General features: G+C 40.2%; 4 protein-coding genes across 4 annotated transcripts in view; 1 reads left to right on the plus strand and 3 right to left on the minus strand.

Moving 5' to 3' along the window:
• Positions 1-4935: 4935 nt before the first annotated feature.
• LOC135474777 (ATP-dependent RNA helicase DDX19A-like) lies at positions 4936-17471 on the minus strand. Its single transcript, XM_064754372.1, has 12 exons — positions 17389-17471; positions 15524-15616; positions 15171-15279; positions 14267-14405; positions 13885-13977; positions 12123-12225; positions 11284-11398; positions 10071-10248; positions 8237-8474; positions 7765-7927; positions 6831-7022; positions 4936-6017 (listed from the first exon to the last, which is right to left on the minus strand). The coding sequence occupies exons 2-12, from the start codon at positions 15596-15598 to the stop codon at positions 5956-5958; spliced, it is 1467 nt and encodes a 488-aa protein (XP_064610442.1). The 5' UTR covers positions 15599-15616; positions 17389-17471; the 3' UTR covers positions 4936-5955.
• A 259-nt stretch (positions 17472-17730) lies between these two features.
• LOC135474776 (dnaJ homolog subfamily C member 16-like) lies at positions 17731-33006 on the plus strand. Its single transcript, XM_064754371.1, has 13 exons — positions 17731-18099; positions 19629-19695; positions 20164-20348; positions 20982-21115; positions 21723-21907; positions 22981-23244; positions 23919-24049; positions 24432-24627; positions 25318-25509; positions 25809-25876; positions 27882-28028; positions 28791-28952; positions 29914-33006. Exons 1-13 carry the CDS (start codon positions 17930-17932, stop codon positions 30326-30328), a joined length of 2316 nt encoding a protein of 771 aa, XP_064610441.1. The 5' UTR covers positions 17731-17929; the 3' UTR covers positions 30329-33006.
• A 5562-nt stretch (positions 33007-38568) lies between these two features.
• Positions 38569-57989, minus strand: LOC135475073 (pleckstrin homology domain-containing family M member 2-like). The gene is made up of 16 exons (XM_064754817.1): positions 57850-57989; positions 56528-56634; positions 56142-56251; positions 55477-55601; positions 55057-55119; positions 53479-53613; positions 52064-53262; positions 51671-51740; positions 51007-51159; positions 50586-50674; positions 47933-48065; positions 47161-47312; positions 46674-46905; positions 44700-44882; positions 43922-44041; positions 38569-41833 (listed from the first exon to the last, which is right to left on the minus strand). Exons 1-16 carry the CDS (start codon positions 57928-57930, stop codon positions 41738-41740), a joined length of 3048 nt encoding a protein of 1015 aa, XP_064610887.1. The 5' UTR covers positions 57931-57989; the 3' UTR covers positions 38569-41737.
• A 9848-nt stretch (positions 57990-67837) lies between these two features.
• The window catches only part of LOC135474882 (beta-1,3-galactosyltransferase 6-like), a 1826-nt gene continuing 1096 nt past the window's right edge, over positions 67838-68567 (minus strand). The window contains exon 2 of the mRNA XM_064754537.1: positions 67838-68567. This exon is cut by the window's right edge and continues 474 nt beyond it. Coding sequence (XP_064610607.1) covers positions 67908-68567 — 660 coding nt within the window. The 3' untranslated portion in view covers positions 67838-67907.

Raw genomic sequence — 68567 nt, forward strand, 5'->3', positions numbered from 1 at the left:
ATGTGAGATAGTTCATTGCTGGAGGTCACTTACCTGCCAGCAGTATGGTATACACTTTTTACTTGCTCTGTAGTTGAAATCAGGGTGTCATGTGAGGTAGTTCATTGCTGGAGGTCACTTACCTGCCAGTAATATGGTATACACTTCGAACTTGCTCTGTAGGTGAAATCAGGGTGTCGTGTGAGGTAGATCATTGCTGGAGGTCACTTACCTGCCAGCAGTATGGTATACACTTCGAACTTGCTCTGTAGGTGAAATCAGTGTGTCGTGTGAGGTAGATCATTGCTGGAGGTCACTTACCTGCCAGTAGTATGGTATACACTTTTTACTTGCTCTGTAGTTGAAATCAGGGTGTCATGTGAGGTAGTTCATTGCTGGAGGTCACTTACCTGTCAGTAATATGGTATACACTTCGAACTTGCTCTGTAGGTGAAATCAGGGTGTCGTGTGAGGTAGATCATTGCTGGAGGTCACTTACCTGCCAGTAATATGGTATACACTTCGAACTTGCTCTGTAGGTGAAATCAGTGTGTCGTGTGAGGTGGATCATTGCTGGAGGTCACTTACCTGCCAGTAGTATGGTATACACTTTTTACTTGCTCTGTAGGTGAAATCAGTCTGTCATGTGAGGTAGTTCATTGCTGGAGGTCACTTACCTGCCAGTAGTATGGTATACACTTTTTACTTGCCCTGTAGTTGAAATCAGTGTGTCATGTGAGGTAGTTCATTGCTGGAGGTCACTTACCTGCCAACAGTATGGTATATACTTCGAACTTGCTCTGTAGGTGAAATCAGTGTGTCGTGTGAGGTAGATCATTGCCGGAGGTCACTTACCTGCCAGCAGTATGGTATACACTTTTTACTTGCTCTGTAGGTGAAATCAGTGTGTCGTGTGAGGTAGTTCATTGCTGGAGGTCACTTACCTGCCAGCAGTATGGTATACACTTCGAGCTTGCTCTGTAGGTGAAATCAGTGTGTCGTGTGAGGTAGTTCATTGCTGGAGGTCACTTACCTGCCAGCAGTATGGTATACACTTCGAACTTGCTCTGTAGGTGAAATCAGTGTGTCGTGTGAGGTAGATCATTGCTGGAGGTCACTTACCTGCCAGCAGTATGGTATACACTTTTTACTTGCTCTGTAGGTGAAATCAGTGTGTTGTGTGAGGTAGTTCATTGCTGGAGGTCACTTACCTGCCAGCAGTATGGTATACACTTCGAACTTGCTCTGTAGGTGAAATCAGTGTGTCGTGTGAGGTAGTTCATTGCTGGAGGTCACTTACCTGCCAGCAGTATGGTATACACTTCGAACTTGTTCTGTAGGTGAAATCAGTGTGTCGTGTGAGGTAGATCATTGCTGGAGGTCACTTACCTGCCAGCAGTATGGTATACACTTTTTACTTGCTCTGTAGTTGAAATCAGGGTGTCATGTGAGGTAGTTCATTGCTGGAGGTCACTTACCTGCCAGTAGTATGGTATACACTTTTTACTTGCTCTGTAGTTGAAATCAGGGTGTCATGTGAGGTAGTTCATTGCTGGAGGTCACTTACCTGCCAGCAGTATGGTATACACTTCGAACTTGCTCTGTAGATGAAATCAGTGTGTCGTGTGAGGTTGTTCATTGCTGGAGGTCACTTACCTGCCAGCAGTATGGTATACACTTCGAACTTGCTCTGTAGGTGAAATCAGTGTGTCGTGTGAGGTAGATCATTGCTGGAGGTCACTTACCTGCCAGCAGTATGGTATACACTTTTTACTTGCTCTGTAGGTGAAATCAGTGTGTCGTGTGAGGTAGATCATTGCTGGAGGTCACTTACCTGTCAGTAATATGGTATACACTTCGAACTTGCTCTGTAGGTGAAATCAGGGTGTCGTGTGAGGTAGATCATTGCTGGAGGTCACTTACCTGCCAGTAATATGGTATACACTTCGAACTTGCTCTGTAGGTGAAATCAGTGTGTCGTGTGAGGTGGATCATTGCTGGAGGTCACTTACCTGCCAGTAGTATGGTATACACTTTTTACTTGCTCTGTAGGTGAAATCAGTCTGTCATGTGAGGTAGTTCATTGCTGGAGGTCACTTACCTGCCAGTAGTATGGTATACACTTTTTACTTGCCCTGTAGTTGAAATCAGTGTGTCATGTGAGGTAGTTCATTGCTGGAGGTCACTTACCTGCCAGCAGTATGGTATATACTTCGAACTTGCTCTGTAGGTGAAATCAGTGTGTCGTGTGAGGTAGATCATTGCCGGAGGTCACTTACCTGCCAGCAGTATGGTATACACTTTTTACTTGCTCTGTAGGTGAAATCAGTGTGTTGTGTGAGGTAGTTCATTGCTGGAGGTCACTTACCTGCCAGCAGTATGGTATACACTTCGAACTTGCTCTGTAGGTGAAATCAGTGTGTCGTGTGAGGTAGTTCATTGCTGGAGGTCACTTACCTGCCAGCAGTATGGTATACACTTCGAACTTGTTCTGTAGGTGAAATCAGTGTGTCGTGTGAGGTAGATCATTGCTGGAGGTCACTTACCTGCCAGCAGTATGGTATACACTTTTTACTTGCTCTGTAGTTGAAATCAGGGTGTCATGTGAGGTAGTTCATTGCTGGAGGTCACTTACCTGCCAGTAGTATGGTATACACTTTTTACTTGCTCTGTAGTTGAAATCAGGGTGTCATGTGAGGTAGTTCATTGCTGGAGGTCACTTACCTGCCAGCAGTATGGTATACACTTCGAACTTGCTCTGTAGATGAAATCAGTGTGTCGTGTGAGGTTGTTCATTGCTGGAGGTCACTTACCTGCCAGCAGTATGGTATACACTTCGAACTTGCTCTGTAGGTGAAATCAGTGTGTCGTGTGAGGTAGATCATTGCTGGAGGTCACTTACCTGCCAGCAGTATGGTATACACTTTTTACTTGCTCTGTAGGTGAAATCAGTGTGTCGTGTGAGGTAGATCATTGCTGGAGGTCACTTACCTGCCAGCAGTATGGTATACACTTTTTACTTGCTCTGTAGTTGAAATCAGGGTGTCATGTGAGGTAGTTCATTGCTGGAGGTCACTTACCTGCCAGCAGTATGGTATACACTTTTTACTTGCTCTGTAGTTGAAATCAGGGTGTCATGTGAGGTAGTTCATTGCTGGAGGTCACTTGCCTGCCAGTAATATGGTATACACTTCGAACTTGCTCTGTAGGTGAAATCAGGGTGTCGTGTGAGGTAGTTCATTGCTGGAGGTCACTTACCTGCCAGCAGTATGGTATACACTTCGAACTTGCTCTGTAGGTGAAATCAGTGTGTCGTGTGAGGTAGATCATTGCTGGAGGTCACTTACCTGCCAGCAGTATGGTATACACTTCAAACTTGCTCTGTAGGTGAAATCAGTGTGTTGTGTGAGGTAGATCATTGCTGGAGGTCACTTACCTGCCAGTAATATGGTATACACTTCGAACTTGCTCTGTAGGTGAAATCAGGGTGTCGTGTGAGGTAGATCATTGCTGGAGGTCACTTACCTGCCAGCAGTATGGTATACACTTCAAACTTGCTCTGTAGGTGAAATCAGTGTGTTGTGTGAGGTAGATCATTGCTGGAGGTCACTTACCTGCCAGCAGTATGGTATACACTTCGAACTTGCTCTGTAGGTGAAATCAGTGTGTCGTGTGAGGTAGATCATTGCTGGAGGTCACTTACCTGCCAGCAGTATGGTATACACTTTTTACTTGCTCTGTAGGTGAAATCAGTGTGTTGTGTGAGGTAGTTCATTGCTGGAGGTCACTTACCTGCCAGCAGTATGGCATACACTTCGAACTTGCTCTGTAGGTGAAATCAGTGTGTCGTGTGAGGTAGATCATTGCTGGAGGTCACTTACCTGCCAGCAGTATGGTATACACTTTTTACTTGCTCTGTAGTTGAAATCAGGGTGTCGTGTGAGGCAGTTCATTGCTGGAGGTCACTTACCTGCCAGCAGTATGGTATACACTTCGAACTTGCTCTGTAGGTGAAATCAGTGTGTCGTGTGAGGTAGATCATTGCTGGAGGTCACTTACCTGCCAGTAGTATGGTATACACTTCGAACTTGCTCTGTAGGTGAAATCAGTGTGTCGTGTGAGGTGGTTCATTGGTGTAGGTCACTTATGTGGGTTAGTTGATCAGTTACTTGACAAAGCCTGTTGGTGGAGTCAGGTGGACTTTAGACATTGCAGTTTACCTATAAAAACTTACTTCCACAAAAAAAAGAACCGCTGTCAGTTATAAATCAGGTCGCAGTATAACTATTTCACACTTTAGAATCCTTTTAACACTATAAATAGTACATGTAATAGTTTGATATTTACTGAAAGGTGATAATTAAGGCAGTTTTTTGGTGAAGGCAGAAAAGTTTATTTCTTTTGCGAAAAAATCTGCAGTATAGCCTCTTGAAGTCAAAAAACTTATTCACTGGCATACCAAAGGTTCATACAGGGGCATACGTGTAAAAACCATACAACTTTTATAAGTCATATGAGCATAATGCTGGTCGCCATCGCATACGTGAAATATTCTTGAGTGTGACCTAAAACAAGAATCAACAAATAAATATCAGTCATATACACGTAAACTGCCCTGCCTAATCAGAATAAAAAGCTCCAGTGAGTGACACGTCCTGCCTTGTAATTCAGCCATGAACCAGTCATATAGCCTGCCTCTGTCTACAACCAGTATCCATCATGTACACAACCAGTATCCATCATGTACACAACCTGTATTTATATTCAGTGACTTAACTTAACAACCAGCCTGAGCATGGCCATGCTGAATTACATAGTATTACTCGCTTTGAAAGGTTTTGGTGAAATATACAACATCAAGGTATAATTGTTGTTATGGAATAACCAAAGTGCAAAGGTAATTAAAGGGAGATAGCTGAGTTCAGATACTTGGTATGAACACGCTGGAAACACGTGAAGCTTATACACAGTATATTTACAAGTTTGAAAGGCTAAAGCGACATGGTTTCATTATTATTGACATAATGAAAAAACAAGCTGACAAATGATTGTGTAATATAAAAAACAATTTCGGAGACACATTTGCACAAAAATCAATATAGTTTAAAATAATAGCATGTTCTCACATATACATTCAAGGTCACACTTCTCACCAATTAGTTTCAACTTTAAAAATGGCAAAATTAAATTTTCACATCACTTTGTTCTGCAGAGATGTGACATGTTTCTGCACAACTGTTCAGGTATTAATGTCATCTAGCCTCAATATTTCAGTTAACATATGTCTTAGATGACAGTTTTGTTTTCTTCCTGCCAGATGAATCCACAGAGGCACACCTTCATCGTCTATCCACGCAGAGGCTTCCCAAATGTTTAAATATCCTAAAATGACTGGAATAAGTATTGCGTAAAAATTACATGGGTTATATAATCAAATGCAGCTGTGTCTCTTCACAGTGTCTGCAGATCCCTGGTGATAGTTTTTCTGAATACCTTTGATATTTTCCTGTTTCTGCGTGGACATAGCTGCATGTCCAGGCCCTCATTTTCACCACTCGTTCTATTTGGATGCATAAAGGTAACACTGAAATCCAACCCATGAATTTGTCAAGGTCAGCCGACCTAAACATTTTAAAAAATGGTGTAACACAATGCCCTACACACAGGACATACAACAGTTGAGCCCGTCCTCCCCAATTATTCTGACAATGTCCTAAGAAAAGTCCTGAAATGTTCCTATCTTTGTCACCCGCTAAATTTATACAGGCGCCAAAGTCTCTTCTCCGCGGGTAAGAATGATAACTGTGCCTTCTGTGTGCCCTATGGTCTGCCATTCATCCAGACTTGCTGCACCAAATGTCCACCACAAGCCACAGAGTATCACCATGTGGATTAGTTAGAACAGCTCAAATGGATTTTTCACATCACATCACAGCTTCTTCCCTTCCTCTCTAAGCTGCTGAGGCTGTCATCTTCTCAAGTGCTTAGCTTTTCAATTTCATCCATGTCGTCAGCATTTAGCGGTTCAATTGTTCTGCCTGCAAACAGAGGAGTTTGTAACAATAATTAAACAATAAGGTGTCTTTAGCACATCCTTGTGACACAGAATACAGGTACAGGATATTCCACTTACACATGAAATCCCCGTCAAATGACATTTACTAGAATATTATTTTCATTTATTTTTTTTGGAAAACTGCTTTGTCATGTTTTTAGCTTTAATGTACTTAACAGGTTTTTTTTTTTTTTTTTTTTTTTTTTTGCATGAAATTCTTTTTGGTGGTTTGCTCCTTTGTATGACCTGAACCATCTCCTACATGTTTCTAGATGGCCTGTTTTTTGATGGAAATCCTTTTGATGTTTTGCTACTCTGCATGACCTGTAGCCTGTGCATGTTTTTATATTGTATGTATGTACGTCTATCAACTGTTTTTTTTTTGTAGCATTGTCACCCTTGTAGCTGTCTAGTTTTGGCGTGAATCATCCTAATTAATGGAACATCAATAAAATATCTGTCTGTCAGTCTGTCTTGAAAGCATGGCACAATTCACATAATTTATGCCAAAGTAAGCCAAAGCAATAAATTAGCCGCTGATCAATTAATCTGTTTTTTATGTAATAAATTACAAATAATATTCACACTGAAACACCGAACAGCTGGATTACCGAACAGAAAACGAGCAAGGTTAGGGTAAACACACTGGGTATTACAAACCAAAAACATTTATTCAATTCAAACTCTGTGCAAAAAAGTGACTCAATCTGCCACAGTACTTGTAACAGTAAACGTATGAAGGCATTGGGCTTCACCACATAGCAACGTAAGTAGAGATGAACAGGGACCTAGTTACCAAAATGTTTTTCTATCTCCTTCATCACTTGCATGGAGCGATGTCCATCAACCATGTTTATGGCAAGTCCGTTTTTGCCAAACCTTCCAGTTCGTCCAATACGATGCAGGTAGGTCTCACAATCTGGTCTGTGGTCATATGTCACAGGCAGGTCAAAGTTCACCACCACCGTTACCTGCTCCACATCAATCCCTGAAATACAGCACATGCTAATTAACCACACTATTCACCTAATTATATACTCTAATTATAGCTGTACTATGTTGGGTATAAACCCTAATAGTGCTCAGCATACACCCTGGTAGTGCTAGGCATACACCTTGGCATTAGCTGGCATACATCCGCCAATGCTGGGCATACCGACTGAAAGTAGAATCTGTCACCATTAACAAAAACAATTCACAAAGCAGTGCTGGGCATAAACCCTGGCAGTGCTCAGTACATGTGGGATGGGCATGCGTCTTGGTAGTGCTAGGCATACATCCTGACAATGTTGTGCATACACCCTTTTAGTTATGGCCAAATACCTTAGCATTAACAGGCATACACCCGCCAATGCTGTGCATACACCCTTGTAGTTCTGGGCAAATACCTTCACAGTAACAGGTACACACCCGCCAATGCTAGGTATGTGTCTTGGTAGTGCTAGGCATACATCCTGACAATGCTGTGCATACACCCTGGTAGTTCTGGGCAAATACCTTAGCCTTAACAGGCATACACTCACCAATGCTGGGCATGTGTCTTGGTAGTGCTAGGCATACATCCTGACAATGCTCTGCATACATCCTTGTAGTTATGGCCAAATACCTTAGCATTAACAGGCATACGCCAATGCTGGGCATACAGAATGAAAGTAGAATTTGTCACCATTAACCACAACAATTCACAAAGCTAATCGTGTGAGCTGAGTTGAGTTGAGCAGAGCTGTTACCTCTAGCTGAGACGTTGGTTGTGATGAGAACCTTCTCCTTGCCATCTCTAAAGCGATTTATAATGGCTGCTCTCATCTCTATCGTCAACTCGCCGGTTAACAAACCAACAGCGTGGCCTTCTCTGGTCATCTGTTCAGCCAACCATGAAGCTGTTTTTCTCGTCTGTAACATGAGATATATCGGTATACATAAACACTGTACCTGAGCTAACATTCTGCACCTGTGGATGGTTGTGGCTCTGCCACTATAATGCTAGCTGTCGCCATATAAGTGAAATATAATTTAGGACTGCAAAAACTACAGTCAAATAAATAAATTAATAACACGTGACTTAGTTAAAACAATGTGTCGTATCACAGTTGTGTCATCATTAGATCAGGAAAATGTAACAATTTAGGGTAGCAATAGGGAAAGGGAAAACTTTGAAAACAACAAAAAAGAACTGAAATCTTTGAAAGTTAAAGAACTTACATGACAGAAAATCATGCTCTGACCAATGGAAATTGTGCCATAAATATTTGAGAGGGCTTTAAATTTTTCCTCAGGGCTAGTGCACTCAATGTAAAACTGTTTGATGTTGTCAAGACTTTCTTCTTCTCGGCGTAGTCGGATCTTGACAGGGTTTGGCACCACGGCCTGAGCAAATTTCATCACCTCCGCATCATACGTGGCAGAAAACAAAAGCATCTGACAGTCCTTCCGTAAATTTCTGAAACAAAGAAACATTTACATTTGAAAAGCACAATGCCAAAACACTGTTCTACATTTGCTCTGATTTCTTCAACTTACAACATAGCTTGAAACTACACAAAACTAGGGAAACAATAAACCTATATCTTTTACACAATACACCAAATATTAAAAAATGTTTTGTCTGTATATAGAAGGAAATCCATTTATTTTTTGGACAATCAATATGTGTCCTCAGCAGCTAACTTGCAAATGGAAGTCAGCAGTGACTTGCTTTAGCTTGAAAACATTGTGGCGCATTAGTGAGGGTGGGACATGCATAGTAATACCCAAGCAAAGCCTAGTACTTTACCAGAGTGTTATAAAGCCCCAGATTCGCAAGCTGGCGGTATCTAAACACAATCCCATTGGATAATATGCAAAGCTTCAGCTTTGGTATGCTCCGTATCTTCAGTGATTATGACTCAAAACTGGAAGTTTGATACCCTAAGTCTTCTAATTTTTAGGACAGATATTATTAGTATTGAAAGCAGAATATTACATTTCTTTACCTGCTTTCTGGAAAAGTAAAGATATGAGTATGTTGTTCATTAGATGGTCTAACTATGGGAGAAAAAAGAAACTTAATATTCCTGCTACAATTACATAAGTATTAGTTAAAATGAGCAGGCCAGGTGTCCAAAAATTAGAAGAAATAAGGTAGTTCTCGTTGGAAAGCAAAACACATGTCCCAGCTCATGGCAAGCACTGTATTTTGCCTAAACTTTGGTCTCTTTCTGAAGCACAAAAAAGTCCTTTCCATGATACTTTAAATGCCAACAGTTAAGTTTTTCTGCTAAGAAATCAAACTTCACAAAAAAGTGTTAATAATCAGAATCAAGAAACATGCCCAACTTTGGGTGAAATAAATCAACTAACAAACTGTTCTATATGTGAGGCACAGATGTTTACCAAAAAACAAATGCTGCCTTGGTAGAAGACTAGAAGTCTGCAACAAACTTCATGTTAGGCCGAACAAAATGGTGGCAAAATTCATGACAATCGCCTTTCTGAGGCTCCTCATGTGTTTCAAAAACATGCCCCTGTTGGAGTGTTCTATTGTTTTGCATGGGTAATAATAAATTCATAGTTAATATGTGGGGGTCTCCGTGGCTCAGTTGGTTAGCATGCTAGCGCAGCGTAATGACCCACAAGCCTCTCACCAATGCGGTTGCTGTGAGTTCAAGTCCAGCTCATGCTGGCTTCCTCTACGGCCGTAAGTGGGAAGGTCTGCCAGCAACCTGCGGATGGTCGTGGGTTTCCCCCGGGCTGTGCCCGGTTTCCTCCCACCATAATGCTGGCCGCCGTCGTATAAGTGAAATATTCTTGAGTACGGCGTAAAACACCAATCAAATAAATAAAAAGTTAATATGCGCCTAGAGGATGAAGGTCACAAAACATCAGGAGTTGTTTCTCAGTGGTTTTTGAGCGTCACAGTGTTATTTATCCTGTAGTTACATTCCATGTTCCTCTGTGTGAGATTAGCTTGCCTTTACAGAGCAACGCTGCCCTCCACTTTCCCCAGTGTAGTAAACTGACAAAAACCTAAGAGTATTCGTGTGAGGAGGGATCTTACTTCTGTATACGGATAGACTGATCCTGATGCCCCTGTGTGGCAATCATCACGTCTGCCTCATCCAAGACAAAGACATTGACCTTCTTCAGGTCAAGGACCTTGAACCTGATGCTCCAGTCCATCACTGTGCCCGGAGTGCCGATGATGATTTGCTCCTCTAACCTCTGGCCTTTGGACACTGGACAAAAAATAAACATAATCCATTGCTAATTAGTGTATTAAGAGTGACTATCAGTCCAGACATGCCGTAAATTTATGACCTTTAAAAATATTTGTTTATTTCCTTGGTGTTTTATGCTGTACTCAAGAATATCTCAATTAGTGTATTCTTCAACATGTTCCAATGTTTGCAAAGTGTTTATTCAAGTATATACCTGTTGTGAAGCCCTGAAATTGGCCAATCGAAAATCAAATTAAAAACAAGCTTAAATTGCACTGAAAGTTGCTCTTTCAAACACGAAAAGGTTGAGGAATTGGGGTAATATACAACGGCGGCCGGCGTTATGGTGGGGGAAACCCACGACCATCCCCAGGCTGCTGACTTTTTAAAACAATGTGCTCAGCTGGAAAACACCAATAAAAAGAAGAAATGACAATAATACCACTCCCGCTATGTATTCTGTTCGTTCATTTGCCTGTAGTTTAACACTCCTTTCCAAATGGTCGTAGTCAAATCACATCCTTGCAGTTTCGAATATTGACATATTTACACTGCTGCCTCACTGGAACACTGTCCTGAAGACACCAGACATAACACCCTACCCAGTCACAATATGCTGACACCAAACCAACACCAGTAGAAAATCAATCACAGAAGTGCAAAACTTAAGGAATAACCACGTTCAGATTTGAACTCATGTCCCCTGTTTACAAGGGTGAAAATCTAATGTCTCTATCATTGCTGTAAAAAGAAAATAGTATGGTGATTCCATACATATTTCATAATTAAAATAGTTTTATAAAAGTAAAACTAAAACTTAACACTTAAAATACATTCAATTCAACAACCATCAATAAAATGTGAAATAATTTTGAGTTAATATAACAGCTGAAGACATGCTTCAAAAACAATCGCAAAAAGTACAAAGGACCTTTACATAGATTTAAAAATACATTAAAGTCATTATAAACTTTAGACATTATTATTATTATTTAGACCAATCAGTATAAAGCAGTTGCCTGTGATGGATCATCAAACCACATGAAGACTTACCTCTCTGTCCCCGTACAGCATAAGCTATTTTAACATCTGTCATGTGTTTTGCCATCTGCTCTGTCACCTGACCAATCTGCAGGGCAAGCTCGTATGTGGGGGCCAGGCACAAACACTGGTACAGAGAAGACAATTCATTAAATAAATATCTACAGAGTAAGTTAATCTCAATGTGAGAAGGGGCCTCTGTGGCTCAGTCCGTTAGCGCGCTAGCGCAGCGTAGTGACCCAGAAGCATCTCACCAATGCGGTCGCTGTGAGTTCAAGACCAGCTTATGCTGGCTTCCTCTCCGGTCGTAGTGGGAAGGTCTGCCAGCAACCTGCCGATGGTCGTGGGTTTCCCCCGGGCTCTGCTCGGTTTCCACCCACCATAATGCTGGCCACCGTCATATAAGTGAAATATTCTTGAGTACGGCGTAAAACAACAATCAAAAAAAAAAAAAAAAAAAAAAATCAATGTGAGAATTATACCCAGTTAACAAGGACAATGTTAAGTTCGTATAAATGTGGCTTTGATCCAGTTTGACGCTGCTCATGGGAATGCAAAGTGGGGGCATTTATTCCAGTTCAGTTGCCCCTGCTAGCGACGTGGTTTTAAATCGATTTCAGGTCTTGAACTGGTTCACCTGTGATGTATAACTGGATTAAAATGACCCGGATACATATTTTCAGTATAAAGTTGCTACAACGAACGTGTACATGTTGTATAACTAATGATAAAACAGTCTAAATATTACAATTCTGAATATGTACATGCTCATCCAACTTGGCCATTACAGTTTGATACAACATTTAAAAAAAACAAAAAAGACAAATTACATGATTATTCTATAAATTAACCTGAGGGTGTTTCTGTGAGGCATCCACCCTGCTCAGCATGGTCAGAACAAAGGCTGCTGTTTTCCCAGTTCCACTCTGCGACTGAGCAATCATGTTAGCTGGACTGAAAACATTATTGAAAAATTATAACAAACAAATTCCTTATATATCATGCCGGTCATGCTAAGAGGTTGAGAAATAGACACTATCTCTTCAGCACAGTGAAGACTGAATACAGTAAATGTTTTTAGAGTCAGAGGTGGAAATGATAACCCACAAAATGCAGACCCCTTGCCTGCACAAATCATGTGCGGCATGCCTAATTTTCTGTCTTCTGGCCACCATAAATTTATTATCAAATCTATTCATGCTTGTTGATTAGGTGTCAAAATTATCCACCGTATATGTTTGACAGATATAACTGGAATGGCGACAATTGCCTCAAACAGACCAATGGGCAAACCAATGCACTCATCATAGCCTCGTTTTCATTAGTTTCATTTTTTCCACGCAGTCTGCTGAGTCCGTCAGTTTGGTCCTAAGGGAGATAATAAACACTTGTGTGCTCAATGTATGTATAAAATTAAAACTAGGACAGACAGCAGATTACTTCAAATGATTAACATTAGGCAAGCTGGAGTATTTTCGATTTGTTGAATTGTTTAAGCTCACCTGCTTTACAGCAAATTCTCAACTTTGTAGGGGGTATACATACACACTAACTTATAAAAAGCATGCATAATATTTTACTGACAATGGCAAGCCGAAGTTATTTTACTTAGTCACATACTACAACCAGCATCTGTAACTAATGTCTTTGGTTAAAGTTGCTTTTGTTTATAGTGATGTTTTCAATGCTCCATATAAGGCCCGTGTAATGATCAGTAGTTTTATAAATTATTTGTTCGTCCATTCAGGATTATCACCTAAAGCAGGAACATTTTTTTGGACATTTTGTCCGCCCTTTTTCACCAATATACACTGTAATTGTAACAGATAAATAGTTTTTCCCACATGGTTAGTACACCCAATGGACAATATGTATGTCTATACTTTTCTGAAAAACTGACTTTCGCAATTTTCTGCTTTAAGCACTTCCAATTAATATGCCTTGAAAAATAGAGGGATTACAGCAACCAAATGCACAGCTGACTGTTGAGTAGGCTATTTTTACTGCTAAATATCCTTAAAATATTTATTAATCACATTCATTATTAAAGACACAAGCACTAAATAGTGCCCTTTAAAGCTATTATTCACACCAAAAAGTGCCACTTTTGGAAAAATGCCAAATGCGCCGTTTTGTCTGAAGCTAGGAGTCTGAGACACAAAAGGTGGAGTGGGTCATCAATTCCACCTTTCACATGAAAATATTTATGATATTCAACCTTCACTGTGCAATATTCTATTTATTACTTACATTTTGACAATATCAAGATTTATTTTATCTGAACAAGTTTAAGTCATGTTTTTAGGCAAAAGCCTCCACAACTTTGTGTATGCAGCATGTTAATGTTGACTGAACTTGTATTATGACCTCATCCTATTAAGCTTGTACTGGAATGTCGTCAAACAAAATGTTTCTTTTTTAAATATCAAAGTGATGTCTAACGGAGTGAAAAATCATCTTTATCAGCAAAGGAAATCCTGACATTTCACCTTCATATAAATAATAAAATACCATATACCTTGTTCATTTGTTTTTGACTATTGTGCCTAAAATTTAGTTTCACTCATGAATTATTCGCATTTACTCTTTAATCCAATATTCGTTGCAACTTACGGATCTGCCAATAGTGTCGGTAAAGCGGTTTCCTGGATCTTGGATGGAGCATTAAATCCCATGTCATAGACCCCCTTCAACAACTCAGGTTTACTGGAAATATAATGAAACTTGTACATTAAACCCACTTCATATATACCCGCTTCACCAACCCCAGTTTACAGAAAGTATAATAGGAGTTGTAAAGTGGATGAAATCCTGTTAATGCCTTCAACTGAGTGCCTTTGTCAACACTTTTGGCATAACACTAAAATAATATTTTAAAATAGTTATGCCTGACAGTATTTAGTAGGCAGAAAGTTTTAATCTTGAAAGAGTATACATGACAAATGTCTAGCCTGATCAGTTATATACTATAAATACAATAACCAAAAATACTCACAGATTCAGGGCCTCAAAACTTTTGACAGAGTACAGCGGTGAGCTGGGGTCTTTTCTCATAACCTCTATGTCATTTTTGTTAGTGACCAGTTTTGACCGCAGCAGTTTTCTCAAAAGAGATGCTTCTTCCTCAGTTGGGGCTTGAATAAACAACAACAAGAACAACGTCATTATCGCCTCCACCACTGAATAGCAAGCATGTTAAATATCAAAGACAGGGCTTGATCAATCTCTCACAGGTTTATTCTTAAGAGAATATTTAGGTTGTGATGAGAAGCAGTGATAAAAAACCTTGGGACTATATAATGAAGTAGAAAACCAGTCACCCTGACCACGCCACAAAGTTTCTCATCAAAATGCTCATAACAGGTTTGGTGAAGCTGAAGCTGGCAACATCTTCTGTGCAATTTATTCACCTCAAAAATTTGACTTTCAGACAAAACTGCATTTGTTCAATTGGCCAATTTCAAGGCTTCACAAAAATTAAAGTTTTATCATTCCACGCAAAATAATGCCCCAAAGAATGTGCTTAAATAAACACCTTGAAAACATGCAAAAAGGATGAACAATTACAGAATGTTTTAGAACAGATAATGATGTGATTACATAATCTGTAGGACAGCCCATGGGCATTACTGGCATTGCCCAATATTGTACAACAACATTCTCTGTGTGGAAGAGTGTACCCATTGTAGTATATCAGTATACTGTTTCTATTAGGCTACCATATATACTTGTATCTGTAAAATATGGCTAATTTTCTGGTCTTGGAAAAAGTTCCCAAAAGACATGATGATAAATGTGAACCCCAAGAACTCTGTCATCGTTTACAATAGTTGGCACAGTAATACTATTAACAATAATATTAGTTGGCATAATAATATCCTTCAAAGAGTGACGTTTACCCTTTTCACCATCCTGTGCTTTTCCATCTGTTGAAGCGACATCTCCAACGCCGTTCACTGTTGCAGCAGCACCTCCTGCTTCTGCTCGCTTTATCTGCAAATCTTTCACCTGAAAATGAAAATAATATTCATGAACATACGTTCATTTATTTACCAGATTATGTTTTACACAGAACTCTAGAAATTTCACACATATGACTGCTGTCGGGTGTATGCTTCCAGCAATTCATCCACCAGTCCATGATAAACGTTATAAATTGATACAAAGGTTACAATACAGTAAACCACCATAAAAACTTTTAAAACCTTGCATGTATGCTTTTCTTTTAGACTGTGACGTTTGCTGGACTTACCTGTTTGGCAATGGCCTCTGTGTTTCTTTGAATAGTCTGCTCCTGTTTATCCACTTGATCGGCCCAGTCTGCCATATCTGGATTTTGGCAAATCTGAGAAAATAAAAACACATCATCAAACTACTTCATATCTGTCCATTTCTTTTTTGCATTTGCCTCTTCCTCAAGTACAGTAATGCAACAATAAGCCAAATACTGTGTTTAAACTAAAAAAAGAAAAATATGTTTACATGTATTTTGGTTATACGGTGCAATTTTAGCCCTTTGAACTTCCAGAGCAGAGTCTGGGGCTGAAGCGAGTGTTCCACAAAGCACTTCACAACACAAAAGTTATCATTAAATAGACCAGTGGCTGTTTGCAAAAGCAACTGTAGGCTAAGTTGATTGTAACTACCATGGTAACACATGTTAAAAACATATGTTGGTATGGTAGCTGCAGCCAACTTAACCTACAAAGGCTTTGTACAAGAGGCTCCAGAAGAGAAAAAAAGCAAGAAATAAACACAAGATTATAAGACAAATCAGCATTTCAGGAGTTTCGCCAAATCAAGCAGGTTTGGACAAGATAAGGTGGGATTCTCACAAACTAACACAGCCAAAAGGTCGGATTTTATGGTTGGTATTCTGTCGTAATTTTTTGGACGTCAAAGAATGCATAACTAATGATATTCAGCTGACAACCTTGATATGAACAGTCATGGTTACAAACAAGTAACTCTGATTTGAGTTGCAGCCACCAAAATTATAATCATAAAGGAGATGTAACCCCAAAAAGAGATATTTTGTGTAATTTCCTCAAATAAAAGTAATGCCTAACACTACATTCACAATTGTGAGTGAGTGAGTGCTTGGGCTTTAACATTGTACTTTACAATTTTTCAGTCATATAACGACAAAGGAGTCTTTTACCTATTGCTGCTTCACTGAGACGACTTACCAAAGGCAAGTAAGCCGTCCTGCGTGAGCAATTATACTGATGCGGTTCAGCCAGTCATTGCACTATTCCCTTCATGCTTACAACTTCCTCTTTTCAGGTCTTAGGTGTGCCTTGATCCAGGATTGACCCTGGATCTATCGCCTCCCAAAGCAGACGCTCTACCAATTGTGCTATCAGGGCTGGGCACACAATTTTGAAATCAGGTATTTGGCTCTTCATAGGTCTTGCCATTTCACACATGATTTAATGAGACAAAGGGTGGGAGCTCTTGCAAAATAATGCAGCTAAAAGACATGATTTTACAGAAGTTGTTTGAATACACATCTTGTGCAGTCGGGTCTGTTGGCTCATCAGTGCCGCTAGCAGCTACAACTGCCTCATGTCTATTAGCCAAACTGACCCTCTATACGGAGAGCTACGACATATCTGACAAAGGCATGTAACTGCAACAGGTTTTTAAATGGTGCGAGCTCTGACATTGGTTTGGGGGCCATCCTCAGGGGAATATTCTTTAACCATATTAAACGTCAGAGCAATCTCGGAGTAACACTCTACCTGAATTATTAAGCCATTGTTTCACCACAACAAAAATGTTTGAAGTCCTGATAATCATATTTGATAATCCTATTTATTCTCCAGCATAGTCTGCTGAAGGAGTGAAACAAGCCAGTTTCTTAGTCTGTGTCCCAGTGCATTTAAACCTAAAATCTAGGCGGCTGAGACTCTGAGCTGCCTTACATCGAAGTTATAACGACATATCGCCACATGCTGGATGGTGTTGTTGTTGCCTCTACTTATTTCCCAGATGTGGAGGACTGACTCATTTCTTTTCGGTTTGGGCCATTTCTCGTTGTGACTTCATCAAATTTCTGAGCATATATTTCAGTCAAAGAATAAAAAAAGAGAAATACATTTCCTAGGAACATACCTTTGGATAAATTCTCCAATTCTCCCCAAAACTTTTATAGAACTTACAAACTGCGTCTTCGAATTCTGTATACACGATACCGGTTTTCCCCTTCCAGTTTCGCGATTAAATAGTTTCGTAGCTCGAAAGTACTTGTTCTTCTTTTAAACTACTTATAAATCAGTTTGTATTGCCATCACTTGGTTTATGAACAAAACAATTATTTTTTCCTGCAACAGTAAAAATTTTTTCCCAAAAATTCTCATTTTTATTTAAAATATAACAATCATGTTTGTGCGTATTGACGGCTGTGTCACCTTTTAAGGGCAGATAACTGTGGGAGAGCGATTCGATGATGAAGATGCCGGTTGTCACCTTCGCTCTTCGCCGGGGCTAATTTGTTAGACAGCATCGTTTGAAACCTTCATTATTCCATCAGGTCTTTGGTGAAATCTGTTTCGGAGCATTTGATAGGGTATTGCCGGTTTTGTATTGACAAACGTCATACACAAAGAATTATTTGGGTTCAGTAGGATTGTTAGTTTAGACCCCATTTTCCGTCATGATTACGGTAAAATTTGTACCGGACGTACCTCTTCTCAGTTTTTGTGCCGTGATTTTTCTGATTGCAAACAGCGTAGTGGCAGAAGACCTCTACGAGGTTCTTGGAGTTTCAAGATCAGCCACACAACAGGAGATCAAGAAAGCATACAAAAATTTAGCCAAGGAATGGTGAGCCTATGCTATTAATAATATTATTGCTTGTAACCACCATTTAATCTTGAAACTGTGAAATGTGTCCACACCCCACACTCCCAGGGGTTTCCTAACCTCCAACCTGGACAATAGTCCTTCCTGGAGATATTTGGCGATTTGATAGACGATGGCCGGCGTCCAACAGATTTGTCAAATATATACATGCATCTCCACAACAGACAATTTAGGTAATGGACTACTGGTACCGATTCTTACTGTTTTGTCAGCGGTTTTATGTCATAAGTTTTGTTAAGTACCTGGTGAAGGTCAATGGTTTAGTCTGGGCATTCTGGTTTCTTCCATCCATAAACCTTATCACCATCATGTAAGTGTAAAATTTTTAAACGCCAATAAATTAATCATTCTACTGTCTTCTTTAGAATGAAGAGGCGGCATATTATCAGTCCCAGAGATGGCTTTAGTATGAAACAGGATTGTACTTCAAAATATGCAATGCAGCAGTTTCTGCTGTGATGTTGTTATGTCTATAATGTGACGTCATCATCAGGAGCTGAAAAAGGGATGTTTTACTTCAAATGAAAGATGACCTTCTGTCAGGCATTTTGCCACGTGCATTTAACAATGTGTCAGTTGTGAACACATTGCAATATCTTTTCTATCCAGTTGCAATTCTGGATGCCAAGAGGTCAAAAAATATTAATCTTCAACAGACAATTTAATGTGAACAGTTTTGTTACAAACTAGATACTCTGATTTGAGTCATGCAGCCACTAGAGTTACAATGCAGAAGGAGATGCTTTTGCATTTCACTGGTTGTAGGACATTGTTTTCTGGTACTTACCACTAAAAAAAATCTTAGACAAGCTCACATTTTTGCTATATCACTTTCTCTCAATACATGTAAGACTTAGTAGATCACAAGCATTGCTTGTACCAGTGGGAGAGTTTGTCAACACTAGTTTTAAAAGAATTTGAGAACTGATGAAAATCATGGAGGTAAGTAAGATCTGAATAAGAGTACAGAAGCAGTTTTCAGTTGTATTACGAGGGTTACCTGTATGCTAAAAAAAAATCTGAAAAGACTGCACACAGCTTTTGTGAACAGTTCCAGTAAGTGCTCTTCTAGTTTAATTACCGTTGTGTATGTAAATATCCAGGAGGGAAAATCATCCTGGAGAGAAAATTATCCAGGAGGGAAATAGACAAGTGGAGAAAATGTTCGGCGGAGGGAGTGGGGAAATATCATTACTTTTTTTTTCAGCACTATATCTGATTGTTAAAGTTTACTTAAATTTTTTATAACTATTTTATTCAAAACCATACTCATCAAGACTACTCTTTATTCTCCAAAATAAACTGACATTGTTTTCAAAACATTTACGAAAGTAATATCTTGATGACCTGAATTTTATTTTTACTAAAAAATCTTTTCTTGATGTTTACTGTTGTTTAACTGTTGTAATATTCCTAGTGATAAGAAAGACCATAGAAGTATTGTGAAATTTCATGCATGTGAATGAAGCTGATTTTTTATTTTTATCTAGGCATCCTGACAAAAACAAAGATCCAGATGCTACAGCTATATTCACCAAAATTAATGAAGCTTATGAGGTGAGAGTTAAGTGGAGGATTCCTTGGACTGCTGCACCCTTTGTTCATTTAACTCATTTAACATGATATACTGCTTTCAAATTAAGACACTTGACCCAAACATGAACCCCAAGTGTATAAATGAGGACGATTTGCCTTGAAGGCAATTCGTAGCACTATTCACGTGTGTGCAAGTTTTGAGTGACTTTTTTTCAATGTTAACTAAAATAAGATATTCACAAGTGTGTTACATTTCAAGAATCATTGACAAACGTCAGCTGTCAATCCAAATAATTTGACCAGTATCAAATAAATTAAAGGAAAAACAAATATTGCTGACGTTGGTCTCTTATCTTTCAAGTTGGTTGGCAAGCTTATAGTTACACCTTGTGGTGCTTTTTATTATTTGTCTTAAAATCTGAAACCTTCAAGTTTCAGTTGTCTCCAAGCATTATACAGTTTACAACCCTTATCTTTTTAACCACGTAGACTTTGGGTGAGCCTGAGAGGCGGCACCAATATGATCACTATGGCTACACCACGGCGCAGGAGCCCAACCGACAGCACCAACATCACGGGGACTTTGGCTTTTTCAATCAAGGGCCATTTGGAGGGTTTAAGTTTCACTTCCGTGGGGCGGAAGCTATTTTTGATAAATACCTTCTGACTTTAAGGTTCGCACCATTTTTGTCCTTTTTTCACCATTAATATCTGTTTTTTCCCCTGTCTATGCTTCGCCATAAAGCTTTACGTTGGCAAGGTTATGTGTAGTAATTTTGACTGTTGTTTACAACATGTATAACAATATCATCCATAAAGCCCACTTTTCACTGAGAAACATTTATCAACATTTATGCCTATGTGGCCCAGTTGGTTAGTGTGCTAGCACAGCGTAATGACCCAGGAGCCTCTCACCAATGTGGTCGTTGTGAGTTCAAGTCCAGCTCATGCTGGCTTCCTCTCTGGCTGTACATGGGAAGGTCTTGCAGCAACCTGCGGATGGTTGTGGGTTTCCCCCATGCTCTGCCCCATTTCTTCCCACCACAAATCTGGCCACCGCCGTATAAGTGAAATATTCTTCAGTATGGCATAAAACACCAATCAAATAAATAAATAAATAAATATGTCAGTAACCCCCCCCCCCCCCCCCCCAAAAAAAGGTATTTTTTAAATACAACTTTAAAAGGTCTTTCTGATGATGCTTACAAATATTTTCCCTTCAGTTTTGTATTCTGAAGGGCTTTGTCTCTAACTGCCAAATGAGGCCTTACACTGTATATACATATTGACATTTCTGTATTTTCCAGAGCATACGAAACTAGAGTTTTTCCGGACAGTCACAAGCGGCCTTACATTATCTACGCCTACTCGGATTTTTGTTTCCAGTGTATGAGGATGGAGCATATCTTGGAGAAATTCTTCAAGGATTTGGATGGCATAGGTACTTTGATTATTTATTTATTTATTTGATTCATGTTTTATGTCTTACTCAAGAATATTTACTTTACAAGACAGTGGCCAGTATTATGGTGGGAGGAAATTGGACCTAGCCATAGGGAAAACCCATGACAATCAGCATGTTGCTATGGCACACCATGCTGGGATTGGCATTTTAGGAGGCTTGTCTTAGTGACTGTAAATGTAAAGATTAATGAAGCCCAGAAAGAGGAACTTGTCTGTTCAGTGTTCATGGCGATCTTCAAATATTATGTTGGCAGTAATGATGTGTTATTTCACACAGCATTCCCTTTCCTTCAGCATTGTAATAAATATCTTTTCTGATAGAAAGCATGACAATGGACAGTGAAGTTTCTCTCTTAAAGTCAGATTTGCGGCATGCTGTAATATCAACTTATTGAATTCAAAGAGCCATTGAAAATAGGGCATACTCTGTTTAAGTGCATTTCAGGATAAGTTGCAATTTATTATGATTTTGTTGAATTCTGAAAGTAGGCATGACAGTATGAACTGTGTGGATAGGGTTTATGATTGAAGAAAAAATGACAGGAATAATTTGCATCTTGGTTTTGGTTTTCACTGCTATGTAGGATTTGGTTTGGGAGCAATTCATGCGGGTGTTAACCAAGCCTTAACAACTCACCTGCGACTTCATGAGGTTCCAGCCATCATGGGGCTAAGTCAGGGGCGTTTGACTTTCCTCAAGGGTGTGGTCAACTTGCAGACCCTGAAGGACTTTGCTAGAGGCCTCTTCCCATCTCAGCTTGTCAATATGGTATGTAAAGACAGTATATCAGTGAAGTAGTACTGTGATGATATATCATTGAGGCAGAACTATAAGGATATATGAGTGAGGCAGAACTGTGACAATATATCAGCGAGGCAGAACCATGATGATGTATCAGTGACGCAACATTATGATGATATATCAGTGTGGCAGCACTGTGACGATATATCATTGAGACAGCACTATATGTATGTCAACATTAGGGAGAGTCTGCTGCAAGAGACATGGCTGTGATAAGAACGAAGTATTGTTTGGTAACAGACTAGTAGATAAATCAGGAGGAGAAATCCAGTAGTAGATTCTGAATATGGTTTAGAGAACGAGATTTGGTCATGTTCTGTGTAGCTGCGTTGTTGAGGGCTAGCTATTGACAAACCTGAGGGAATATCGTCTAAAGTGGTCACATTTCATCTGGTTGATTTTTTTTTTTTTTTTTTTTGATTGGTGTTTTACGCCGTACTCAAGAATATTTCACTTATACGACGGCGGCCAGCATTATGGTGGGTGGAAACCGGGCAGAGCCCGGGGGAAACCCACGACCATCCGCAGGTTGCTGACAGACCTTCTCACGTACGGCCGCCAGCATGAGCTGGACTTGAACTCACAGCGACCGCATTGGTGAGAGACTCCTGGGTCATTACGCTGCGCTAGCGCTTTAACCGACTGAGCCACGGATGCCCCCATCTGGTTGACATCTCAGTGTTCAGCTGGCTTGTGCGCTTCTACCAATTTTGTATGTACAGATATTGTATTTCTCCTAATGTTTGGTATGTAAAATGCACTTCTAGAGGAGGGCCTTAAAATAGCACTAGTGATACCAAGTGTTAAGTTTTGCTGATGAGAAACTAATTAAACTTCACAAAAAAACAAACCCTTGTCTAGGTGAAACAAGTGAATGAATCAGTCAGAATCAAGAAAAATATGTCACTTGAAAAATGCTAAAATTAAGCTGACTGGAAATAAAACAAAACCACTTCTTTAAACTCTATAATCTCTGAGAGTAATCTCTTGTTGTTCTCTGTTGAAATATGTCCTACCCATCTAGTGTTTCTTATTCCCAGGTGACTGATGAAGGACTGGACTCATTCTTAAGTGGCTGGCAACAGGATAATCAGGTCCGGGGAATCTTTTTTTCTCGCAAAGACACCCCGCCTGCTCGATTCTTGCTGAGTGCATTTAAAAACAGAGACCGTATTAAATCGGCCTTGGTTCACATTTACTCGCCGGATGCCAAGGAAATTCTCTTGAAGTACGGAGTTGACCAATCTAAAGAAACATTGCTCATGTTTAAGGAAGATCCAAAAGTAGCAGTAGCAACTGTGTCGGTAAGCATACTTTGGCTACTTCTGGTATCTACATGTGAACAGAACTTGAAATTCCCAGTGATTCTTTTTTAATTTTAACATTATTAAAACATTCTAACATTAATTAGAAATAATTGTTTTAAATCAAAACTGTATACGTATGTATGTGCATTGTATATTAACAGGAATGTTAATATGTTAACCACATGACCCTGTTATCCTGGATAATCCTAGATAATCCTGCCATCCTCATTACTAAATGACTGGGTGAGAAGAATTGACGTGGGATACTTTATTCAAGGAAACACAGTTTTTTTGCTAATTTTTATCGATCAGTCGAGGAGTAGTATTAAGCATTATAGCATGTCTTATACAGTAATGGTTGGTACACTTCAATTTTACTTTTTGACTGTCTGAAATGTATATTGAATGTCAGGTTGGTGTCATGCAGATTTCTGAATTGAATATGTGGTTCTTAGTGTAGATAACAGGTCCTTGACCAATGGTGTCACAGTTACCTTTCTGTCTGACGCTGGATTGAGTGAGATTTACTTCAGAAGATTTTCAACTATTGCCTGGTGTCTAGCGAGCTGATTGTCATCTCATTTTAAAGTGAAAATCTTGATTAAAAGCCTAATGTCCCAATACAGCAAACTGTATGAATAATATTGTGTTCTGTCAATTCTGTCAAACAGATGCATCAGATCCCCAGATCTACGTTAGATGAAGTCATGGAATCCAACAAGTTCCTGACATTACCCAGACTCTCCAGTCAAGGTTATTTTGATGACCTCTGCCCAGAGACCGAGAGTGTCCGCCGGAGAAAGTAAGATTTAACAGTAGCTCATGTAATACAGAAAGGTCTGCTACAGGTAGCACTTTCTTGTGCTGTATATGGTATAAGAGAAACACAAAAAAGTAATTATTGGTCGATGAGGACTTTGAATCTATCATCGTTTCCTCTCGCTTAGAGTTTTTGTTTCTAGGACATCCTATTTTACCATTCACATTATCGTGAAAAAACTAACAAAAATGCATAATCTTACAGTTTTGGCTGTAATATGTTAATATGTGAAATCTTCTGTAATTGGTTTTAACCTTGCATAATTTGGGAAAATGCAATTCATTTCATGCATGCATAAAATTTATGTCTTCTTCTAGATTGGTCATATTTAAGATCATTTTCTTTTTATTTTATGTTTTTTCAGGTTGTGTGTTGTGTTGGTAACGCAAAAGTCCACCGACCATGACTATTACCGCTCAACGTTCAGAAAGTTTGCCCGAAAATTCACCACTTTTCGAGACAAAGTGACACTGACGTACGTGTTTGAGGACACTCAGAAGTCCTGGATACAGATGTTGTCTGAAGGTCGTGATAGCAAAGTCAACCAATCCGCTCTGAAGGTCAGCTGCTTCCATGAGAGCTTTCATAACTTGAATTACAAGTGATAATTTCTGATGTCTTGCAAAATTAAATGTTTTATTTTTGCCAGATTATATTAGTCTTGCATAGATATACTGATTGTTAAAAAGGCTTAGGTTATTCTTCAGTGCTTTTATTGCAGTCTCACCAGTGATGTTGATGAGATCCTGAGATTACATAGTAGCTTTGCTTATTTTAGTAACCTTTTTTTTACACATTCTCATGTCATATTTGCCATTAATGACAATATGACAGTGTTGTGGTCTTTGTAGACAGTTGTTCAAAAGAAGGGAAGTCAGGAATCAAACCCAGGTCGGGTTATACCAAAGACTGTAAAAATGGTACTTACCTCGCTTGGTGTTCAGCCGTGAAAGGTTAAGAGCAAGGAAACAGGACTGGTTGGCCCAGTGTCAGCATAATATGACTGGGTGGGGTATCATATCTGGTGTCTTCGGCATGATACCTCAGTGGCGGCAGCACTTTGGAGGCATGTACACTCATCAAATTACTCTTCGTCGTCAGATGACTGAAAAATTGTTAAGTATGACCAAGAACCCCAAGCATTCATTCATTCAAACGCAGAAAAATCATGACCTACATGTAGGTATTGTGTATCATATATTCGTATGTAAATAACAATGACTGATTAGAGTGTTGTATTGTTTTGACAGGTGGCAATAATCTGGAGACTTGCTAAGAGGAATCTGAACTTTGAATGGCTGGAGCCTGGCTGGCCCAAAGAGAAAACCGACCAGGAGAGGAGCATCGCAGTGTTGAACTCCCGACTGGAACATCTTCTCAGTACTCAGTCCAATCTATTACATCGTGCCTTGCTACCAGAGCTCTACAACGAACATGCCCTGGTAACTTTACTTCTCACTGCTAATTATGTGTGTTGAAGCTGTTCCGGGATAAACGGTTGAAGTCCTGTCCATGTGTTAGTGTGTTAATAGATTAATTTGAAAATTTGTGAGTGAGAATATTTGTGAATCTTTCATAGAATAAAGAAGGAACAGAACAAGTGTAAATGCATGTAGCTTTTTAAAATTTGCTAAATGTACACATGGAAAAGAATGTGTCATTCTCGGTGCTTAAAGCCAATGTTTGTTGAACATGCTGTTCCAATGTTTAAACATTAAAATGTAGAACTTCTCCATTGCAGAGTATATTAACAAGGATATTGTACAGGCTATTGGACTGGTGGGACCGCATTGTGTACTTTGTCATGGGGTGAGTGGCATACATGTGATGTTTGTACAAAGTCTGGTTGGACTGCATTGTGTACTTTGTCATGGGGTGAGTGGCATACATGTGATGTTTGTACAAAGTCTGATGGGACCGCATTGTGTCCTTTGTCATGGGGTGAGTGGCATACATGTGATGTTTGTACAAAGTCTGATGGGACCGCATTGTTTACTTTGTCATGAGGTGAGTGGCATACAATGTGATGTTTGTACAAAGTCTGGTTGGACCACATTGTGTATTTTGTCATGGGGCGAATGGCATACATGTGATGTTTGTACAAAGTCTGGTGGGACCGCATTGTGTACTTAGTCATGGGTTGAGTGGCATACATGTGATGTTTGTACAAAGTCTGATGGGACCGCATTGTTTACTTTGTCATGAGGTGAGTGGCATACATGTGATGTTTGTACAAAGTCTGGTTGGACTGCATTGTGTACTTTGTCATGAGGTGAGTGGCATGTGATGTTTGTACAAAGTCTGATGGGACCGCATTGTGTCCTTTGTCATGGGGTGAGTGGCATACATGTGATGTTTGTACAAAGTCTGGTTGGACAGCATTGTGTACTTTGTCATGGGGTGAGTGGCATACATGTGATGTTTGTACAAAGTCTGGTTGGACAGCATTGTGTATTTTGTCATGGGGTGAGTGGCATACATGTGATGTTTGTACAAAGTCTGGTGGGACTGCATTGTGTATTTTGTCATGGGTTGAGTGGCATACATGTGATGTTTGTACAAAGTCTGGTGGGACCGCATTGTGTATTTTGTCATGGGTTGAGTGGCATACATGTGATGTTTGTACAAAGTCTGATGGGACCGCATTGTGTACTTAGTCATGGGGTGAGTGGCATACATGTGATGTTTGCACAAAGTCTGGTTGGACCGCATTGTGTACTTTGTCATGAGGTGAGTGGCATACATGTGATGTTTGTACAAAGTCTGGTTGGACAGCATTGTGTATTTTGTCATGGGGTGAGTGGCATACATGTGATGTTTGTACAAAGTCTGGTGGGACTGCATTGTGTATTTTGTCATGGGTTGAGTGGCATACATGTGATGTTTGTACAAAGTCTGGAGGGACCTGAAGGTAGGTCCTCAGATATGAAGCTTTAAGAATGAAACTGTACGTTACTGGCATTATGTTACTTAGCTGTTTTCAAAATTCCCAACCTAGCCTTGATTGCACAGTTGGTAGAGCATCCACTTGGGGAGCGCTAGATCCAGGATCAGTCCTGGGTCGAGTCACACCTAAGACCTTAAAAGAGGAAGTTGTAACTTCCTCGCTTAACATTCAGCCTGATGGGGATGGTGCAACGACTGGTTGACCCTTGTCAGTATAATGGCTTCGGCGGGGCGCCTTACTTGCCTTCGGTAAGCCGTCTCAGTGAAGCAGCACTAAAAAAAAGAGCGGTGGAAAGCCGTCCTGCGACAAGGAGGCACATTCCATGCACACTAAGGATTCCCTCGTCGTCATATGACTAAAAAATTGTTAAGTACGACGTTAAACCCCAAGCACTCACTCACTAATTAAGAATTCTTGCCTATGTGCAGCATGCTGGCTTGCTGACTTGCTCTCTAGTCATACGTGGGAAGGCCTACCAGCAACCTGCAGGGAATCTTGAGTTTTCCTTGGGCTCTGCCTGGTTTTCTCCCACCATTATGGTGACCACCACAAGTCCGGCATAAAGCACCACCAATCAAAAAAATAAATAAATAAACATTTGTAGCATACTCTAAAAAACACTCCTTTTACACAGCAGGATGATATTAAGGGAGGTAATTCAGATTGGCTTTAAGCTCTACGCTTCTAATTATGTTAAAGAGTGCATTGTAGTGAAGTGACATTTTGGTTAAATGTTTTCACAAGCCTGATAAAAAGTTTTAGATGTGCCTAAAGTACAGTTTTGCCTCACTTCTGAAAATCTACTGCTCATTTTATGAATTAATGTCACAACTTCCATTGTGCGTTTTTTGTTTTCTTTACCCGTAGTTACGACTCTGCCACCTGGAGTTTGTTGACATTCTCAGCAGCCATTGTGTTTCTGCTTGGGTATGTCATGCAGAAAATGATGATGGTAGAGGAGGCCAATGTTGAGCGCATGCGCCCGAAACGAGCCAAACCACGCCCACCTAACAGGTCAGTGTATTAGCATATAATGCACTAGGCAGCTGATAAATAATGAATAATGTGTCTTACCACTAAACCCTTGACTAACCTGAACTATTTGCTGCTGACAGTCTTGTGGATGTAACAGGTCCTATCAGTAACCCCTGACTAGTCTCAACCAGTTGCTGCTGACAGTCTTGTGGGTATAACAGGTCCTACCACTAACTCTTGACAAATCTCAACCAGATGCTGCTGACAGTCTTGTTGGTTTAAGAGGTCCTACCACTAACTCTTGACTAATCTCAACCAGTTGCTGCTGACAGTCTTGTTGGTATAACAGGTCCTACCACTGACTCTTGACAAATCTCAACCAGATGCTGCTGACAGTCTTGTTGGTTTAAGAGGTCCTACCACTAACTCTTGACTAATCTCAACCAGTTGCTGCTGACAGTCTTGTTGGTATAACAGGTCCTACCACTAACTCTTGACTAATCTCAACCGGTTGCTGCTGACAGTCTTGTTGGTATAACAGGTCCTACCACTAACTCTTGACTAATCTCAACCAGTTACTGGTGACAACCTTATGGATATAACAGGTCCTACCACTAACTCTTGACTTTAATACTAAACCAGCAGTGGCATACGGTCTTGTGGATGTGTCACAACTGTTTAATAGTGATTGCAAATGTTTAAAGTGTCAAAAAAGTAATAAAGCAGAAGCAACAACAGAATCACACTGTTTTATCTATCCCACATGATACTGATTTGTCCTGTGTTGATTGGTGATTACAGGACTGAAGACAACACGGTGTACGTTCATCCTCTGCGGGCCGAATCCTATGACATGCTGGTGCGTCAGTCAGACACTGGGCTCACTGTCACCATTCTGGTGGACTTGCCTTCCAGAGAAAAACTGCTGCAGAGATTTGTGGAGATTATGTTCCCACATTCAAGGTATAAAATCTCTATTGTTATAATTAAGGTACATTTTATAAGAAATTTCAGATAGTGTATATGTACATGTTTGTTTGTGCTTAAGGCCTTCTGTAGCGTAATAATACAGTAATAGTGATAATTTAATAATTACATGAAAACTAGATGTGTGCAGTTGTTAGTAACTTGTAATAAAGTACGCTCCTGTGAACAACTTGTTCACAAAGGATACATGGATGTGTGTAAAATGCATCATAAAAGGCAGAGGTGTAGGTCTATTTTGTTTGCCATGTGCTCATTTCCCGATCAGCTCATGTGTATTTTATTGTTGTGGTCTTCCATGTACATTTCTACATGTGATTACCCAGCATTCCACAGTAACTTATCGTAGTTCATAACGAGACTGGTCTGTGATGCTGCTGATTTCTGCTGGTCTTCTATGCCATGTAGAGCTGCTAACATAACTTTGGTGTGTAAGATAAACTTTTCTAGGTAATGCACTGATACACATTCCACATTTGCCCTCTCCTTTAAAACTGTGGCGAACATGCCGCAATTATTTCATATGACACGTCACCATTAGCAATGTTCATACTGTATGTCGGCATTAGCAACAAGACTTTACCATGACTCCATCCAGTGACACTGCATCTTTTCTCTCTGTACATATTCTTGCGTATTAGTATGAGTGTTGATTTCCTAAATTTTTGTGACAGATTTCATTTTCAGCAACTAAATTTTTGCTCCTTAGTTGAATTGATTGAAGTTTGGTGTTTAATAAATAGATTGAATGAATACAGCTGATGTGGTGGAAGCACCCAAAACTACAACAACCTACAATTATTACAATCATGTATTAACTGCGAAAAACATTACCTGAGATAAATAGTTTCTCACTTATGAGTTTTGTCATTCTGTCAGTGACAGCTTTTCTGCAGCTTTTCCCTGCCTGACATCAATGCGTTTCTTGTTGCTGTTACAGGTACAGTGGACTAACGTTTGCTTTCCTACAGTTGGAGCATTACCTGGGTTGGTATAAATCTCTTCTGGAGGACAGCACTGACAATCGCACTCAACTGGATAATATCAAGGTGCGCAACTGTGTCGGCACTGTCCTAGCCATCAACGGCTTCAGGAAATATTATTACCTCTACCATCCCAAGAGAGCGCGTATTTACATGCGACAGAACCAAAAAATTAATGTCGGTCGTGCTATGGGCCTTTATGATACAGACGATTCCAGCACGGATGATGAGAAAATTGCTGAAGAGCTTGAAGATTCCACTCCGATATTTGAGGAGAACCTGTTGGATGGTTTGACAAACTGGATGGACCGAGTATTTGATGGCTCTGTGAGAAGGATTCGTGTCAAGGAATGGCCTGATATTATGCCATAAGCAGTTAGAACCCTCTTGTGATGAGTTTCTCAAATCTTGTGTTTTTGAAAACCCCAAATGTCTCTCATATTGTGTTCATTTTATATTCATAAAGTGTTTTAAATATTGTGTCATGAAACCTAGAGTTTCTCAGATGTTTTGTCATACTATAAGTTGAAAAACCAGAATCTCTCAGATGTTGTGTTCAAAGATTAGAATGTCGCAGATGTTGTGTTGCAAACAACTGAAGATTGAGAATGTCTCACTTTATATTGTGTGGTTAGCTACTGACACCAAGACTGTCTCGAACTGATTGTGTTGATATCTCCTGGCACTCTCTCAGACATGATTGTGTTGGTATCTCCTGATGCTGTCACAGACATGATTGTGTTGGTATCTCCTGACGCTGTCACAGACATGATTGTGTTGATATCTCCTGGCACTCTCTCAGACATGATTGTGTTGGTATCTCCTGACGCTGTCACAGACATGATTGTGTTGGTATCTCCTGACACTCACTATATAAGACATGATTGTGTTGATATCTCCTGACACTGTCTCAGACATGATTGTGTTGACAGCTCCTAACACTCACTGTCTCAGACATGATTGTGTTAATAACTCCTGACACTGTCTGAGACATGATTGTGTTGATAGCTCCTGACACTGTCTCAGACATGATCGTATTGATAGCTCCTGACACTGTCTCAGACATGATTGTGTTGACAGTTCCTGACATTCACTCTCAGACATGATTGTGTTAATAACTCCTGACAAAGTCTCAGACATGATTGTGTTGATAGCTCCTGACACTGTCGCAGATATAATTGAGTTGATAGCTCCCGACTCTCACTGTCTCAGACATGATTGTGTTGATAACTCCTGACACTCCTATGCTCCTGAAACTCACACTGTCTCTAATATGATTGTGTTGATAGCTCCTGACACTGTGGCAGACATAATTGTGTTGATAGCTCCCGACTTTCACTGTCGCAGACATGATTGTGTTGATAACTCCTGACACTCCTATGCTCCTGAAACTCACACTGTCTCTAACATGATTGTGTTGATAGCTCTTAACACTCACCATCTCAGACATGATTGTGTTGATAGCCCCTGACACTCACCGTCTCAGACATGATTGTGCTGATAGCTCTTGTTTTTGATACAGTATGGTAAAACATTGTTCCTCTCCTAATGTGTATGTCTTCCTGGTACAGGATAGTGAAAATCTAATGGGTTACTTTCTAACCAGCCGGCATTCCCATTGTCACTGTAGAGAATAGTAGCTGGTATTGTGAACCATTTTAATTTATTGAATGGAAATAAGCCATATCTTGTAGTCATTTACCTTGTGACTGTGATTAATTATCAAAACAATGTTAATGACCTGTATCAGTGTAGATGTTTTCGTGTCTGTGAATGTTTTGAATGATGTTTAAATAACTTGTAATGTTAGTGTTCAGCACTTGTGTATGGGTACATATATATAGTGTAAGGTCATGATGACTTTAGCTAGACACCGGGCAAATTGAATAAATGGGAATTGGCAGCATTATGAAATAAGCTAAGATGAATTTATAAAGCGCCATGCTATGAAATTAATGTGTATACAGAAATGTAATTGATCCTATAACCATAGCCTGAGATATGCACAATCAGCATTAGTGTTCTTTTCAGGGGAGGTAATCCAGTAATCATTCGTCATCGCAAAATGCATTTGTGACCACTAAACAAAGCCTCTCCAGGCATTGGTAGTCTTGTGCCTTTTGGGTGACCATTTTAATCAGATTTTCAACATGGTTTTTTTTGGGGTATATGTAGGTATTTTTATCCCCTTAAACTGATTCAGAGATATTTATTTTAATTTATTTAGTTAAACTTATGCTGTAGAATGAGAGAAATTCATGATAAAAACTAGAGCATCCATTTGTAGAGGTATATGCCTGGAGGGGAAGCAATCAGATGCTGGATTCAGATTATCTGATAATGACTTCAGATTTAAAATAATGGAGCATGTGACACAGGTGTTACTCTTCAACAGGACTACTTCTTTGTGAACGGTAGAGGGCTATAAAAATAGTTTGTAACTTAGCATTGCTGTCAACATGAAGACAGACGGGTTGATCTTTGTGATGAAATGCACAGCCTTTACCTTCAGTATTGAGCATTGATAAGTGATTGTCCATAAACAGCTGGTTTTATTTTAACTATGGTCATATGACTATCAATAATGGAGTGGTTCTATAATGTAGACTATCAGTACATGATTGTCAATAATAGGTTAGTTGTGTGTTAGCTGTTGCTACATGATTATCGGTAATGGGCTGGTTCTATATTGATAATACATGATTATAAGTGGTCTCATGCTTCTGTGCTGACTATCAGTGCATGATTGTCAATAATGGGCTGGTTCCATGTTGGCTATCAGTACATGATGGTCAATAATTGGCAAGTTTTGTGTTGACTAACAGTACACAATTGTCAGTAATGGGCTGGTGCTGTGTTGACTATCAGTACATGATTGTCAGTAATGGGCAGATTCTGTGTTGATTATCAGGGCATGATTGTCAGTAATGGGCTGGTTCTGTGTTGACTATCAGTACATGATTGTCAATAATTGGCTAGTTCTGTGTTGACTAACAGTACACAATTGTCAGTAATGGGCTGGTTCTGTGTTGACTATCAGTACATGATTGTCAGTAATGGGCTGGTTCTGTGTTGACTAACAGTGTATGATTGTCAGTAATGGGCTGGTCCTGTGTTGACTAACAGTGTATGATTGTCAGTAATGGGCTGGTCCTGTGTTGACTATCAGGGCATGATTGTCAGTAATGGGCTGGTTCTGTGTTGACTAACAGTGTATGATTGTCAGTAATGGGCTGGTCCTGTGTTGACTGTCAGTGCATGATTGTCAGTAATGGGAAGGTTCTGTGTTGACTTGGTACATGTTTGCTGATAATGGACCAGTACTGTGTTGACTACTTATATGTAGTTGACGCATGATTGTCAATAATGGACGGGTTCTGTGTTGACTGTTGCTACATAATTGCTGATAACAGACTAGTCCTGTGTTCCATGTACATAATGTAGTTCACAAATGATAACGGGCTGGTTATGTTGACTGTAGCCACATGATTGTTGATAATTGACCAGTGCCATACGTGTATTCAGTTAGTACATTGTTGCCAGTAATGGGCTGGTTCTGTGTTAACTAATTCTAGAAGAACATAATATTTTAACTCTTAACAAGTGGTTACTACAGTAACAGTATTAATATACACTCAACTCATCTGGTTAGACTGCTTTTTTTAACCCAGCTCTTAAATACTTGCAACAATTGGGGGAAATTGAGATTCATGGCCAGTTTCTTGTCTGAAGACATTTGTTTGTAAATGCAGTATTTACTGATGAGTTTATGTTCAAATATTTTAGAGGACAAAATTGAGGCTGTCAAGGGTAGTTGGCTCAGATATTTGTACTTGGAGACCACTTCTTCATGTTTTTATGAAATTCTGATACTACCCATATGGCAGCCTTCTTGGATTGCCTCTAAAATAGTTAGACTCACATCTTTAATGATCAAAATGGAAAAAAGTCCCTTCATATATCTTTCAATACATATGATCCCAAGCTGTTCATCTCAACTCGTGTAAGGTTTTCATCAGCCTACAGATACATGATATAATATCTGAGTCATGGCGTAGGCTGTCATTTGTTTTATTTGTATACATCCAACTTCCATGTGAAATCAAATGTATGTGTGTATGTATTGTTGGCAATTAGCTGTTAGGTGTGTGTATATATACTATGCCTTCAGTGGCATGGTGAGCCCATGGTGAGTCCATGGTGAGCCCATGCCACCGAAGTCCATCAACCACTGAAGTTTCATGCCGAAGACACCAGACACAACACCTCACCCAGTCAAATTATACTGACATGGGACCAACCAGTCCTGTTTCCTTGCTCTAGCTGTGCTGAGCGCCATTTTTAAAGTATTTTGTTAAGACCTGTCCCAGGTTTGATCTAGGATCCCCCAACTTCGAGGCAGATACTCTAACCAGGAGGCCTCCACAGATGTCGTAAATCCAAATAATATTTATCAGTGTCAGTATTGTATCAGTGGAATTCAAAAAGTAAATATTGTACAGTATTTAGGCAGAGGTTGGTGGAAGTACATGTAGATTTTGTTGTAATTTATTGAATTCCAATTTGTACATTTGTAAGATTGTGTGTATTAGAGAATACAGGTTATATTGTCTCCTTATTTATTATTTTCCTGGAGTCCTAGTACATGCACATGTATATGTGTAATGTGGAAGACTGGTCTCTTGGGAGAGATTATATCTGTGTGCACTGCATGTGCAAGTGTATGTTCAGGGCAGAAAATAGATTTTGTGAGCTTGAACGACTAGTGGGGAAGGAAGTAAATTCTTACACAAGATGACGAACATTGTTGTTTTATTTCTGTCAAACCCAAACAGAATAGTCACAAATTGATGGCTTATTTACGAAAAGCTCTGCATAATCTTCACTTAATTCTTTTTGTAGAATCCCACAAAAAATTAGAAATATAATGTACATACCGATGAAGTTGTTGAAATGTTGACCTTATGCTAAATGCTTGGAGTGAATACATGATTTCCAAAGGAACTTTATGACAGCTAAGCACCGCTTCTTTGTGATATGCTTTCACTGATTTACCACATTATCAGAGCCAGGAATATTATATATCTTTCATTTTGGCAAATTACCAAATCGTGTCAGATATGTTCATCTACCTGTTGACATCCATAGTTGAAACAAATACATGTGATTTGTAATAAAAGTGTTGTTTTTTTGTAAATTCTTGGTCTCGTTAACTGTAAAAATCCACAGTTAAAGTAGTCATAATTATTAAAAAGAGTTAAACTGCTTGCCTTTCAATTGCTTTGTTACTCATGGAATGGGTTCATTCTCTGGCTCAGGCACAAAACGAGTGAACCGCCCAATTCTAGTTGACAAATGCATTAAAGCAACATAATTAATGACTAAAAAAAGGGAGCCCTGATTGATAAGCCATTAGGGTTGAGTAGAGCCATCAAAGTTGTGCCTGGAGAGAGCCATCAAGGTTATAACTGCAGAGAGCCATCAAGATTGTATCTAGAAAGAGCCATCAAGTTTGTACCTGGGGAGAGCCATCAAGGTTGTACCTGGGCAGATCAAGGCTGTAGCTCCAACTCACAGCACGGTTTACGTCACTGTTTTTCAATTTGCATGTCAGACATTTTTACAATGAAAAGTATCGATTGCACAAGAAAATGTTCTGCTTCTCTAAACTCTACAATAAAACCAGAAGAAACACAAAAGGGTAAAATGCATCTTGTAATGCAGTCTATTTGTTTTATTCACGGCACAAGAGTTGGCTTTATTCAATACAGTAAATACTGCAACATTAAGTATCCATGGCTTAAGCACTGGGGTGTTCAATCTGGAAAAAGACAAGGGTGAATTTAGCTGAAACACTGATTACACCTGCCCTATGGTCTGCCTGTATTTGTCATGATTACTGTACTACTACCTGGGCTCAGTTGTTCAAATGTGTATTTGAATTAACGTTTTGCATTAACAGGTGAAAAAATGTATTAAGATGTACGTCTGGCCTATTAACTTTTAATACACTTTTGAACAACTGGGCCCAGATACACTGAAGCTACATATATACATGTATATGCTCAGGAACAAGTACTTACCAGCATTTTCAGAGCTTAAAACCTGAACCACAAACTATACATTCATGTGAAGCTCTAAATGTTTTTAAGGATTTACACTAATCATGAAAAAATGCCCTTAAATGCTCACTTCACTTTTATAAGCAGTCTTAAAAAAATAAATCTAACTTTCAGCAAAATGATGATTGCATTACAACAGGAAAAAAGTGAGTGATAGCTATCCTCATGACTGATGCACAAAATGTGGAATGATACTTGAAAAGGAAAAAAAATGACATTTAACCATTGACATCAGAAATACATACATGTGTGTATTTTAACTATACAGGCTTATTAAAACTAGATTTTCTGGAGAAACATACCATCATTAATGAAAAATGGTGATTTTCTTTAAATTAGAACTGGATCTCTGCATCTAAACAATACTGACCTAACATGACAGATTAGATGAAGTAATGTTTGTGAAACAGTAGAAGATGAGCATGAAGACATTCACATAAAATGACTTACTAAAAATAAGACTTATAAAAAAGTAAGGGAGGCAAAACATCTAATAAAATAGGACATGTACAAACATTCAGTTGATCTTTACTATAACTATCACTTAGTTATACAGACAGCCTATGACCTTCTGAAAAATGTCATTTCACCTAGTAATTTGCAAAAATGATGCATAACACATGCAAAATCATCATGGATATGCTAATATTATTAAAAAAAAAAAAAAAAACATGAACTGCCTGATGTTATGCACCCACAAAGGGGCTCGGAGAAGCCATACAGAATCTGTGTACGTCTCCTTGCCCAAATTGTGGTGACAAGGTGTAATTAACACGTAAAAAAAATACCCCCAAAATGAAAGTTTTTAACAAAAATTCTGGGGTATAATTTTCATCATTTGGCATAGAAACATAATCTTTTGGTTTACTGTCCCTTTTCAAGTATCCTTTAAGATCTGTTTAAATTTTTATCCAGAAAGGGTTTCAGCAGATTTCATGATAATTAGGTTGTGAGCAGCATGGCTGTAAGCTTGTTCTCTTTAAACTGATTCAATCTTACAACATTTTACAAGGTAAAAGTTTTAATAATGGAACAATTTTATACCAAAATCCTTTGATGTCACCACAACTACTTCACAATGTTTTAATGCCACATGACTGAGTAGGCCTATATGCTGTCAGACCGCACAGATCAGACCAAAACAGGGATTTCATGGTCATGAAGAATACAAATAATTACACAGCTGTCTACTAAAGTACCAGATACATGCATTCATTAAGAGATAGATGTATTCATCAAGAGATAGATGTATTCATCAAGAGATGCATGTATTCATCAAGAGATGCATGTATACATTAACAGATACACGTATACATTAACCCCAGATACATGTATACATTAACATTCTCCTTGAACATTCACATGAGGACACTTTCATACCACTGCTTTCTGGGCAAACACGTGGAAAGCCACTAATTATGTGCAGGAAATAGTTTGACATTTACCCGTCACTCACTAGCACATGCTTTTTGAACAAAGACCCATACACATTGTGGGGGCCTCTGTGTCTCAGTTGGTTAGCGCACTAGCGCAGAGTAATGACCCAGGAGCCTCTCACCAATGCAGTCGCTGTGAGTTTAAGCCCAGCTCAGGCTGGTTTTCTCTCCGGCTGTATGTGGGAAGGTCTTCCAGTAACCTTAGGATGGTCATGGGTTTCCCCCAAGACTCTGCCTGGTTTCCTCCCACCATAATGCTGGTCGCCGTCGTATAAGTGAAATATTCTTGAGTACAGCATAAAACACGAATCAAATAAATAAATATATACATTGTACATACTGCTCACTAAAATGTACTATTCACTCAATGCATCACAAAAGCGTATCACATTTCGAGTCAGGACTTTTCCCAAAATATTTATAATATCATCAAAAATTTACAGGTACATGTTTTTATGACTTAAAAAGCATATACATAAAATAACGTTTATTTAAAGTCATGGTTTATCTTCACATTTCTATCATTTGTACACGACACGGTAATTGCACAGAGCTTAAATATCATAAATACAACATAGAACAATAAATGTATGAAATCTAATTAATATTAATTGAATACCTGGTCACACCTGTATTTTCATGTACATATTACAAGTATATTGCATTTCACTGTTTTACTAACAAGGTAAAAGTAAACACCATGTTCTTTGCCTGATAAAAAGATACAAATGTGCTGTTTAAAAAAAACAACAACAACAAAAAAAAAAACCAACAAAAAAAACAGAAGACAGCAAGACACTGACAGAATACAAAAACAGGAATGGCAGGAGAAATGTGCAGATGAACTCCTACTGTGGATGTATGAGATACTGATACAGAAGTATGTATGGGCCAGTATGAAATTGGAATAGTACTGGGGTGTAGGCTTAGTATAGAATGTATGAGCCTACCTCAATCAAGTCTGGAAATGGACTAGGGGTGGGGAACTTACCAGATACATGTAAGGGGGTGACTGGTGGTGGTAGTGATAATGAGGGGGGTGGGAGGTTGGGGGGGGGGGGGGTGGCGGCAGTGCTTAGCATATATCTAAAGAGCAACCATTGGAAGATGACCCAGATTGGGTGGGGTAGTGGGCAGTAGGCTTAGCTCAGCCAGTCACTGATATTCTACTGATTGTAAATCCTGCTACAAATTATGACAGCAACACCTTCTTTTTGGTTTTAACTAAAAACTATTTCCATCACACTATTATTAACTATTTCACATCAGTGAAGGGCATCTACATATACAAGTCACAGAATGCCACAAATCTTTATCATACATCAAGTAATAAAGATAAAACTAAAACTCGCTATCTACAATACCCACAACTTGACAGTGTGACATATAAAATACACTGCATGTCATAAAGGGGAATTACTCTGTACCAGTAATAGGCATACATGAATTGTGGAATATTAATGCAGTAATACCACCAGAGCACATGTAGGGACATGCCAAGAGTAAATCTCGTTTAAATCTTGATAAAGCGAAGCAGTGTCCTTCACGTTTCACATTACCTATTGCAACACAAAAAATATGCATTAGATATGCACTCAATTCACATAACTTTAAGCAAGAGTAAACTTGGAAATGAATTAAATCCTCTGGAAGATAGCACATGCCCATACTCTCATTAAGCAAATTACCGCGAAAACCCTCACTCTTAATTCCGTTTTTCACTGGACTACCTTTGACCAATGTGATCATATGAACTAGGATGTGGTCACACGTCTTAAGGTATCCAAAAATGGCTCAATGAGTGACCTCGACGGCACCACTGTAGTCACCTAGGCCCCCCATGAGCAACGGCAGTGAAGGTTTCTAGAAATTCCCCATTCACAGTTGGGATTGAACCTGCTTCTCTAGCACTGAGATCAGTTGACCACGTTCCCAGCAAAGCTTCCACATGAACTGCTCGGATTCGAAGCAACTGTTGGCAAACCTGGCATTTGGTCCTGTCGCCCATGCAGTCCTTAAAGTATCCAAGCTGTTTGCAATAAAAATATCTTTCCCATGATGTTGAAGAAATTCTGAACTCATGTCACCTCATTATGTGGAAATAATAATGATTGTAACATCGTAATTACGCTATCAGATGTAGAACCGGTGCATCCAATGGACAGAATTAGAACCCAGCTGTTCACTTTTTTTTTTTCAAAATTGTTGCTTACTATTTGATGCGTTCATTAGTGAAACAAAAATTACAAGTTTAAGACTCCCTAACAAGTTGACAATCGCCCTGTTAATGATATACATCTTCATGGCTTCAATCCAAAACATTCTGTTGAGTTTATCTTTTTCCAGATGATGCCACTTGCAGCCGACCGTCATCAAAAATGGTGCTCCTTCTACCAGGTATATTTGTGTTAATTGTGACATTATGCTCATTATTACATATGCTAATGAATAACTAGGTGATATGAAGTCGGAAACGTGTTACTGTAGCATACTACTTCGATATGTTGTGGACAGTACACTAAAAATACAGAGTTCCAGGTAAGAGAATGGAACATTACAGGTCAATACTTCTGAAAGTTAACCTGTAAAGAATTAAACAGATCTCCGATCTACCCCTCCTCCAATGTGCCAGTAGTTAACTGAAGCAACATATTTCTGTCTTTAAGGAAAGCATGTAAAGAATGCCATTTAGGGAAGTTGGTAGAGGGTGCTAATAACACAAGAATATAGGGTGTGCCAAAAGTTGGATTTACGAAAAACCATGTACACAGAGGGTGTGCCTAAATTTGATTAAAGGAAAAAACCATGCACACAGAGGGTGTGACTAAATTTGGTTTAAGGAAAAACCATACACACAGAGGGTATGACTAAATTTGGTTTAAGGAAAAACCATGAATACACAGGGCGTGACTGAATTGTCAGTACTAACGGAAGGATATAGAGGGTGATGCTATAACATAATGTCAAGGAAAATACCACTGAGTGTTTTAATCATGTTTTTTTGCTATTCATAAATTAAACTTTACAAAGCACATTTGCTATTGTCAATGCTTCAAAAACCGTCCAAAATGAGGGAACACAAAGTCCAACAAAAATATCTCAAAATATAACAAGTCGCAAAAACTCAACAACTTAATTAATAATTACCTGGTTATTTTAAAAAATAAAAAAAAGAATTAAATTACGCATGTATGTAAATTAACCTCATGGACATATATAACTTATTTATATATCCACCACCTGCCAAGACAACTACATGTAGTATTCTCACAGAAAAGAGAATTGAGTTTTGATGGAAAACTTATGGTTCTGGTCACTTCGGGTCTTTCCTGATCAGTCTGCTCTGCCTCATACTGCTGATCACTCGTCAAGAAGCACCCATCAATTACAACTAGAGAATAAGGCCACCATCAGGTTTAATAAAAGTTATTTTTCTTTTATTATTTTACGCTTGAGAAGGGCTGAGCATAAGCAATACTAACAGAAGTAGAACACTAAATTAAGCCTTATTTTTTTGCCACAATGAAATTTGAAAACAAAAAAGACATGAACACAGTGAAAGACACATTTTGCACTTGTTACAAACATGCAATTTTGAGATACAATCTTACTGGCAAAAACTGATGTGACTGCTGATAAAGTGAAGGCTGTATACCATATTTCTTCTAAAATTTGGGACACCTGGTCTGCTCATTTTAGCCAATATATATGATATATAATATAATTATAGCAGGAATACTGGATTTTTTTTCTCACATGGTTAGGTTATCTAATGAACAATATACTCATACCTTTACTTTTCCAAAAGGCTGGTAAAGAACTGTAATATTCTACTTCCAACACTACTAATCCAAAATTGTAGAAGAATTACGGTACATCTATTTGTAGGAAGTTCTAGTACGTTCTTTTTGAACACTAGTTACAAAGCTGATAAAACATCCCTCTTTTTTTCCTAAAATGACAAACAATGCTCAGTCCAACTGTTTATTGAGCACTAAGTTTTAATGAGCACTACAGGACATCATCAAACTGCCATACACTACAAAACTTCATCACTGAGCAAATGATTACAGCATGTCTGTTAGTCAACATGTACCACAGATTTAGCAAAAACTCTGTTCAGTTTCAGTCAAATACCAATATTTTGTAAGGGAGGTAAATTTACAAATAATATCTTAGAGCATAAAGAATACCCATGTTAAAAATCTGCAGCACAGGACATATCACTTGAGCTTAAGAGAGTCTCGTAAGTGGTTGGCCATTTCTCGACACTTTGTCTGCAGTGGCACATCTTGTATTTGGTGAATCGGGACTTCAACCTGGACAAAGGCAAGAGAAACACATCTAGAGCTGAACACTTACCACATTAAATGATCAATTGAATGACTGATTACACCTGACCTTGCAAAAGTATGGTGACCCAATGCAGTCACATCAGTAGTGCTGCCTCACTGTAGCACCATTTTACTTAATAACAAGTCTCTGTTGTTCAATCATACTCAAGATACACAGCCAGTTGTATGGGTGGAGAAAACTGGAGTAACCCACCAATGTTTGGTCAATAACCGACTAACTCTTCCAGGTGTGACAGGGGAGAGGAGAAGTACAGTAGTCTCCAGTAGTCTTCATGCAAGACCATACAAGAGTACGATGTCCACCACAGACAGACATCAAAGCTGGTCTGACTATAATAGTGATTCTGTGGAATAATAGTGAATGCAGTTCTCAAGCTTTGTATCAAATGCTGGGGAAGTTCTTATTTTAGAAACTTTTGTGAAGACCTGACTTGAAGTAATTATCCTATACATGAAGTGAATGTTTTAACCCCAATATAACAACTAATAATGAAGTTGAGTCATCACACATGTATGTATCTATATGCTGGAATCACATGGGTTGCAAGCTTGTGACACCTTTTACATTTATGTGGTGATACTCAATCTTCATTACAGAATCCATATATGACTATGAGTCTTAAGCAGTGCACAATATAACTGTAAAGACATTTCTTCTGAAAAGCCCCTGTGGAAAAGCTAAATTGTGAATGTACACCAATACCTTTGCCTTACTGACCCAGTCAGTGAGTACTGACAATCACCCAAGCCCATCCAGTCATTGTGTACTAACACTGAACCAAGCCCACCCAGTCCCTGAGTAATGACACTGAACCAAGCCCACCCAGTCCCTGAGTACTGACACTGAACCAAACCTACCCAGTCCCTGAGTAATGACACTGAACCAAGCCCACCCAGTCCCTGAGTACTGACACTGAACCTAGTCCACCAAGCCCACCCAGTCCCTGAGTACTGACATTTGAACCAAGCCCACCCAGTCATTGTGTACTGACACTTAACCAAGCCCACCCAGTCATTGTGTACTGACACTGAACCAAGCTCACCCAGTCATTGTGTACTGACACTGAACCAAGCCCACCCAGTCCCTGAGGACTGACACTGAACCAAGCCCACCCAGTCCCTGAGTAATGACACTGAATCAAGCCCACCCAGTCCCTGAGGATTGACACTGAACCAAGCCCACCCAGTCATTGTGTACTGACACTGAACCAAGCCCACCCAGTCCCTGAGTAATGACACTGAATCAAGCCCACCCAGTCCCTGAGGACTGACACTGAACCAAGCCCACCCAGTCCCTGAGTACTGACACTGAACCTAGTCCACCAAGCCCACCCAGTCCCTGAGTACTGACATTTGAACCAAGCCCACCCAGTCATTGTGTACTGACACTTAACCAAGCCCACTCAGTCATTGTGTACTGACACTGAACCAAGCCCACCCAGTCCCTGAGTAATGACACTGAATCAAGCCCACCCAGTCCCTGAGGACTGACACTGAACCAAGCCCACCCAGTCCCTGAGTACTGACACTGAACCTAGTCCACCAAGCCCACCCAGTCCCTGAGTACTGACATTTGAACCAAGCCCACCCAGTCATTGTGTACTGACACTTAACCAAGCTCACTCAGTCATTGTGTCCTGACACTGAACCAAGCTCACCCAGTCATTGTGTACTGACACTGAACCAAGCCCACCCAGTCCCTGAGGACTGACACTGAACCAAGCCCACCCAGTCCCTGAGTACTGACACTGAATCAAGCCCACCCAGTCCCTGAGGATTGACACTGAACCAAGCCCACCCAGTCATTGTGTACTGACACTTAACCAAGCCCACCCAGTCCCTGAGTAATGACACTGAATCAAGCCCACCCAGTCCCTGAGGACTGACACTGAACCAAGCCCACCCAGTCCCTGAGGACTGACACTGAACCAAGCCCACCCAGTCACTGTGTACTGATACTGAACCAAGCCCACCCAGTCATTGTATACTGACACTGAACCAAGCCCACCCAGTTATGTGTACTGACACTGAGCCAAGCTACAATCAACACACCTGAAATTCCTTTGCCCACTCTCCAGAAAATGCCTGAATAAAAGCCTTCTTTTCGTTTGCTGCATTGAAGTACAGCACCCATTGGTTACTGCTTATGCCTACATCTTGGGACTCAAATTCCTACAAAAACAAGATGAAAATTTGAATGCTGGAAGACTATACTTGAAATATTTCATTGCTGCTTAGCGCAAATTCAAAAATTTTCAATTAAACAATGCCAGTCTGTTTTATGGGTGCAGGAAAATGGAGTACCCTGGGTAATCCATCACCAGCTGGTAAATTACTGGCAAACTTTCCCACATATGCAGTACAAAATCACATGCCACACTGATGAAGACAACTGATTTTCACCCAAAAACAAATTTGCCAATGGCCCTGTGAAATTTTTTAAGTGCTTGTTATCAACAAGGGTCCAACTTAATAATACCAGTAGAGTAAACTTCCATGATGATCAGGATATAAACAAAGATATAGTTTAGTTGAAGGCACACGTGGCCACATCATTGATGAAATCAGACATGGAAAAACATGGCACTTTGTCTTTCATTTATTTATGTGGGACTCTTAGAGTATTTGACTTATATCATGGCAGCCAGCAAAATGGGCAGAAACTGCAGTTTATTGGCTGACCTTTATACATACAGCAAGAGAGGAAGCAAGCATGAGTTGGACATAAACTCGCAGCGACCTAATTGGCGAGGGGCTCTTGAGGTATTATTTTGCATCAGCATGCTCACCATGTAGGCCCCCACTTTGCCTTTTACATGCGCCCACTCACCAGTACACAGTAAGTTTTCACAAAGGGATCTTCAGTGATGGCTGTGACATCGACCACATTAGCGCTGCCTAAAGTGCGGAAAAAGCTTGTCTGTACATCTTCATGACACATCAGGATCTTCTGGGGGGTCAATATCAAGCAGCAAGCCAGGCAATTCAAGCTGCGGCCTTCTCCCATAATGCACTGTTATAACGGTAAGATTCATAATGTAAGAAAAAAATCCATATTCATTAAGGCTCACATATACTATGTATTCTTGTGGCAGGGGCGAGTCCATGCTGCGAAAGATGAAGAATCATGCCGAAGATATCAGACATGACACATCACTGAGTCACATTATACTGACACCGAGCCCACCAGTCCTGTTTCCTCACTCTAACCTTTCCGCGCTGAGCTTCATGCCAGGCAGCAACAAGTACCATTTTTGAAGTCTTTGGTATGACCCGACCTGGGTTTTGATCACGAGCACATGATTCTGAAGTAGTAACATTCTGACAGCACAAAAATTTGCAGCACAGCTCTGTTTCTTTGTGGAGCATTTGAAAATAGCTTACCACCAGAGGTTCTTTTCGTACTTTCTATTTGGAATATCAAGCTCTATTCAGAACGTCTAGGCCATAATCCTTAGATACTTTCCATCACAGCAATAAGTGTAGTGCATTAAATATTATGACTACACTAATTCTTCAATCTTTTCAAACATGAAAGAGCAACTTTCATTGCAATTTATGCATTTACGTAATTTTGTTTTGGAGACAAAACTACACTAGTCGGATCTACATTGTAAATCTGCCAGCAACTTACAGATCGTTGTGCTTTTCCTCTGAGCTCTGCCCTGTTTCCTACCTCCATAATACTGGAAACTATTGTATAAGTGAAATATTCTTAAGTACCTCATAAGACACGAATCAATTAAATAAATAAACAAGCTTCAGGAACACAAGGCCTCTGACACAGCACCTGTAGCCAGTTCCTAGCTTCTTCACTTTCACACCTGGTATGTGTAGTTTCACCTGCTGTCCCTCTGACACAGCACCTGTAGCCAGCTCTTCCTCACTCTCACACCGGGTATGTGTAGACTCACCTGATGTTCCTCTGACACACCACCTGTAGCCACCTGCTAGCTTCCTCACACCTGCTATGTGCAGACTCTCCTGTTGACCATCTGACACGGCACCAATAGCCAGCTGCTGGTTTCCTTACCCTCACACCTGGTATGTGTAGACTCACCTGTTGGCCCTCTGACACAGCCTGACACAGCACTTGCTAGTATCCTCACTCTCATGCCTGGTATGTGTAGACTCACCTGTTGATCCTCTGACACCACCTGACATAGCTCCTGCAGCCACTTGCTAGCTTCCTCACCTTCACGTCTGGTATGTGTAGGCTCACCTGTTGGCCCTCTGACACAGCCTGACACAGCTCCTATAGCCTACTGCTAGTTTCCTCACCCTCACACCTGGTATGTGTAGACTCACCTGTTGATCCTCTGACACCACTTGACACAGCACCTGCAGCCACCTGCTAGCTTCCTCGCCTTCATGCCTGGTGTGTGTAGGCTCACCTGTTGGCCCTCTGAAACATCCTGACATAGCACCTGCAGCCACCTGCTAGCTTCCTCACCTTCACGTCTGTTATGTGTAGGCTCACCTGTTGGCCCTCTGACACCACCTGACACAGCACCTGTAGCCACTTGCTAGCTTCCTCACCTTTACGCCTGGTATGTGTGGACTCATTTATTGACCCTCTGACACAGCCTGACACAGCACCTGTAGCCATCTACAAGCTTCCTCACCCTCACACCTGCTATGTGTAGACTCACCTGTTGACCTTCTGACACAGCACCTGTAGCCACCTGCTAGCTTCCTCACCTTTATGCCTGGTATGTGTGGACTCACCTGTTGACCTTCTGACACAGCACCTGTAGCCAGCTGCTAACTTCCTCATCCTCACACCTGGTATATGTAGACTCACCTGTTGACCCTCTGACACAGCCTGACACAGCACCTGTAGCCAGCTGCTAGCTTCCTGATCATTCGCTGCGGCCAGCTGTATACCATTCCCCTTGGTGCCCATGATCTCCAAACAGTGGCTCCTGTCTGTAGACGTCAGTCTCCTGCACCCGCTACAGTTCTCGCTGTTCAGTTTGATGAACTGCTGGGGCTTGCTGTCAGACTTTGAGTTGAATAGACAGAAAACTCCATCTCTGCCCGCAGAAAAACAATGTCACAAAATATTAACAACTTAACAGATTTCATGTCTATCCAATATATTCCTGCGCTGCATCACAACAGAAAGCACGTTCTGATTGCAACATCAAACTTTTCCATTATCGGAGGCACAGAACCAATTGCATGCACTACCCACACCACAGAATCAAGCTTGTTTTTTTTTAAAAAAAAAATCAATAGATGAAGAAAATAAACAAAATATCTTGTTCTATTCAGTTGACAGGACGTACCTGAGAGCCACGTAAGCTGTTTTCCAGGTAAAGTTGAGGCCCTTTGATTTGTAGAGTAAATGCCCCTCTTTGTGCGCACTCTGCTGTTTGCGACTAGAGCTGGGATCTTCCCAGTGTACCAGAACATACGACAGAATCTTCACATTCTCTCGCTGGTAACAAAAACACAAGTTACATGTCTTCAGAATCAAAGGAATAGTTCAGCAACATGTTTCAAAAGATAGGATAATAGCAATTTAGGTTTGTAGACGCATTTTAACGTGAGTCTGTTTCCATCTTTATGTTGATGTAAGATTTTTTGTATGTGGTAACAACTCAGTTCCACAGAAATATAATAAGAAGATCTAGACTGTCAGAAATTTGTAAGTTGAGCCTATGTTTTTTTCATGAGTTTGACTTTCACTTTGCCACATGTTGCTCCTATAGGGTCTCTCCACTTGTGCAAGTGCAGTAATGCTGTTTATGTTAAAACATATATTGAATCAATCTGTTCTAGATTACTGTATTTCACCTAAAGTTTGGTATGTCAAAACAGACTATCAGAAGCACACAAAGACCTTAAAGTAATACTTCTGATACCAAGGTTTAGTTTTTCGGTTAACAAATTAATCAAATTTTACAAGAAAAAAAATCTTTATTGGCCCTATAAGGTAGATGACTAAATCAGAATCAAGCAAAATGTGTCACATGTGTGCAAAACAGTGTCAGTTTGTTGATCTCTGCAGATAAGGCCCTACTTTAAGCCCCACTGACCACGCCGTATAGCTCTCACCTCACTGTTTGTTTCGGCAGCAGCATACTTGGTCATGGCAATTCTCTGTGTGGTAGCGTCCGTCAGAACTGATAACTTTGGCAGCTTCAGGGGAGAAAGCTCCATTGCTTCGCAAACAGACTGCAGTACACACCTGACCAACAACAAAATTCACGATTAGCTATTTCTTCCACTGTCCAGGATTAAATTTATTTATGTGTTTCTTTACTCAAGAATATTTCACTTATACGAAAGCAGCCTGCATTATGGTGGATAGAAAGTGAGTAGAGTCCGGTGGAAACCCACCACCATTCATGGGTGGCTGATAGACCTTTCCACATATGACATATCACATGTGTAAATAACAAGTAAGGTGCAGGTCAAAGGTCACTCTATCTGTGACAGTGGCACATAACTGTCATCTAGCATGAAAATCACAACATTCCATATTTACCGTACCTTCTCACTAATTACAGACACTCTCTACAAAGAAAAAAAAAAACCCTCCTTGTCGTTTTTCCGGCTGTGTTCTACAAACTATGTATCCGATATTTATAGTCGATGGTTGTGTGGCATTATTTACAGGGGAACATTCAACACTCTACTGTATTGGGCATTATATCTGCAGGATTGTCTTGCATCTACCGGCCTCATCTTCCTTGCCATTCGTGTGTGGCCCATAAAAGAATGAAAAATGGATGATTGCCATTGTATCAATGAATTAACAATTCTGCCTTACATATGGGAATAAAACACCTTTGGCAGTAAAGCATGAATGTCCGAGTTGTAAGCAGACCTTGTGGCCCCCAACAAAGTCTTATAAGCATACTTTCATTAATTACTGACCACGTCTATTTTGGCGGTAACATGACGTACTTCTGACAGCTAGTCTCAATCAGGTGGAGGACGAACAGGGGCCCACAACCTTTTTAGATTACTTCTTTCCAGTAAAAGATAGTAGTGTAGGCACATTCAGGTGTTAATGTCATTAAATTTGATAAACAGGGGGTTTGTAACACTTTTAAATGCCTTACTTCAAAGATCATTGACAATACCAGATGACCAGCAGATAATATCGAACCCTGAAGAGTACGTATTGCTGTGAAATGCATCACTAATTTTACAGAAAGTACATAAAATTCAGTTGGTTAGATGCAACTGAAAAGATGACAGGCCTGATTTCCCAGTTCCTGGACGAGAATACAAACCATGTAGATTTCATCTGGTGCCTGCAGATCTGGGACATAGGAGGCTCTGGACAGTCATTTCCAGACGCAAGATCTAAGCATATATGTTTTGTGTCCTAATAAATGTGTAAATTAAAGAGAATTGCAAATTTTCTCAATTCGCTCCAAAGTTACGAATGATGCAGAGTATGACACAGTATCAGTAAATACATTAACGGCTCCCTCAAGACCCATTCCTTGGACTGGGAAACCTCACTCAGTTCATTCCGACTGCAATTAAACTGAAGCATCTTGACAAACTCTTCAACTGAACATTGGTGAGACAAAATATGCAAAGAATATATGGGTATATGGATTGTAAAAATCAAGACTGCACGCAGAACAACCTCTAAAGGTACTGGCTTCAGAAATTATTATCAGATACCAAACTTACAACAAAAAACGTTGTTAAAATATTATGGAAATTCACAGCTTGTATGTATCCCACTGATAATATATTTTTAAGCAGCTTTCCCAAATTATAAACAGGTCTACAGGTACATTTATTAGTGAATAAACGATTACCTACTGTGAAAAAACTATTACACCAGGTTTTATTTTCAATGAAGCAAAAAAACCTTTAATTCACGGGAAGCAGGGCTTGATCATCATGGTTCTCCAACACCTGACTAGGATTGGCCAATCACCCCTATGGTGAATGGAACAGTCTCCCACAGCCTGGCCCACAGTATCAGTTGAGCTCACCTAGTAAAATCACTACAACTTAGCAACACCTCGACACTAACTATGTCATTTACAGATTTCTGTCCTAAATATCTCCCTCTGTAAAGTGATGTTAATGAGACTACATCTACTTTTGGCTCTCCTTTCGTCGTCATATGACTGAAAAATTGTTAAGTACGACGTTAAACCCCAAGCACTCACTTCCTCACTTTTGGCTCTCACCCCCACCTTTTAGCTAACACACACCACACGTTGCTGAGAAAAAAATGAACTAAAAAGTGAGAGAACTGGTGGATATTCGCTAGCCATTTCACATACCCATCGAAGAGTTCGAATGTTGATCGTGTCAAAAGCAGGAGTTGTAGGCATGCCGCACTGATGTGGGCTGAAATGCCAGTAATTACAAACATGTGCTAATTCCATCTACAACAACCATGTTTTTTATTTTTTTACGTCTTGACATTCATTGCAACAATGAGTCCATCTCTTACAGCCATTCAATGGCACAAAAAGTGAACCCTTCAAAACTGACAGTCTGTCTCGTCTCTCCCCGTCTTGCCAAGCTGGTGAGGCTCACTGAAGTGTGATGGACAGCTGTCAATGATCAACTACTGGTAATCCCCTACTCCCCACAGAGAGTGTACGACTTAAGACAATAGTCCTCGCAAGGCATCATTCTGAAAATGCGTCTGAAATTGTTGAGAAGGTACGGTAGTTTAACTCGCTCAGACAAAGACACACATTTAGGGTCAGGTGTAACTCACTTGGTAAGAGCTGAATCTCCAGTTGTTACCCAGAACTGCTTACGACGGTTGGTACATACAATCTGTACCACCTGGTCTCCTATACTGAGCTGCAGACATAAACACAACCTTACCACCTCATAATCACATATGAACCTTTTCACAGAAACTTGTCATTCATTCTAATTTATGGTGTGGAGGTTTTCTGAGGAGAAAGCCACAAAGGATTGCTCCATGATTAACTTTGTCTACAGAGTTAAAAGGTAATAATACTGGATAGTGTAAACATCAGCATATTATTTTCTTTAACCAGATGAACTTCATCAGCATATTATTTTCTTTAACCAGATTAATACATCACTGATGTTCTCAAAGGGTTATGATCTTTGAAAATTTGCTTTAATTTAAAAAGTTGCAAATTCATAACAAAATGTTTTCTCACTGAAATGTAGTCTAGTTCTTGGTAAGGAATGGATGCAACTTTCTTCAAGGTGCCACCGTGAGTTCTGCTTAACAGGTACACGGCTTTATCAGTGACCAAGAGAGCTATCAGAGTTGTCTCCCCTTCTGTGTGACCCGAACGTGTGCTGAACAACTGCAAAAGGAAAAGTAAGAAATCAAATACAAGTCATGGATGAGCCAGCTGTGACAAGATTTGGCAGATTTGAGTAAGCATGCTACAATGCAACACGGCAAAGACTTGTTAAGTACAAGCTACCATACTGATTGTTTTCTGAAGAATGAACATAACTTTTCACCTTAGTTTTGTCACACCACCTGTGCAAACATTCCACCACAACAATGTAATGGTTTGATCCCAGTGCAGACAGTTACTAGGCTGCCTCCAAGGAATGCCATGCTGAAGACACCAAACATGACAGCAGACAGTACACTTGGGCCTGTGCTGACTATGACTCAGGACTGACCTGGGTATCTGCAAGCTAAAAAAACAACACAACAACAACGGTCTAAACTGACCAGCCGCAATCCCATAGCTTGTTGTTATAGAAGTTAACTGTATTTCCTCACTTTTCCTCATCTCTCTCAATACTTTGGCTTACTTAGTAAGTGTAAGCAGCAGTTTGCATTTCTAAGGATGACCTCACCTTGATGAACTGCTCTTCTTCCTTTTCAAACACGTCCAGCATGAGGTGTAACATTGTGTTGTTGTCCACTCTGGGAAAATTACAAACAGAAAGACATTACAATAAAAACATTAGTTGTTACTTTTATCTCCCTCTTGTAATTCTAAATATCTGGACCATTTTTTTTTAATTTCTGTGAACAAAGAAGTCACAGCATACTGAAATAAGACTTTTATGCAACTTTTGCACCCTTATAATTTGTTCTGGAGCTTGGATTTACAATGGTAAGACCTGGCTATCTTCACAGCCACATAGGCTATATAACTGGAATGTCAACATTGAGCTCTCAAAACGTGGATAAACACCTGAGGTCTGTAAACATTGGAAGGATGTTAAGGAAGCATCACCACTTACTTGACAGAATAGTCAAACTCTAAGTCTTCCTCTGACGGTTTGTCTTTCTGTTCTTCACCACTCTCTATCACAGAACTTTGATGACTGTTTTCTAATTCCTTTTCTGATTCTGCTTTGGCCAATGTCTCTAGGACCTTTGAAGAAAGTTCATCAGCTGTGTTTGACCTAGGCTTCAGTGTTGACCCTTGACCTTTCGAAACACTGCCCCCATAAATGTCATTGGACGATACAGGGGTTTCTTTGACTGTCTCTGAATTCACAGAACATCCTACATGGTTACCTAGAGCAGTTGTATCAATCAAACCTAGTTTGACATTGTGCGAGCTATTCCCAGCTTGGCTTGGTGATTCCACTGACTTTACCTGTAGCTCTGGACTAGTTAAGGAGATACTATGTGATCCGCTCAGCAAAGGATTGTTTACTTTGTCATTTGCAGTCTGAGAGTCTGTTTTCCTTGTAGGACTCACAGCTGAAGGATGATCATCATGATTGCTGAACTTTGCTGGAAGGTTAGGCTTTGGGATGTCTCCATGTGACTCTGTCATTGTCTTAAACTGCTCAGATGACAAGTTCGGTTTTCCTCCGACAACAGTCACTTTGTTGTGGTGATATATACCAGAGTCTGTGTCATCTCCCACTGACATCGCATCCTCACATAAGCCATACCCGCTGTCGTCTTTAGTGACTTTCCCAAGGGGTGTGGGAGAGTGGAGACTAGTGTTTGTGCCATGGTTGTAGAAATTCTCTGAGTTTCCGTCGTCACTGGGCGTCGCTCGGGATGTGTCCTCTGTAGAATCATCCCTTGACAGTGAGTTGGAATCTGTCACTTCACCTTCGTCTCTTTCACTGATGCTGTTCTTATCTTTTTTTGTCAACTTTTTCAACTTCTTTTTCTTCTTCTTTGAGTGATCTCCCTTTGATCTGATCCTTATGACCTCTAAGTTTTCACTGTCCTCTTGATCGGACACATTGACTATGCTCTCTATTCGACTTATTCGTGTGAACGTGTCTGAGTGTGGACTCGAACTCCGCATGGAAGAGTCACATGGTACACTCAGATGACGTGATGAAAGCAGTGTACTCCCAGCCTCGATCTGAAACCCGGAGTCTGTTGATGCAGAGTAAGTCCTCCTCCTGCCGAAATCCTCATCGCCGTATCCCCTCGGGAACAGGTAATCAGACGAGGACATCAGACTGGACTGAAAATAAAGACATACACAGCCATCAGCCAGCTGTTACTCCTAGAATTCAGGCTTTGCATAGGAAAATACACATTAGAATGACACATAAAACCCATAATAGTTCTTTATCCTATGGTACATGTTAACATGTGGAGATCTTCAAAATAATTAACGACAAAACACCACTGAATCCAGTGATTCAATTATTTTCCAGGCTGTAAAGGTATAACTCACGCTCATGGAAGAACTCAGCAGTGAAGAACTACTTTCCATGCTGCACAATGACACTTTATCATCAATATGCGCGGCAGATGACTGGTCAGTTTTAGGTCGAGCTTGATAACTGCTTAGGTCAAGATATGGCATGTCCTGGAAAAGAAGGAAAACGTCAAAGGTTAATATATGGGTAATTTTTTCAAATATGTGGGTTCTATCACACAAGTACTTCACATACTAATGGTCAGTCGGACAATCAATGCTTCATTACAGCCATGACTTTTGCCATGAATTTTTAACAATTTGCTCGTATTTATTTTTAAACCAGAAATCTCAGTTAAACAGCACAAGACTACATCATCTGGTAAGAACAGTTTTGGAAAATGTTAATGAATAGGAGAATAAACAGTATTAGGAGCTTCCATTGTGCCATTACAGCATGGTGTGGGTAAATCAATGCATATCAACATGAGCGGGTATATACAATAAACAATATTACCCATAATCGATGAATTTTATTACCTTAAATATTCATTTTAAAGGATTTGCAAGTCAGGTAATTAAAGTCATGTTTTTGATTTTCATTACTGTACATACCCGCCCATTTAAAATGAAATAATTAACCCTACCATGATGTAAAGCGACAGGTCACTACTATTTATCAAGCACAGGATATTCATCCATCTTTCACACTAATGTATTTGGATAAAGACAAAATGACTATGTAAACATCATATTACTACATGTATACAACAGTTAGTGTGGGAATTCAGTTGAATGAGATTAAAAAATTCAAAGCAATATCAGAGTTACACGAAGCAGCATTTGATTTATTTGATTGGTGTTTTACGCCGTTCTCAAGAATATTTCACTGATACGACGTCACCAGCAATATGGTGTGAGGAAACCGAGCACAGCATGGGGGAAAAAACAGCATTTAAAATTATGTACAATGAAAAAGACAGCGCACACACTTTGTCACACCAGAAAAAAAAAACGTGTGAAATTTATGTGAAAAAAAAATTGTCACGTAAATGTAAAAGGTTTCACAAGCTTTTGACTCTCTTTCTGGGATCTTTGTCATTTATTTGATTGGTGTTTCTACACCATACTCAAGGATATTTAAATTATACGATGGAGGCCAGCACTGGGGTGGGAGCAAGGTGGGAATTGTAGTGTTTACCTGTAATCATGTTATTACATAATAATACAATTACAACATCATAAACACTTATGGATAAATATACATATATATATATATATATATATATATATATATATATATATATTAGTCCAGAATAACATCACAATACACTGCACTGCTGAATAATGTCACTAAGTTTACAATGCATATGATTTATTTATTTACCTGATTGGTGTTTTACACAATACTCAAGAATATTTCACTCATACAATGGCGGCCAGCACACAATGCATATGAAATATACCATATAAAAAATGTAAACAACATATGTACTAAGGAGTCACTTGACAAAGATCCAGGCAAGAGATCTAAAATTTGAGAAACTTTCTACATCTACGTGGTGATGCCTCGATTTCTTCAATACTAGGATTATAAATCTCCATCTAACTTACATATTCTAACTTGAAGGTTCCAAAGTCCAAGCCTGATGTAAGAGTAACTAAAACATTCAGCCTCTGTCAAATATCAAAAAATAGAAAAAAGAAATGTAATGAATTTATACTCATTTCATCAAAAAGAAAAAAACACCTTAAAATTTCTGAATGCATTTTAATAAAAGGGTTTGACATTAGGAGCGTCTTCCAGTTGAAGTTAAGTACATTCAGAAAATTACTGTACATTTTATCAACATTGAACCAAACAAGAAATGTGAGAAATATGCTCATTATGTAAATAATTATATATCTTCATACACTAATCAGTGGATGATAGCGTCCCCAGTTATCTCCCCTTGAGAACATGTTCTCTCATTAATCATGTTAATAAAATACTTATTCTCTTTTCTTCTGAGAACTAAAAACAAGGTCTCAAACCTGTTGATCCAGTACAAGAGCTTCTTTCACATAATATTTCTTGACATATCGACTGTTTTCCATGAAACACCTCATGTAACTCTCCAGAAGGTTCTCGTTCAGAGCAATATACAGCCAAGCTCGTCCTGTGAAATGTGAGATAGGAATTGACTGTTTTAAATGATGTTTTCCACTGTAAAGCCGAACACTCCAAAAATGATTACTGTCATTCTTCTATCTTTTCGCCAGGTGTTTATTCAAGCATATTCTAAAGGTATTATTCTGTGCTGACGGATAAAATTATACTTTTTGTGAAGTCCTGAAACTGACCCATCCAACCAATGTAACCGAAAAGTTGTTCTTTCATATGCAAAAAGGTTGAGGGCAAAGAATAAAATGAAGGAATGATTAAGCTTTCCTTAACAATTGAAAGAAATTGAAGACCACTGGGGAAAAAAGATTTAATGGATTCCATGGCTGGTTCTGAATTTTGAATTTTCTTACAAATTATCTCAAACTCAGAACACTGCTAAGGATTTAAAGTGAGACACATGTATTACGCTGATCTTTGCATGTTTTCTTACAGATAAGTTAGTTGTTTCAGTTGCCACAACATTTTTGTAAAAGAAACTCCGGGTTTTGGCAAAGTTGTTTCTTGCCCTTGTAATTAATGCACAAAATCCTACCTCTTCCTAAGTCTGTGGTCACATGACTAAGCCGAACGATCTCTTGTACAGCTCCCTTGCGGGTGAAATCTGTCACAACCTTCCAGTAGCCATGAGTCACATGGCGAAGGCTGCAAATTATTTCAAACAATATCAACCGTAAGGTAAGTCCATACTGGAAAAATTCATTGTGAAATATCTGAACTTTAAAAACCCAAAATTCAATTGGGTAATTAAATCCTAGATTTCCATACTGTACTTTTTGTAGTATTTGAGGATTGTGCTATTCTCTAACCTTTTATTGGCTTCAAAATCGTATGCTGTAACTGTAAAATGACTCCTTTTAATCACACTGGGAAACAAACACATACTGCATAATCAGAGTCACTGGAACAAATAGTACTTACCCATGTAAAAATGCATGGTCTAAGTGCTCGCATAGCTTATGACATTGCCAGTCTGAGTTCGTCAACACAAGATTTTCCTCTCCTTTCAAAATGTGAAATTCTTGTATCTGAAAAATGTGAATAATTATGTTGAGGTATTATGAATCACAGAAATCTTAAAATTATATGAATTGGATGAAGGCATTACAAAAACATATGTTTGTAACTTTTATGTAATTCTAGCAGGAGTAATGAGTTCCTTTTTCTCACATGGTTATACCATATATTGCACAACATACTCATATCTTTACTTTTCCAAAAGTCTGATAAAGAAATTTAATATTCTACTTTCAACATGGCTTATATCTGTCCTAAATTTGAGAAGAATTAGGGTAAACATACACTTCATATAGTTGGCGCCAATATTTAAAATTTGGAATCTTGAGCAGAAGAATAAATTAATAAGGTTCATAAACAGTTTTCTTTACATATTATACAAAAAAGAATGCATGTCTGTGTTTTAAGACTTTCCCTCAGGTGCATGCATTCACCACTTATGATTTCAACAGGAAGCTCCTCAGGCTTCAATATCTTGGGTACCGAGCCAAATATGTTAAAATACAGATTTACACATCAAATTAACAGGAGAATAACATATCCCATGTGGCAGAAATGGTGTTTTTTGTTTTTTGAGGTAGTGGCCACTGAGGGAGACCAGTGGCGCCAATGCCGCCACCAAATCTGGCATCGATGGAAACAGTGGCGTGTATTATAACGTGGCTAACGCAACTTAATGCTACTTCTGAAACATTGGGATCACACACTTCGCCCTCCAGTGGCCACTGAATCTAACACCAGAGGCCGTCTGATCGACAAACGCACCCTAGATAACCATATATGGTAGAGACAAAGGTTTAGTCAAAAAAAAAAAAAATACCTGCCATCAAACCACCTGCCATCAAAGCACACCATCTAAAAGGTCTTCACATACGACCATAACAGAGAAATTAAAAACTTAGTGATGGGATGCTGATCAATACCTATTAATGTAACTATGTCTATGAATTCATAACTATAGACCACAAAGAGTACGTGTACTGTAGTCTTCATGAACAATACTGAATGCACGCACTTCACAAATCTTAGTAGCTTATTTCGTACACAAATATTGACTTCAGCACATATATAAGAATAAACATTAGTGAGCCCCAGTGTTATTTTCTTTGTCTTATATTACTCATTCATCATGATAATAATATTAGAGTCATGTGATTTTTACTGAGGTCTTACGCTAAGCTTTGGCGCCCACACAAGTATCCCGCCGATTTATCTTCATAACTTACACATTTAATTGCCTTGGCGACATTTGCTAAAATTCTGTCCTTAAGTCGCGTTCTGTCACACGAAGTTGTCATCGTCTTCATCTTTCGTCGTGAAATATATCGACGAAAAGGTTTCGTTTACAGAGGCATCACTGCCTTAACTTGACATTTAACAACCGGAACAACCGGAACAACGCATTGCGCAGATACAGTGGCATCGGAAACCACAAAATTGCGCGTGATTCTCGCTACTACCGAGGTTTCCGAAAGGAACAGGGCTGCGCCAGAATTATTGACGTCTAGACCCCGTCAGCATGGACCCTTTCATCGCTGGTCGGACTCTTGCTCTTGCTATTCTCAGCCGCCCGAAATTGAGTCTGTTGACGCGAAAGCAGTCAATCTAAATATTTGCTGTACAATACTTGTATCGATATATTTACAAGCGCATTTTCTACAGATGGAATCTTTACCGGCTCTGCTTTTCACCCAACAATGGTCGCACTTGTTGCATTAGGGCGGAAAAGAATAAGTCGGTTTGTCGTTTAGAAGCCAGTGAGCAACCGAGGTCTGTTAAAATGATCCATCACCTTCTGTGCTCTCGAATTTTATGATGACCAAAATCGCGTATGAGACTGCAAACCCTGTATTGAATCTTTCCTCTTAGGCATATTTGTATGAAGACTGGTTCTGCACTCCAAAAAATTGATTACCTCAAATATAACTCTACCTCTTTTATGAATTGATCTCTGCTGACATTCGCATTGGGTTGGTTCAAATCTGAGTTGAGTCAAGTTCTCTTTAGTATGAGTTACAAATTATGTCACCATAATTTATTGTTTTAATCCCTGTTGTAACCCAGTAGGCAGGCAACATCAGTTTTACTTTGTGTTTTACGTGTAAGCTGACTTTAAAAATCCAAACTGAAAAAATCCAAACTGAAAATCCACTGTTTTACTTTATCCTATCTCCATGCTTTTTTTTTATTCTATTCCATTTTATTTTATTTCATGTTTTTGTAACCCGTTTCGAGTATGTAAATATGTCAGTGGCCTTTTTATGTAGCTACCCTGCCATGGGAGAACCTTATTGTGATGTTGTTGGCATAATACTGTAACCTGGGAAATGCTGAACAGGTTGCACATGCACATTTCAGACAATTGGGTCGAAAATTGGCCTACAATATGAAGCCAAGTGAATTAAGGAACACTGATTGGGTAATACTGTCACCCAGACGTTTTAGGTTGTTGATGGACTATAAATTTCTGCAATGTTTGGGAGATGCTGTGAAGGCCATTTCGCTCTGTCATGCCGGACAGAATGTTTGGGAGATGCTGTGAAGACCATTTCTGTCACACTGGGGTGACTGGGAGATGCTGTGAAGACCATTTCTGTCACACTGGGGTGACTGGGAGATGCTGTGAAGACCATTTCTGTCATGGTGGGGAGAATGTTTGGGTGATGCTGTGAACACAATTTCTGTCACACTGGAGTGACTGTTAGGGAGATGCTGTGAAGACCATTTCTGTTAAATTGGGCAGATTGTTTGGGAGATGCTGTGAAGACCATTTCTGTCATGCTGGAGTGACTGTTTGGGAGATGCTGTGAAGACCATTTCTCTCATACTGGAGTGACTGTTTGGGAGATGCTGTGAAGACCATTTCTCTCATACTGGGGAGGATGTTTGGGAGATGCTGTGAAGACCAATTCTGTCATGCTGGAGTGACTGTTAGGGAGATGCTGTGAACACAATTTCTGTCACACTGGAGTGACTGTTAGGGAGATGCTGTGAAGACCATTTCTTTTAAATTGGGCAGATTGTTTGGGAGATGCTGTGAAGACCATTTCTGTCATGCTGGAGTGACTGTTTGGGAGATGCTGTGTAGACCATTTCTCTCATACTGGAGTGACTGTTTGGGAGATGCTGTGAAGACCATTTCTCTCATACTGGGGAGGATGTTTGGGAGATGCTGTGAAGACCAATTCTGTCATGCTGGAGTGACTGTTAGGGAGATGCTGTGAAGACCATTTCTCTCATACTGGGGTGACTGGGAGATGCTGTGAAGACCATTTCTGTCATGCTGGGGTGACTGGGAGATGCTGTGAAGACCATTTCTGTCATGCTGGGGAGAATGTTTGGGTGATGCTGTGAACACAATTTCTGTCACACTGGAGTGACTGTTAGGGAGATGCTGTAAAGACCATTTCTGTTAAATTGGGCAGATTGTTTGGGAGATGCTGTGAAGACCATTTCTGTCATGCTGGAGTGACTGTTTGGGAGATGCTGTGAAGACCATTTCTCTCATACTGGGGAGGATGTTTGGGAGATGCTGTGAAGACCAATTCTGTCATGCTGGATTGACTGTTTGGGAGATGCTGTGAAGACCATTTCTGTTAAATTGGGCAGATCGTTTGGGAGATGCTGTGAAGACCATTTCTGTCATACTGGAGTGACTGTTTGGGAGATGCTGTGAAGACCATTGCTGTCATGCTGGATTGACTGTTTGGGAGATGCTGTGAAGACCATTTCTCTCATAGTGGAGTGACTGTTAGGGAGATGCTGTGAAGACCATTTCTGTCATGCTGGAGTGACTGTTTGGGAGATGCTGTGAAGACCATTTCTCTCATACTGGGCAGGATGTTTGGGAGATGCTGTGAAGACCATTTCTCTCATACTGGGATGGATGTTTGGGTGATGCTGTGAACACAATTTCTGTCATACTAGACTGACAGTTAGGGAGATGCTGTCATTGTCATACAATTCTGTCATACTGGGATGGATGTTTGGGTGATGCTGTGAACACAATTTCTGTCACACTGGACTGACTGTTGGGGAGATGCCGTGAAGAACATTTCTGTTAAATTGGGCAGATTGTTTGGGAGATGCTGTGAAGACCATTTCTGTCATACTGGAGTGACTGTTTGGGAGATGCTGTGAAGACCATTTCTGTCATGCTGGAGTGACTGTTTGGGAGATGCTGTGAAGACCATTTCTATCATGCTGGAGTGACTGTTTGGGAGATGCTGTGAAGACCATTTCTCTCATACTGGGATGGATGTTTGGGAGATGCTGTGAAGACCAATTCTGTCATGCTGGGGAGAATGTTTGGGTGATGCTGTGAACACAATTTCTGTCACACTGGAGTGACTGTTTGGGAGATGCTGTGAAGACCATTTCTGTGAAATTGGGCAGAATGTTTGGAGATGCTGTGAAGACCATTTCTATCATGCTGGAGTGACTGTTTGGGAGATGCTGTGAAGACCATTTCTCTCATAGTGGAGTGACTGTTTGGAAGATGCTGTGAAGACCATTTCTGTCATGCTGGATTGACTGTTTGGGAGATGCTGTGAAGACCATTTCTCAAATACTGGGGAGAATGTTTGGATGATGCTGTGAAGATCATTTCTGTCATGCTGGAGTGACTGTTTGGGAGATGCTGTGAAGACCATTTCTCTCATACTGGGGAGGATGTTTGGGAGATGCTGTGAAGACCATTTCTCTCATACTGGGATGGATGTTTGGGTGATGCTGTGAAAACAATTTCTGTCACACTAGACTGACAGTTAGGGAGATGCTGTCATTGTCATACAATTCTGTCATACTGGGATGGATGTTTGGGTGATGCTGTGAACACAATTTCTGTCACACTGGACTGACAGTTAGGGAGATGCTGTGAAGACCATTTCTGTTAAATTGGGCAGAATGTTTGGAGATGCTGTGAAGACAATTTTTCTCATACTGGGGTGGATGTTTGGGAGATGCTGTGAAGACCATTTCTCTCATAGTGGAGTGACTGTTTGGGAGATGCTGTGAAGACCATTTCTCTCATACTGGGGTGGATGTTTGGGAGATGCTGTGAAGACCAATTCTGTCATACTGGGGTGGATGTTTGGGAGATGCTGTGAAGACCATTTCTGTCATGCTGGAGTGACTGTTTGGGAGATGCTGTGAAGACCATTTCTCTCATACTGGGGTGGATGTTTGGGAGATGCTGTGAAGACCAATTCTGTCATACTGGGGTGGATGTTTGGGAGATGCTGTGAAGACCATTTCTGTCATGCTGGAGTGACTGTTTGGGAGAGGCTGTGAAGACCATTTCTGTCATACTGGAGTGACTGTTTGGGAGATACTGTGAAGACCATTTCTGTCATGCTGGAGTGACTGGGAGATGCTGTGAAGACCAATTCTGTCATACTGGAGTGACTGTTTGGGAGATACTGTGAAGACCATTTCTGTCATGCTGGAGTGACTCTTTGGGAGATGCTGTGAAGACATACTGGGGTGGATGTTTGGGTAATGCTGTGAAGACCATTTCTGTCATGCTGGATTGACTGTTTGGGTGATGCTGTGAAGACCATTTCTGTCATGCTGGAGTGACTGGGAGATGCTGTGAAGACCAATTCTGTCATACTGGAGTGGACTGTTTGGGAGATACTGGAAGGACCATTTCTGTCATGCTGGAGTGACTGTTTGGGAGATGCTGTGAAGACCATTTCTCTCATACTGGGGTGGATGTTTGGGTAATGCTGTGAAGACCATTTCTGTCATGCTGGATTGACTGTTTGGGAGATGCTGTGAAGACCATTTCTATCATGCTGGATTGACTGTTTGGGAGATGCTGTGAAGACCATTTCTGTCATGCTGGAGTGAATGTTTGGGAGATGCTGTGAAGACCATTTCTCTCATACTGGGGTGGATGTTTGGGTAATGCTGTGAAGACCATTTCTGTCATGCTGGATTGACTGTTTGGGAGATGCTGTGAAGACCATTTCTATCGTGCTGGATTGACTGTTTGGGAGATGCTGTGAAGACCATTTCTGTCATGCTGGAGTGACTGTTTGGGAGATGCTGTGAAGACCATTTCTGTCATGCTGGATTGACTGTTTGGGAGATACTGTGAAGACCATTTCTGTCATGCTGGATTGACAGTTTGGGAGATGCTGTGAAGACCATTTCTCTCATACTGGGGTGGATGCTTGGGAGATGCTGAGAAGACCGTTTCTGTCATGCTGGAGTGACTGTTAGGGAGATGCTGTGAAGACCATTTCTCTCATAGTGGAGTGACTGTTTGGAAGATGCTGTGAAGACCATTTCTCTCATGCTGGATTGACTGTTTGGGAGATGCTGTGAAGACCATTTCTCAAATACTGGGAGAATGTTTGGATGATGCTGTGAAGATCATTTCTGTCATGCTGGAGTGACTGTTTGGGAGATGCTGTGAAGACCATTTCTCTCATACTGGGGAGGATGTTTGGGAGATGCTGTGAAGACCATTTCTCTCATACTGGGATGGATGTTTGGGTGATGCTGTGAAGACAATTTCTGTCACACTAGACTGACAGTTAGGGAGATGCTGTCATTGTCATACAATTCTGTCATACTGGGATGGATGTTTGGGTGATGCTGTGAACACAATTTCTGTCACACTGGACTGACAGTTAGGGAGATGCTGTGGAGACCAGTTCTGTTAAATTGGGCAGAATGTTTGGGAGATGCTGTGAAGACAATTTCTCTCATACTGGGGTGGATGTTTGGGAGATGCTGTGAAGACCATTTCTGTCATGCTGGAGTGACTGTTTGGGAGATGCTGTGAAGACCATTTCTCTCATACTGGGGTGGATGTTTGGGAGATGCTGTGAAGACCAATTCTGTCATACTGGGGTGGATGTTTGGGAGATACTGTGAAGACCATTTCTGTCATACTGGAGTGACTGTTTGGGAGATGCTGTGAAGACCATTTCTGTCATACTGGATTGACTGTTTGGGAGATGCTGTGAAGACCATTTCTGTCATAGTGGAGTGACTGTTTGGGAGAGGCTGTGAAGACCATTTCTCTCATAGTGGAGTGACTGTTTGGGAGAGGCTGTGAAGACCATTTCTCTTATAGTGGAGTGACTGGGAGAGGCTGTGAAGACCATTTCTGTCATACTGGAGTGACTGTTTGGGAGATACTGTGAAGACCATTTCTGTCATGCTGGATTGACAGTTTGGGAGATGCTGTGAAGACCATTTCTCTCATACTGGGGTGGATGCTTGGGAGATGCTGAGAAGACCGTTTCTGTCATGCTGGAGTGACTGTTAGGGAGATGCTGTGAAGACCATTTCTCTCATACTGGGGTGGATGTTTGGGAGATACTGTGAAGACCAATTCTGTCATACTGGGGTGGATGTTTGGGTGATGCTGTGAACACAATTTCTGTCACACTGGAGTGACTGTTAGGGAGATGCTGTGAAGACCGTTTCTGTTAAATTGGGCAGATTGTTTGGGAGATGCTGTGAAGAGCATTTCTCTCATACTGGAGTGACTGTTTGGAAGATGCTGTGAAGACCATTTCTGTCATGCTGGATTGACTGTTTGGGAGATGCTGTGAAGACCATTTCTCAAATACTGGGGAGAATGTTTGGATGATGCTGTGAAGATCATTTCTGTCATGCTGGAGTGACTGTTTGGGAGATGCTGTGAAGACCATTTCTCTCATACTGGGGAGGATGTTTGGGAGATGCTGTGAAGACCATTTCTCTCATACTGGGATGGATGTTTGGGTGATGCTGTGAAGACAATTTCTGTCACACTAGACTGACAGTTAGGGAGATGCTGTCATTGTCATACAATTCTGTCATACTGGGATGGATGTTTGGGTGATGCTGTGAACACAATTTCTGTCACACTGGACTGACAGTTAGGGAGATGCTGTGAAGACCATTTCTGTTAAATTGGGCAGAATGTTTGGGAGATGCTGTGAAGACAATTTCTCTCATACTGGAGTGAATGTTTGGGAGATGCTGTGAAGACCATTTCTGTCATGCTCGAGTGACTGTTTGGGAGATGCTGTGAAGACCATTTCTCTCATACTGGGGTGGATGTTTGGGAGATGCTGTGAAGACCAATTCTGTCATACTGGGGTGGATGTTTGGGAGATGCTGTGAAGACCATTTCTGTCATGCTGGAGTGACTGTTTGGGAGATGCTGTGAAGACCATTTCTGTCATACTGGAGTGACTGTTTGGGAGATACTGTGAAGACCATTTCTGTCATACTGGAGTGACTGGGAGATGCTGTGAAGACCAATTCTGTCATACTGGAGTGACTGTTTGGGAGATACTGTGAAGACCATTTCTGTCATGCTGGATTGACTGTTTGGGAGATGCTGTGAAGACATACTGGGGTGGATGTTTGGGTAATGCTGTGAAGACCATTTCTGTCATGCTGGATTGACTGTTTGGGTGATGCTGTGAAGACCATTTATGTCATGCTGGAGTGACTGGGAGATGCTGTGAAGACCAATTCTGTCATACTGGAGTGACTGTTTGGGAGATACTGTGAAGACCATTTCTGTCATGCTGGAGTGACTGTTTGGGAGATGCTGTGAAGACCATTTCTCTCATACTGGGGTGGATGTTTGGGTAATGCTGTGAAGACCATTTCTGTCATGCTGGATTGACTGTTTGGGAGATGCTGTGAAGACCATTTCTATCATGCTGGATTGACTGTTTGGGAGATGCTGTGAAGACCATTTCTGTCATGCTGGAGTGACTGTTTGGGAGATGCTGTGAAGACCATTTCTGTCATGCTGGATTGACTGTTTGGGAGATACTGTGAAGACCATTTCTGTCATGCTGGATTGACAGTTTGGGAGATGCTGTGAAGACCATTTCTCTCATACTGGGGTGGATGCTTGGGAGATGCTGAGAAGACCGTTTCTGTCATGCTGGAGTGACTGTTAGGGAGATGCTGTGAAGACCATTTCTCTCATACTGGGGTGGATGTTTGGGAGATACTGTGAAGACCATTTCTCTCATACTGGAGTGACTGGGAGATACTGTGAGGACCATTTCTGTCATACTGGAGTGACTGGGAGAAGCTGTGAAGACCATTTCTCTCATACTGGAGTGACTGTTTGGGAGATGCTGTGAAGACCATTTCTGTCATACTGGAGTGACTGGGAGATGCTGTGAAGAACATCTCTCTCATACTGAGGTGGATGTTTGGAAGATACTGTGAAGACCATGTCTCTCATACTGGAGTGCTGGGAGATACTGTGAAGATCATTTCTGACATGCTGGAGTGACTTTGGGAGATACTGTGAAGACCATTTCTCTCATACTGGGGTGGATGTTTGGGAGATACTGTGAAGACCATTTCTCTTATACTGGGGTGGATGTTTTGGAGATGCTGTACATGTCATTTCTGTCATGTTGGGCAGAGTGTTTGGGAGATGCTGTAGAGGTCATTTCTGTCATACTGGGCTCAATGTTTGGGGAATGCTATACAGATAATTTCTATACAACTGGAAAGAATGGGGGAATTGCTGTACATATCATTTCTGTTAGGCTGGGCAGAATGGGGGAATTGCTGTACATATCATTTCTGTTAGGCTGGGCAGAATGGGGGAATTGCTGTACATATCATTTCTGTTAGGCTAGGCAGAATGGGGGAATTGCTGTACATATCATTTCTGTTAGGCTGGGCAGAATGGGGGAATTGCTGTACATATCATTTCTGTTAGGCTGGGCAGAATGGGGGAATTGCTGTACATATCATTTCTGTTAGGCTGGGCAGAATGGGGGAATTGCTGTACGTATCATTTCTGTTAGGCTGGGCAGAATGGGGGAATTGCTGTACGTATCATTTCTGTTAGGCTAGGCAGAATGGGGGAATTGCTGTACATATCATTTCTGTTAGGCTGGGCAGAATGGAGGAATTGCTGTACATATCATTTCTGTTAGGCTGGGCAGAATGGGGGAATTGCTGTACATATCATTTCTGTTAGGCTGGGCAGAATGGGGGAATTGCTGTACATATCATTTCTGTTAGGCTGGGCAGAATGGGGGAATTGCTGTACATATCATTTCTGTTAGGCTGGGCAGAATGGGGGAATTGCTGTACATATCATTTCTGTTAGGCTGGGCAGAATGGGGGAATTGCTGTACATATCATTTCTGTTAGGCTGGGAAGAATGGGGGAATTGCTGTACATATCATTTCTGTTAGGCTAGGCAGAATGGGGGAATTGCTGTACATATCATTTCTGTTAGGCTAGGCAGAATGGGGGAATTGCTGTACATATCATTTCTGTTAGGCTGGGCAGAATGGAGGAATTGCTGTACATATCATTTCTGTTAGGCTGGGCAGAATGGGGGAATTGCTGTACATATCATTTCTGTTAGGCTGGGCAGAATGGGGGAATTGCTGTACATATCATTTCTGTTAGGCTGGGCAGAATGGGGGAATTGCTGTACATATCATTTCTGTTAGGCTGGGCAGAATGGGGGAATTGCTGTACATATCATTTCTGTTAGGCTAGGCAGAATGGGGGAATTGCTGTACATATCATTTCTGTTAGGCTGGGCAGAATGGGGGAATTGCTGTACATATCATTTCTGTTAGGCTGGGAAGAATGGGGGAATTGCTGTACATATCATTTCTGTTAGGCTAGGCAGAATGGGGGAATTGCTGTACATATCATTTCTGTTAGGCTAGGCAGAATGTTTAGGAGAATGCTGTGCATATCTGTCATACTGAACAGAATGTTTGGGAGGTGCTATACAGGTCATTTCTGACACGAGGGTAGGATGTTTGGAAAATGTTGCAAACATTGTGATTTGTTGGTAGAGATTACCCATAATTGGAAATGGGGATTGAGGGTAAGGGAAATGGGTTGTTATGTGTATGCCAGAAATGTATATATTTTTAGAAACTTACCATCACATGCCATGGGTCAACTACATCTAAATTTGTGAGACTGATTATGGCTTACCACAGAAAATATTCATACACGCCCCAGATGTTGTCAAGGTCATGTCTGCCCTGATGGGCAGAATGTATATGGATATGTTGTACTGATCACTTCTGTCATCCTGGGTATAGAACTGCTATGTTATATACAGCTTGTTTCTGTCATGCTCGACAAACTGTTACGCTTTTACTGTACAGAACATTTCCATGATTCTATGTGGAAAATTTTAGTGCAGATCACTGATCTTGAAACATATCTTTAAAACTCACAACCATCTTTAGTAAGGTACAAAAATATTTTATTTCATGTAAAGGTAGAGTGTACATATACATTCCACTTATTTTGTTTAGGGAATTGTCGAGTCATTTCTGATACAACACAAGCTTGGTGGAGCATTCCAGTTATACTGATAAGATAAATGTTTTCTCTCCTCTTTTCGACACAAAACCCCAATGTCTTTCAAGGTGTTAAATTTTTCTCTCATGTTAGCAGGTGATTGTTTATGCAAAACAATGTACTTATTATTACATCCTCTGGATTCAAATTCGGTGTCAAACCTTGGGTCATGAACTCTTAGAATATCCAGTGGGCCCAACCATGCCCCCACAGAAACATCCTCACTGTTAAACTGTTGTAAGAATTTTGAGTTTATGGTTATGTAATGGACCAAGTCTGCTGATAAGACGTACCCACCTCCACGAGCATATGGTAGATATCTATCACACAACACCCAGTCTTTTTCTTTCCATTTTCCGGAGTGTTTTACCCGAGCAGCACCATTAAAAAAGCCCCAATAAAGTCTTTCTTTAGGCTGAAAGCGGAGCTCCTCCAGGAATGTATCCAAACGAACAAAGCTATCATCATCGACTTTTAACAAAAACTGAAAATCAACATTTTTATCTACCCACTGGAAGCTCTCTACAACTTTTGCTGTAAGCCCACCATAAGACTCTTCTACATTTTTCAAGAGCAGCAAATCATTATGTACAGAGTTCTCTCTTTCAAC

This window comes from Liolophura sinensis, chromosome 9, assembly GCF_032854445.1.
Source record: "Liolophura sinensis isolate JHLJ2023 chromosome 9, CUHK_Ljap_v2, whole genome shotgun sequence".
Taxonomy (NCBI): domain Eukaryota; kingdom Metazoa; phylum Mollusca; class Polyplacophora; order Chitonida; family Chitonidae; genus Liolophura; species Liolophura sinensis.

Bases quoted from the DNA above. Each gene is read 5' to 3' on its own strand.
- LOC135474776 (XM_064754371.1), top strand. From the start codon at position 17,930: ATGATTACGGTAAAATTTGTACCGGACGTACCTCTTCTCAGTTTTTGT. The intron at 24,050-24,431 runs GTAAGATTTAAC...ATGTTTTTTCAG, and splicing joins GAGAGTGTCCGCCGGAGAAA to GTTGTGTGTTGTGTTGGTAA. The intron at 24,628-25,317 runs GTCAGCTGCTTC...TTGTTTTGACAG, and splicing joins TCAACCAATCCGCTCTGAAG to GTGGCAATAATCTGGAGACT.
- LOC135475073 (XM_064754817.1), bottom strand. From the start codon at position 57,930: ATGAAGACGATGACAACTTCGTGTGACAGAACGCGACTTAAGGACAGA. The intron at 50,675-51,006 runs GTGAGAAAACAT...TTATGTCTGCAG, and splicing joins AAGAACTAGACTACATTTCA to CTCAGTATAGGAGACCAGGT. The intron at 46,906-47,160 runs GTACGTCCTGTC...TTCTGCGGGCAG, and splicing joins ACAGCTTACGTGGCTCTCAG to AGATGGAGTTTTCTGTCTAT.
- LOC135474777 (XM_064754372.1), bottom strand. From the start codon at position 15,598: ATGGCAGACTGGGCCGATCAAGTGGATAAACAGGAGCAGACTATTCAA. The intron at 12,226-13,884 runs GTAAGTTGCAAC...TAATGTTTTCAG, and splicing joins CCGACACTATTGGCAGATCC to TCCAGCTAACATGATTGCTC. The intron at 6,018-6,830 runs GTAACTAGGTCC...CTCTGTTTGCAG, and splicing joins GGAGATAGAAAAACATTTTG to GCAGAACAATTGAACCGCTA.